The sequence below is a fragment of the Muntiacus reevesi genome, unplaced genomic scaffold (assembly GCF_963930625.1).
Source record: "Muntiacus reevesi unplaced genomic scaffold, mMunRee1.1 SCAFFOLD_121, whole genome shotgun sequence".
Taxonomy (NCBI): domain Eukaryota; kingdom Metazoa; phylum Chordata; class Mammalia; order Artiodactyla; family Cervidae; genus Muntiacus; species Muntiacus reevesi.
This window is the reverse complement of record NW_027077947.1, coordinates 232,215-304,303: the sequence shown is the minus strand read 5'-3', so window position 1 is coordinate 304,303 and position 72,089 is coordinate 232,215. Positions and strand designations below refer to the sequence as shown.

General features: G+C 41.2%; 1 long non-coding RNA gene across 1 annotated transcript; it reads right to left on the bottom strand.

The window, feature by feature from the left end:
• Window positions 1–37,220: 37,220 nt before the first annotated feature.
• Window positions 37,221–58,248, bottom strand: LOC136155270 (uncharacterized). Its single transcript, XR_010660755.1, has 3 exons — window positions 58,228–58,248; window positions 56,558–56,725; window positions 37,221–37,305 (listed from the first exon to the last, which is right to left on the bottom strand). It is a non-coding gene; the product is annotated as an uncharacterized lncRNA (long non-coding RNA).
• Window positions 58,249–72,089: the final 13,841 nt, after the last annotated feature.

Here is a 72,089-nt window from a genome sequence, read left to right as displayed (position 1 = left end):
GTCTAGTCAAGGCTATGGTTTTTCCAGTGGTCATGTACGGATGTGAGAGTTGGACTATAAAGCAAGCTGGGCACCGAAGAATTGATGCTTTTGAACTGTGGTACTGGAGGAGACTCGAGAGTCCCTTGGACTGCAAGGAGATCCAACCAGTCCATCCTAAAGGAGATCAGTCCTGGGTGTTCATTGGAAGGACTGATGCTGAAGCTGAAACTCCAATACTTTGGCCACCTGATGTGAAGAGCTGACTCATTTGAAAAGACCCTGATGTTGGGAAAGACTGAGGGCAGGAGGAGAAGGGGACGATGGAGGATGAGATGGTTGGATGGCATCACCAACTCGATGGACATGGGTTTGGATGGACTCTGGGATTTGGGGATGGACAGGAAGGCCTGGTGTGCTGCAGTTCATGGGGTCGCACAGAGTCAGACACGACCGAGTGACTGAACTGAGCTGAACTGAGAGACATGAGAAAGTTACCTTGTAACTTGTAAGGAATAACTCTTACAACCACAGTCAAACTCCTATGATTCAAGTAGGCCAATTCCAGAGCACTATGGTCCTGGACATTTTGACATGGACTTTCCTTGAGAATGGAGGTCACTTCCGTCTTGTTTTTATGTGGCTTTTGGATTAAAATCTTTGCTTGCTCAGCAATACACATCAGTGCCTAGTACTGTGCTGGTTGTATAGTACACTCTCAATAAAGGAGGGGGAGGGTGGCCCTGAGTGGGCCCAATGTAATCACATGAACCCGTAAATGCGGGGCTTCCCTGGTGGCTCAGTAGTAAAGAACTCGCCTGCCAATGTAGGAGATGCAGGTTTGATCCCTGTGTGGGGAAGATGCCCTGGAGAAGGAAATGGCAAGCCACTTCAGTAGCCTTGCCTGGGAAATCCCACAGACAGAGGAGCCTGATGGGCTACAGTCTATGGGGTTGCAAAGTCAAACACAACTTATCGACTAAACAACAATTCTCAGGCTTCGAAATTAAATTAGAATAAATTTCAAATCCCTTACCTCTGCTTACAAGACTGTATAACCTACCTCCTGCTTCCATTCCCACCCTCTTCCCCCACCTCCCCCGTTCTTTCCTCTCTCTAATGCCTTTGCACTGTCTGTCTTTCAGTTCGAGAACTCTGCTCCCAAATCTTCAAATGACTGCTCCACTGTTATCGTTCAGCTTTGGCATAAATGTCACATCTTCAAAGAGATCTTCCATCGCCATCAAATCAACACTGGTACTGTCCTTAAACCTTCTATCATATACACTGTTTTCTCCTCAAAACATTTAACATCTAAAAGGCTCTAGGCATCTATCTGTTTATTTAATTTTGTCTCCCTCATTATCATTCCCAAACTAGAACATAAATTTCATGAGGATAGGGACCTGGATTCTCATGCATTGCTGTTGCCTTCACACCTACAACAGTGTTTGGGGCACAGCAGACATCCAATAACACTGCTGAATGTATGAATGTAGATGATACAAAGAGGAGTAAGATATCAACTTACAAATGTGCACAAGAAAAGTTTTAATACGAGGTAACATCTGTACCAAAGGATGAGAGATTTGATAATTTCTGGCTAGGCAATCAAGAATGAGTTCAGAGAGAAAGTAGCAAGAGAAGTAGCCTTTAAAGATATTTAGGAATTTTAGGGCAGTTTTACATTTTGTCTGGTAGGCTAAAAACTTTAGACATCTTCTTATAGGCAATGAAAAATACAGACATTTCAAATAAGGAAGGATACATGATTATGGCAAGATTTACAAAAGTTAATAGAACCAGTTGATATTTCTTACTTTAGAGAAGAAATAACCAAGCATTATATGCATATACTACTAATTTATAGTTAAAACTAATGGCCAAAGACTTTTTCAATTGAAAAACATAACAACAGGAAAAAAAAACACAAAATTTTACACTCTATAATAAACTTAATTGTTTTAATTAGTCTTATTTTGACAATTTTGACAGCATACTTACTAATTTATGTTTTTAATAAGACAAAGAACTAAAAAATCACCTCTGACAATCATTTTACCAAATTAAAAAATATTCAAACATCTCCTCGTTAGTAAAGGAAACGTTTTTTCTAAATTCTTAATGTGCTCTAATCTGATAAAATTCCACTTTCTGGTCATCCAATGTTTTAAGCAATCTTTCGTCTGGGGGAAAAAAAAAATCAAATTCTGATTAATTTTTTTTTAATAAATGTTTAAAGCAGAATTTTATGTCTCCCCATGTGTCTTTTTAAAATCATGTCTTGTTGTCTTGTTTAATGTTTTCAGCTTTGATCTTTACTAAAAACCTAAAACAGCTATAACACTGCTCCCAAAGGTACAATTTACAATACAAACTTAGAAACCCTCCTCCATAAAGATGAGATGTCAACACTAAAGAGTTCAGGGACTTAAATTACCAAAACAGCACCAAATGTTTATGGTATCACTGTGAATTCAAGAAAAAGGAGCACACAGAATGAGTTTTTTAAAAATAGCCTTTTTTCCAAAACACAATTAAAACTACCATCACCTTAACATTTAAAATACTTAGATCACTTGGCCAATCATTTTATCAGTTTATAGCACACAAAAGAGCCCTGGAAATACATTTGATTTGATAAGAAAAAGTCCAATTTTTAAATTGACATTAAAGACAAAATCTACTGTATATGCAAGAATAAATTTATGGCGTAACAATGATGTTTATTTATTAGAACCTCAAACCAAATACTTGGGTCAAGACTTTTATTCTTACACGGTATCCTCAAGTTCTTACCTTGGATGAGAAAACAATGACCTTTTCAATACCCGATATACTGAAGATAGCATTGCCTAATTCTATACTACCATTTCCTGCTTTTTTTAATGTCGTCCCTCCCTCCTGCTTTATGCTGAATTTTAGCAGGTAAGGCAATGTATAGCCTATAAAATTATTTCATTTCTGAGTATCTGAAGATAAATGTTTTCTATTACAGGGTAAACAATCCAAATTTATTCTTAAGTAAAATGACAAAACCAAATCTACCTGGCATTACTGGATTGTGTCAATCAAATCAGAAACCTCTGGGTCACTTGCACTACTCAGAGTAGATCTAATACACAGATTCATTTTAGGGATTGAGAGAATGAATCACAGTAAGAGTTCAACATGAACACTTAACACTATAAAAGTGAAAGAGAGAAAGGAAAATCAAGGCAAACTAACAAATTTAATTCCTTCTTTCAATATAGATAAATATTTTTAAAACTGAAACTTATATTTACTTCATAAATCTTTAAAAAAACTTTCTTTGCCAAGTCCCGTAAGATTGGTAGAATTGTAGTGCTTCTACACTGCTTCTCTTCTATTAAAATAGAAAAAGCAAAACGGAGACCAAAAGAAAGCAGGAGTCGCAATACTCATATCAGATAAAATAGACTTCCAAATAAAGGATGTGAAAAGAGACAAAGAAGGACACTACATAATGATCAAAGGATCAATCCAAGAAGAAGATATAACAATTATAAATATATATGCACCCAACATAGGAGCACCGCAATATGTACGGCAAACACTAACGAGTATGAAAGAGGAAATTAATAGTAACACAATAATAGTGGGAGACTTTAATACCCCACTCACAACCATGGATAGATCAACTAAACAGAAAATCAACAAGGAAACACAAACCTTAAATGATACAATGGACCAGCTAGACCTAATTGATATCTATAGGACATTTCACCCCAAAACAATCAACTTCACCTTTTTCTCAAGTGCACACGGAACCTTCTCCAGAATAGATCACATCCTGGGCCATAAATCTGGTCTTGGAAAATTCAAAAAAATTGAAATCATTCCAGTCATCTTTTCTGACCACAGTGCAGTAAGATTAGATCTCAATTACAGGAAAAAAATTGTTAAAAATTCTAACATATGGAGGCTAAATAACACGCTTCTGAATAACCAGCAAATCATAGAAGAAATCAAAAAAGAAATCAAAGTATGTATAGAAATAAATGAAAATGAAAACACAACAACCCAAAACCTATGGGACACTGTAAAAGCAGTGCTAAGGGGAAGGTTCATAGCATTACAGGCACACATCAAGAAACAAGAAAAAAGCCAAATAAATAACCTAACTCTACACCTAAAGCAATTAGAGAAGGAAGAAATGAAGAACCCCAGGGTTAGCAGAAGGAAAGAAATCTTAAAAATTAGGGCAGAAATAAATGCGAAAGAAACTAAAGAGACCATAGCAAAAATCAACAAAGCTAAAAGCTGGTTTTTTGAAAAAATAAACAAAATTGACAAACCATTAGCAAGACTCATTAAGAAACAAAGGGAGAAGAACCAAATTAACAAAATAAGAAATGAAAAGGGTGAGATCACAACAGACAACACTGAAATACAAAGGATCATAAGAGACTACTACCAGCAGCTCTATGCCAATAAAATGGACAACTTGGATGAAATGGACAAATTCTTAGAAAAGTATAACTTTCCAAAACTGAACCAGGAAGAAATAGAAGATCTTAACAGAGTCATCACAAGCAAGGAAATCGAAACTGTAATCAGAAATCTTCCAGCAAACAAAAGCCCAGGACCAGATGGCTTCACAGCTGAATTCTACCAAAAATTTAGAGAAGACCTAACACCTATCTTACTCAAACTCTTCCAGAAAATTGCAGAAGAAGGTAAACTTCCAAACTCATTCTATGAGGCCACCATCACCCTAATTCCAAAACCAGACAAAGATGCCACAAAAAAAGAAAACTACAGGCCAATATCACTGATGAACATAGATGCAAAAATCCTTAACAAAATTCTAGCAAACAGAATCCAACAACATATTAAAAAAATCATACACCATGACCAAGTGGGCTTTATCCCAGGAATGCAAGGATTCTTTAATATCCGCAAATCAATCAACGTAATACACCACATTAACAAATTGAAAGATAAAAACCATATGATTATCTCAATAGATGCAGAGAAAGCCTTTGACAAAATTCAACACTCATTTATGATTAAAACTCTCCAGAAAGCAGGAATAGAAGGAACATACCTCAATATAATAAAAGCTATATATGACAAACCCACAGCAAGCATCACCCTCAATGGTGATAAATTGAAAGCATTTCCTCTGAAATCAGGAACAAGACAAGGATGCCCACTCTCACCACTACTATTCAACATAGTGTTGGAAGTTTTGGCCACAGCAATCAGAGCAGAAAAAGACATAAAAGGAATCCAGATAGGAAAAGAAGAAGTGAAACTCTCGCTGTTTGCAGATGACATGATCCTCTACATAGAAAACCCTAAAGACTCTTCCAGAAAATTACTAGAGCTAATCAATGAATATAGTAAAGTTGCAGGATATAAAATTAACACACAGAAATCCCTTGCATTCCTATACACTAACAATGAAAAAACAGAAAGAGAAATTAAGGAAACAATACCATTCACCATTGCAACAAAAAGAATAAAATACTTAGGAGTATATCTACCTAAAGAAACAAAAGACCTATACATAGAAAACTATAAAACACTGATGAAAGAAATCAAAGAGGACACAAACAGATGGAGAAACATACCGTGTTCATGGATTGGAAGAATCAATATTGTCAAAATGGCTATTCTACCCAAAGCAATCTATAGATTCAATGCAATCCCTATCAAGCTACCAACGGTATTTTTCACAGAACTAGAACAAATAATTTCACAATTTGTATGGAAATACAAAAAACCTCGAATAGCCAAAGTAATCTTGAGAAAGAAGAATGGAACTGGAGGAATCAACCTGCCTGACTTCAGACTCTACTACAAAGCCACAGTCATCAAGACAGTATGGTACTGGCACAAAGACAGAAATATAGATCAATGGAACAGAATAGAAAGCCCAGAGATAAATCCACGAACCTATGGTCACCTCATCTTTGACAAAGGAGGCAAGGATATACAATGGAAAAAAGACAATCTCTTTAACAAGTGGTGCTGGGAAAACTGGTCAACCACTTGTAAAAGAATGAAACTAGAACACTTTCTAACACCATACACAAAAATAAACTCAAAATGGATTAAAGATCTAAATGTAAGACCAGAAACTATAAAACTCCTAGAGGAGAACATAGGCAAAACACTCTCCGACATAAATCACAGCAAGATCTTCTATGACCCACCTTCCAGAATATTGGAAATAAAATCAAAAATAAACAAATGGGACCTAATGAAAATTAAAAGCTTTTGCACAACAAAGGAAACTATAAGTAAGGTGAAAAGACAGCCCTCAGATTGGGAGAAAATAATAACAAATGAGGAAACAGACAAAGGATTAATCTCAAAAATATACAAGCAACTCCTGAAGCTCAATTCCAGAAAAATAAACGACCCAATCAAAAAATGGGCCAAAGAACTAAACAGACATTTCTCCAAAGAAGACATACAGATGGCTAACAAACACATGAAAAGATGCTCAACATCACTCATCATCAGAGAAATGCAAATCAAAACCACAATGAGGTACCATTACACGCCAGTCAGGATGGCTGCTATCCAAAAGTCTACAAGCAATAAATGCTGGAGAGGGTGTGGAGAAAAGGGAACCCTCTTACACTGTTGGTGGGAATGCAAACTAGTACAGCCACTATGGAAAACAGTGTGGAGATTTCTTAAAAAACTGGAAATAGAACTGCCATATGACCCAGCAATACCACTTCTAGGCATACACACTGAGGAATCCAGATCTGAAAGAGACACGTGCACCCCAATGTTCATCGCAGCACTGTTTATAATAGCCAGGACATGGAAGCAACCCAGATGCCCATCAACAGATGAATGGATAAGGAAGCTGTGGTACATATACACCATGGAATATTACTCAGCCGTTAAAAAGAATTCATTTGAATCAGTTCTAATGAGATGGATGAAACTGGAGCCCATTATACAGAGTGAAGTAAGCCAGAAAGATAAAGAACATTACAGTATGCTAACACATATATACGGAATTTAGATAGATGGTGGCGATAACCCTATATGCAAAACAGAAAAAGAGACACAGAAGTACAGAACAGACTTTTGAACTCTGGGGAAGAACGTGAGGGTGGGATGTTTTGAAAGAACAGCATGTATACTATCTATGGTGAAACGGACTACCAGCCCAGGTGGGATACATGAGTCAGGTGCTCGGGCCTGGTGCACTGGGAGGACCCTGAGGAGTCGGGTGGGGAGGGAGGTGGGAGGGGGGATCGGGATGGGGAATACGTGTAACTATATGGCTGATTCATGCCAATGTATGACAAAACCCACTGAAATGTTGTAAAGTGATTGGCCTCCAACTAATAAAACAATATTTAAAAAAAAAAATAAAAATAAATAAAAATAAAAAAAAAATAAAAAAAATAAAAAAAAAATAAAATAGAAAAAGCAGCACTGCTTCTATCAAAGATCAATACCCTAACGTGGGCATGGAGTCCAACTACTCCTGTCTTTGCAAGAAAACCACTGACTAACCTCTCTCTCTCCCGTATAGTCAGTTTCTCCTCTTCTACTGAACCACTATCATGAACAAATGTGCTCTATTATTACACATCTTAAGAAATTCCTCAGGACTTCCCGATAGCTCAGATGGTAAAGAATCTGACTGCAATGCAGGAGACCTGGTTTCGATCTCTGGGCCAGGAAATTCCTCTCCTGACCTCAGCTCCCCTTCACCTCCCCCGCCCCACCAATTAGATATGACCATTTCTTTGTTCTACTCACAGCAAAACTTCTTCATCTAGTGGCCTTCATTTCCTATCTCTATTTTCTCACCTTTAATTTACTCTTTAACCCACCCTAATCCTAAACAATCTCCTGAAACTCAATTGTCAAGGTCACTAATGACTACCCAGCGGCCTAATTCCATTGCCTCATCTTAGTACAGTAACCTCTTCAGGAACATTAGACCAAGCAGACCATTCTCTTCTACTTGAAGTAGATGTCTTCTCTTGTCCTCTACTTGTTCTTCTGGCTTTCCTCCTCCCTCTGATTTCCTCTATTGGTTTGTTTTTTCTCTTCAGGCGTCTTCTAAAACATGAGTGCCTGAGGACTTGTACCAGGACTGCTTTCTCTCCTGTTTTCTCACCTACTCCCAAGGCTTTAACGTCAATAACCTCAGACATGCAGATGACACCACCCTTATGGCAGAAAGTGAGGAAGAACTAAAGAGCCTCTTGATGAAAGTGAAAAAGTTGGCTTAAAGCTCAACATTCAGAAAACTAAGATCATGGCATCTGGTCCCATCACTTCATTGCAAATAGATGGGGGAGCAGTGGAAACAGTGGCTGACTTTATTTTGGGGGGCTCCAAAATCACTGCAGATGGTGATTGCAGCCATGAAATTAAAAGACGCTTGCGCCTTGGAAGGAAAGTTATGGCCAACCTAGACAGCCTATTAAAAAGAAGACATTATTTTGCCAACAAAGGTCCGTGTAGTCAAGGCTATGGTTTTCCCAGTGGTCATGTATGGATGTGAGAGTCGGACTATAAAGCAAGCTGAGCGCCGAAAAATTGATGCTTTTGAACTGTGGTGTTGGAGAAGACTCCTGAAGAGCCCCTTGGACTGCAAGGAGATCCAACCAGGTCATCCTAAAGGAGATCAGCCCTGGCTGTTCATTGGCAGGACTGATGCTGAAGCTGAAACTCCAGTACTTTGGCCACCTCATGCAAAGAGTTGACTCATTGGAAAAGACCCTGATGCTGGGAGGGATTGGGGGCAGGGGGAGAAGGGGAAGACAGAGGATGGGATGGTTGGATGGCATCACTGACTCGATGGACATGGGTTTGGGTGGACTCCAGGAGTTGGCGATGGACAGGGAGGCCTGGCGTGCTGCAGTTCATGGGGTCGCAAAGAGTCGGACACGACTGAGTGACTGAACTGAACTGAATGATGTTAAATCTCAAATTTAAATCCTAACCCTCTTCTGTGAATATCCAACTATCTATCTGATATTTCACTTGGATACATTTAAAATAAACAGATGCCTGATTCACAAATTTCCTGGCCCTCTCCCTATGAGACTTAAATCTTCAAATACCTACTCCTCTGAAGATTTCTGTCACAAAGAATACAGGGGCAATTTTTTTTTTCTTCTCTTACAGGGGCAGCCTTGCTCTTCCACACTATTACAGCAGCCTGAGTATGTATGTGCTAAGTCACTTCAGTCGCGTCTGACTCTTTCGACCCTATGGACAGTAACCCACCAGGCTCCTCTGTCCATTGGATTCTCCAGGCAAGAATGCTGGAGTGGGTTGCCATGTCCTCCTCCAGGGGATCTTCCCAACCCAGGGATTGAACCTACGTATCTTACATATCCTGCCCTGGCAGGTGGGTTCTTTACCACTCACACCACCTTATTTTGTGAAGAGTATAGTCAGAATTCATTATTTTCTGAATAAAAACGCCCTATATACAGTGAGGGTTCTGAATGACACCTGGATCCAATGGCTAGATTAAAGCAGTAACATCAATAGATAAGACAGGCAAGATCTCAGCACCACATTAAAGCTCGAGGATGTATTCTACAATTTCTAAGAGGAAGCCAGAATACTAATTCTTTAGATATTCCCAGATTACGTGAATGTTGTTCTTATCAGGCATCAAATACAACAAAAAATAAATCACTGTGAAAACGTTGGCAATCAAACAGGCATTTTCCTGAGCAATGCATAATAGAAAAGTATGCAGCACCCTAAAAGCATTACTTTTTTGAATAAATTCACCTTGAGATTACCAAAAACACCAGCTGTAAGATCGCTGATCCAATGCTTATTTAAATGGGGAGTGGCACCAGAGCCACTTTCAAAGACTATCCTTAAAAATCTTTAAATTCTGATATGCAAGCTTTAGCACAGTGTTCACCTATGCTGAACAGAGCTGACCTGAGTGACCAGTGGCTTCCCAGTGGCTCAGCGGTGAAGAATCCACCTGCCAATGCAGGAGACGCAGGAGACTCAAATTCGGTCCCTGGGTCAGAAGATCCCCTGGAAGAGGACATGGCAACCCACTCCAGTATTCTTGCCTGGAGAATCCCAAGAGCAAAGGAGCCTGCTGGGCTACTGTTCACAGGGTCACAAAGAATTGAACATGACTAAGCACACATGAGTGACCAATAAAACATTGCAGAAGCGTGTGACTTCTGAGGCTATGTCACTGTAAGACACTGTGGCTTCTACCCTGGTCCCTTGGATTGCTTACTGTGGAGCCAGCCTCTGGGTTATCAGGCCACTCAGGCCACTCAGGTAACCTTATGGAAAGGTCAACATTTGGGTCCCAGGATGGCCTTTCCATAAGGTTACCTGAGTGTCCTTACAATGACTACCAACTTGCCAGCCAGATGAGTGAGTGAATGACCCCGGAAGCCGATCCTCTAGCCCTACTCAGCACTTGTTGCTCATGTAGACAGAGAATAAGCAAAATACACAGATTCTTTCACCTTACTGTAATCCATAACAGAAATTCCTCCTAACCAGCCCCTTGAATAACTAGCAAATGAGCCATCCTTGTCAGAATTTCCCCAATTATCTTAACCACGGGACCACTTCTGTTAAAGCCCAAACCAGTAGGATTTCGAAACTGAAGGACTGGCTAATCAGACTGAAGCAGAAAGCTGTTTATCCTCTTCCAGTATCTGCTTTGTAACTTTTGAAGTAAAAAAAAACTGTTCTGGAGCTTGAATGAGAGTTATCATTATGATTTAAAATGCATGTTCTAGAATGCTACCTTGTGATGAAGACACAAATTAGAGTTTACCACAGTAGTGTATATATTTGCCCACCTAACAAGCTGAATTTGCAAAATTTGGGTTTCTGTGGACTACAGTGTGAAAAGCTAATCAAGAAACTGGTCACAGTGATTACACTGTTACCTGTGTTAATCACACAGTGATTGCTTCTGTGGAGGGGACATGTGTAACTAAGAGACAGGGATGAAAAGTCAAAGTGTGAGTCGTTCAGTTGTGTCTGATTCTGTGACCCCCATGGACTATAGCCCACCAGACTCCTCTGTGCAGGAAATTCTCCAGACAAGAATACTGGAGTGGGTTGCCATTCCTTTTCCAGCGTGTCTTCCCAACCCAGGGACTGAAGCAGGGTCTCCTGCATTGCAGGCAGGTTCTTTTCCGTCTAAGCCACCAGGGAAGAGACAGGGACAGCATATTTATGTTCATTTCATTTTCTCTTGCAGGTTTTGATATGTATACTGCACGCCGGTAATATCTGCTCAAGAATATAAATCTTTAAGTCTCTTCCTGACAAAACTACATTTTTTAACGTTTAAAATAAGAGAAACCCAAAACAACTTCAGTACTTATTCAAAATCATGCTCATTACTTTTTAAATTCAACCAAGTAAGACATTATCTCAGTATCTTATTAGTGCCTACATTTGAAGCAAGTTACATGTTACAATGCTAGAAACACCCAAGATGATACGACAAGAAACAATCAGGCTTTGATAACATAAAAGCAGAATATGATTTTTTAAAACCACATATGTAGATCAGCCTTAGAAAACAATAACAAGAAAACTGGTGTTGTTATATCAATCCCAGACAAACTAGACCTTCATGCAAAAAGCACTTTCAGAATAAAAGTGGAATACTTCGTAACAGTAAGTCACTAAGCAGATATAACTATTACACATTTCTATCCAAATACTAGGCTTCCCTGATGGCTCAGCAGGGGAAGAATCTGCTGGCAACGCATGAGACACAGGAGATGTGGGTTCAATCCCTGGGTCGAGAAGATCCCCTGGAGAAGGAATTGGCAACCCACTCCAGTATTCTTGCCTAAAAAATCCCAAGGACAGGGGAGTTCGGAGGGCTACAGTCTAAAGGGTTGCAAAGCGTCAGACATGACTGAGCAACCAAGCACAGTGTATATATATATGTTCATCTACTAGCAATGTCTCAAATAAATAAAGCAAAAGCTGAGAGAATACAAGGGGAAATATCTACAGTGGTAAACGGGATATTTTAATACACTCTTGTCTGTGTAATTGATACAAGCAAACAAAAGGTCACTTATGACCCTGAAGATTTGAAATACGGGATTAACCAGCAAGATCCAATGTAAATATATTAGAACACCACATTCAATAGCTATAGGGAAAAAATAATATACTGGGGCCACAGTGCAGATCTCAAATGTTAAAGGTCTGAAATCACAGACCTTTGAAACACTGAGATTGTTCTCTGATGACATTGCTATGTTGTTAAGAGTTCTCTGATGACATATCTTATATTGGTAGAAATAAAAGACATTTGAAAACAACTAGAAAATCTCCATGTGTTCAGAAATCGAGAAATATAATACATTCAACTTATCCAAGTGTTAAAGTAGATACCAGTGAAAATTAGAAACCATTTTAAAGTGAATTATAAAAGTACTATATATTAAAATTTGAGTAATGTTGCTAGCTGAAACAGTACTTAGAGGGAAATGCTCAGCCTTAAATGCATATATTTAAAAGGGAGAAATGCTGAAAAGTAGTGATCTACAAGAAGTTAGCAAAAGAACAAAAAAGTAAATCCCAAAAAGTAGAAGGAAGGAAATAAAGAGCGGAAATCAATGCAATAGAGAACAAATATGTAATAAAAAGAAAAGGAATCAGCAAGATTCAAAATTTGGTTCCTTTGAATGACTACTAAATTCCCAGGGAGACTGAATGAGGAAAAACAGAAGGTAGTTTTAGCCTATAACAGATACAATAAGATAATTCTTTACTGCAACCATTAAACGGATACTAATATTTATTATAAATAATTTTATGCTAGTAAATTTAAAAAGTTTAGATGAAAAGGACAACTTCTTAGGGGGAAAACTACCAAAATAATCAACAGAAAATCTGAGAAGGTTAAAAATTAAAAATCAAAGGAGTAATTAAAAATCTTTCCACAAAGAAAATTACCAGCCCAGATGGCTTCTCGGCCAGATTCTCACAGAAATTTAATGGAACAATTCAGTCCTACTTAAACTTTTTCAGAATAGAAAATGAGGGTCAGCTCATTTTATAAGGCTAGTATGAGATAACCGCTGATTTCAAATCCTGACAAGGACAATATAGGCCACCTCACTGATACAAAACTATTAACAGAATATCAAACTGAATCCAGAAATACATAAAAAGAGTAATACTGTAAAACCAAATTAGGTTTACCTCAGAAATCAGGTTAGGTTTAAGATTTTAAATAATATGTAATTCAATATATTAACATAGTGAAGGAGAAAAGTCATACAGTAATGAAAAGCTGCAACAACAACAAAAAAAGCATTAAATTCAAACAAACAGAACAAAACACAAAATTCTTAGTAAACCGGTACAGAAGGGAACGTCTTTAAACATGATGAAGGGTTTCACAGAAACAAAACAAAACGAACTTGAGCAAACAGGCCTGGAGGGAAATGCTGAAAGCTTCCTCTTGGAGACCGGGAACCAGAAGGGCAGGAGCTCTGGGGTGGCGGCAGCGCTGTGCGTCTTGACCTGAGCAATAAGTTCATGTGTGTTTGTGTGTTTGCAGTAACATGTAAAGTTCTCCATGGTGCTTTTATATACACCTTGAAATATATATTAAAGATAAAAAAGAAAGAAATATTTGGAAATAAAAGGCTAACCTAGCCTATCACTCAAGCTTGGCAACTCCGTAGGTCCTCACCTCCCCACCACCACCCAGCTACCGTTACTTTCAAACCAGTTAACATTTATTGGGCTTACAAGACATGGTACAATGTGGCAACATGTATCATGAACCTTAACAATGTCTAAGATGAAACCTTATTCCATTACATTACTCCAGTGCCAATCATTCCATTCTAAGGAAAAAGACAAAGAGAAAAAAATCCATGTGTTAAGACATTCACTGCCCACATGATGATAAAATAGAAAACCTAAACTAAATAACCACCTCCAGGAAACAATTAAGAAAAATAATTTTTACAATGGGATTATACAGTCAATAAAAATAAGATTTATCAAATATTCCAAGAAATGAATATAACCTAATTTTTAAAAAATTAGACATATACACATGTTTACACTGTAACAGGGGGAAAAAGTCATAGGCACAAAGAAGAAAGTGAAAGACAGAGGGAAGAAGAGAGGGACAGAGGGTACTGAAAGCGGGAGGGAAGGGTTGGGAGAGACGAAAACTCAACTGGTTTTCTTCATATGTTGAGCTTATGAATGTCATCTGTACTTCTGTATTTCCTGAATTTTCTTTAATGACTACAGAAAACTTTAGTAATGGGGTACATAAGAGCTGAAGAAAATAATCACAAACCTAAGTAAAGTATCCTAAATATTTTAAAAAGTTCCTTCAAAGGGTAACTTTAAAATTTCAACTTTTATCTCAGTACCATTTTATTCAGATAAATTATTTAACATTTAAATTGTGTTAAGTCTATCTTATGCTAGTTACTTAGCACAGAGAGAACTTCTAATCATAATTAGTACTTAAAATAATATAACTTAAAAATAATAATTAGATTTCCAAAGATATATCATCTCCAATTTTCTAGCTAGAAAGTGAAAAGTGAAAGTGAAGCCCCTCAGCTGTCTCCAGCTCTTTGGGACCCCATGGACTGTAGCCTACGAGGCTCCTCCATCCACGGAATTTTCCAGGCACGAGTACTGGAGAGAGTTGCTGTTTCCTTCTCCAGAGGATCTTCCCCACCCAGGGATCAAAGCCGGGTCTCCTGCATTGCAAGAAGATGCTTTTACCATCTGAGCCACCAGGGAAGTTCCCTTGAGGCTTCCCTGTGGCTCAGCTGATAAAGAATCCGCCTGCAATGTGGGAGACCTGGTACAGTCCATGGGGTCACAAAGGTCAGACACGACTGAGTGACTTTCTAGCTAGCTGCTGCTGCTGCTAAGTCGCTTCGGTCGTGTCCAACTCTGTGCAACCCCATAGACGGCAGCCCACCAGGCTCCCCCATCCCTGGGATTCTCCAGGCAAGAACACTGGAGTGGGTTACCATTTCCTTCTCCAAAGCACAAAAGTGAAAAGTGAAAGAGCAGTCGCTCAGTCGTGTCTGACTCTTCACGACCCCATGGACTGCAGCCCACCAGGCTCCTCCATCCATGGGATTTTCCAGGCAAGAGTAATGGAGTGGGGTGCCATTGCCTTCTCCAGACTTTCTAGCTAATAAAATCAAGTCTTTAAATGACCTTCAGAACTCCCCTTGGTCTACCCTGCCCACACCTACCCTCTGACCTGCCCTGCCACACACCCCCCACCCCCGCTTCAGCCACGGCCTCCCACATGCTGCTCTTCCAACATGCCAAGGACATTTCCACGTTAGAAGCTGCTGCTTGCTCTGCCCGAACATTTCCTTCCAGATAGTTCCATGGCTTAATCCACTTCACTCAGAAAAGGGCTTCTCAAAAAGCCTTTTCTCACCAAACTACCTGAAGTATTACAGTATCCTGTTACTTTTTAATCCCCTGAATCTATCTTATTCTGCTTCAAAACCTGTGAGCTCCCTGACGTGTGTGTGCGACTGAGTGTGCACACATGAATAATGTCTATGTCCCTCGCTGATATTTAAGCTCAGGAAGCACAGCTCTACTTTGTTTACCATTGTGTCACATTACCTGCCAATAGCAGGCTTTCAAAAATACTTGTTGAAAGAACAAAAGATGGTAACTGGTTTTAGTTTTGCTGAGAAAATAATGATGGAACACTACTAGAATTCAGTAAAGCTTTCAAATGAATTCATTCTCAATCACAAGAGCATTACACACATACTTTGGTGGTAGGAGTACAATGTTCACAATTCAGGGTTCAGTAACAGGAAGGAATGGGGACTTCTTATGTTTCCCTGCCCCTTTCCATATCCTTCCTTCCTCTCATTCATCCATAAATGGTTACTGTGTACCACTAAGTCAGAGAGTATTCTACACATTAAGAACACACAGACAATTAAGGCAAGTTAATGCATGAGACATATGAGCATAATAACCATAGAACATGGCATGCAACAGAGTTCTGTGAAGTTGTAACATAACAGAGGAAGTAATCCACTTTTAGGGGCAGGTGTTCAGGGAAGTTTCAACAGTGATGACATTCAACAAACACTTGCAAAACCAAATAACAAAAGATATGCTTCATTTTACTTTACATATGAAATGAGAGTATTAAGTCTGAAAGTGCTACAGTAATTTGCTACCATGAGATAAGCTCGCTTGAGAGCGAAACCAAAACAAGAGGAATGCCAGAGCAGGACCAGAGAAACTAAGCCAAGTCCTTGATGATTTCAGACTGGATGAAGCCCCAGATGAAGTTCAAGGACAAGACCTAATCATGCCCTTTACTGTGTAGCCAGTCTGAATTTGGTTTTCTGTCACTTGCAATATAAGTATACAGAGGAATCTCAGCGAATTCTTTGAAAAAAACCAAAGCATTTGTTTTTTCAGTGTACAGGGGCACTATTGGTATTCTGGAAGGGACAATTCTTGTTTTGCGGGCAAACATCACAGGACACTTGGTATATCTCGTCTCTACCAGACCCACAGATTTCCAAACACCACTCATCTTCAAGAAGAACCACAGGTCTATTCCCTGTTAGTTGCTACCTGTATCCATTCCTCACAGTGCACGCGTAAATGTTCTTAACAACAACCTTAAAAGAACTGGGATATACCACTCAAATATACTAATTTTATATAGTAATCCATTTTAATTAGTCATTCATGATTATCTAAATGACTGATTCAGTCCTAAGTACAGCTTATACCTGCTCTTGAGATAAGCAGTGCTTTAAGAATGCCACTACTATCTGAAAATTCTCATTCATTTAAGCTTACTTCTCCATACAATATTATCAATATATGTCACTGACAATGTTGGTTATCTTCCCTGTAGCCATTCATTTAATTTCTTCCTAGACTGAAATGCTAGTCCAAAATGAAATCTGATACAGGCTTTCTGTAAAAGGTTTACTTGCCTCATCAAGAGATGAGAGGGCAAACTTCCTCCCGTCTTTGGTGGTTGTGTCAGAATGTGATGCCTGGAGCAGAAAGAGAAACATGCAACTATGAAAGGATAAACCTGAGCACAAAGGTCGCCACTACAGATAAAGATGGAAAGCACTTGGATTCAATCTAGAGGGGAAGCCAGTCTGAGCAGGAACCCAAATGGGAGGGCAGTTTAGAGGAAACGGAAACACAGAACCTCTGTGCTGACTGAGGACTGAGGACTGAGCAAAGCAAAGCTTATGCACAAACTGCCCTTTAAACGAATCCTACCTATGCCTTTGCCAATTACCTGAGCTAATACACTTCTTCTGTTTTTAAATCCTATTTGCATCCTAACTGATACAGGAAACAGCTATGTTTAGGGGAAAGAGCAAAATCGAGACACTGCAGGGAATGTAAAGAAACTTTCAGACATAAGAGAATCAGGAACTATAAAGCCAAGAAACAAGAAATCAGATCATTTCATTCCTATGGAGTATATTTCAGAAGCGGTCTAAGAAAACCATGGATGATTGAGATAAGGCCGTTAGCTTTGGTAATTAGATCATCAAGATGACTTTTTAAAAACCAATTTCGGTGCTGTGATGGTAAGGGAAGTCAGAGTGCAAAGGAAAGAATAATTTACACTTTTAAGAACTCCATAATGCACCAAACCCTTGGAAAGACATGTAACGTGTGTTAAACTCCGTCGATTACAACTCTGTGAGGTAAGTATAACATTCTGTGGTGTCTTTAGTCGCTCAGTCTTGTCCGACTCTTTGTGACCCCATGGACTATAGCCCACCAAGCTCCTCTGTCCATGCTGACTCTCCAACAAGAATACTGCATTGGGTTGCCATGTCTTCCTCGTATAACATTCTACTTTACAGACAAAGAACACAGCCTGAGTAGTAAGTTGCCCACAGCCTCACAGACAGTAACTGGTTTCAGTAGACTTCAAAATCAGATCTTTGAAGCTTAAAAGTAAATGTCCTTCCTACTATACCCCTTCATGGATCACAGACTCGTCGTGGTGAAGGGGCTTGTGTAACTCAGTGAAGCCATGGGCCATGCCGTGCAGGGCCAGCCAAGACAGACGGGTCCTGGTGAAGAGTTCCGACAAAACGTGGCCCACTGGAGGAGGGAACGGCAAACCACTCCAGCAGTCCTGCTGCGAGAACCCCACGAACAGCATGAGGCAGAAAAATAAGACACCGAAGATGAGCAAACTGTGGAAAATTCTTAAAGAAACACCAGTACCAGACCACCTTACCTGCCTCCTGAGAAACCTGTATGCAGGTCAAGAAGCAAGTTAGAATCGGACATTGAACAACTGACTGGGAAAGAGTTATAATAAAGCTGTATCTTGTCACCCTGCTTATTTAACTTCTACGCAGAGTACATCATGAGAAACACTGGGCTGGATGAAGCACAAGCTGGAATCAAGACTGCTGGGAGAAATATCAATAACCTCAGATATGAAGATGATATCACTCTAAGGGCAGAAAGTGAAGAGAAACTAACGAGCCTTTTGATAAGGGTTAAAGAAGAGCATGACAAAGTTGGCTTGAAACTCAGCATTCAGAAAACTAAGATCATGGCATCTGGTCCCATCACTTCATGGGAAATAGATGGGGAAACAGTGGAAACAGTGTCAGACCTTTATTTTTGGGGGCTCCAAAATCACTGTGGATGGTGACTGCAGCCATGGAATTAAAAGATGCTTGCTCCTTGGAAGAAATGCTATGACAAACCTCAACAACATACTAAAAAGCAGAGACATCACTTTGCCGACAAAGGTCCGTCGAGTCGAGGCTATGGTTTTTCCAGTGGTCATGTATGGATGTGAGAGTTGGACCATAAAGACTGAGTGTCAAAGAATTGAGAATTGTGGTGCTGGGGAAGGCTCTTAAGCGTCCTGGGACTGCAAGAAGATCAACCAATCCTAAAGGAAATCAACCCTGAATATTTACTGGAAGCACTGATGCTGAAGCTGAAGCGCCAATACTTTGGCCACCTGATGCGAAAAGCCAACTCACTGGAAAAGACCCTGATGCTAGGAAAGACTGAAGCCAAAAGGAGAAGGAGGTGGTAGAGGATGAGATGGCTAGGTAGTGTCACCGACTCAATGAACATAAATTTGAGCAAACCCCAGGAGGTAATGGAGGACAGAGGAGCCTGCCATGCTGCAGTTCTTGGTGTTGCAAAGAGTTGGACACAACTGAGCGACTGAACAACAACTACACCAGGCTCCTAGGATTAAAGAATAAAAATACAGTGGCACAGCAGGCTCAAAATTCAGACTGGCTTCTGTGAGCTGCACAGCACACAGCACGGTGTTTGGCAGCCCTGGCAAAGGTATATTTAAGCATGCATGGAGGCTAGAGAGGGCAAAACTTAAAAAGGAGTGATCATGGATAATTACTGAGAAAGAAAGATAAAGAGGGATGATCATGGACACATCTGGAGAAGGTTGCTCTTGAAGGAAAGGAAGGACAATTCCTTCTTTTCAGAGAAGAGTAAATAAAGAAATGATATCAGGATAGAAAAGATTATACCTCAGATGCTTGAGATTTTTCTCAGGAAAGGAAAAGATCAAGTTATTTGCTATAAACACTTTCATGAAGTAAGACAAAAAAAAACCCCTCACAATCGACATTATAGATCTGGAGGATAACAGAACACTAACTGGTATGAAAACAATCCAAAATCCTCACACAACTGTCTCTTGTATCCTTCAGGGATCAAGATAGTGATTAGGCCTGTTCAGAACTGGGCACTAGAAAGATAAATTGACATAAAGTTAAGTATTCTAAGGTATCAATGATGGGCTGGTAAAAACTGATGACCATGGGATCCTGGTGACTAGGGGAGGCAAATGAAAAGAGCAGTAGGCTAAAGAATTGAATGAATAGACACAAAGACGGGAGGGTTCCTAAAGACAGGAAGAGGGGAAGAAAGAGAGAGAGAAAACGGGTTCCATAAGTGTGGAAGAGTGCTTGTTTGTGGTCAGACAGGTCTTGACACAATGTCTCAGGCAATGAGCTACTGCCTAGGGCTGAGCACTACCCCGTCAGCTAAAAGCACAGAATTGAGAGACAAGTGCCTGTAAAAACACGCAGTCCTCGGGTGCAGGAAACAAACAGGCTTACCTGGTGGCGCTAGTGGTAAAGAACCCACCTGCCAACGCAGGAGACAGAAGAGATGTGGCTCTGATCCCTAGGTCGGGAAGGTCCTGTGGAGGAGGAAATGGCAACCTGCTCCAATATTCGTGGCTGGAGAAGTCCCATGGACAGAGGAGTCTGGCGGTCCTGTGGAGACTGCAAGGAGATGGACGTGACTGAAGCGACTTAGCATAGCACAGCAACAAACAAGTGAATGAATCTGCCCATACAGGAATCAAACACTTAAAATATCTCCTCTCCTTTTAAAATGAACAATTCTATCTCCAAATTTAAGAAATTCATCAAGAGGCTAAAAGTCTACAATAAAGGTTAAGGCAGATGTGTGTCAGGAGGTAGAACAAAAAGTTAAATCTGTCAGGCCAACTGTAACCCACCTGTTAAAAGACTTTTAGCATAAATTTCCAATAAGGCAACAACAGTCTGTGCTTTAGAAACTCTGGAGAGCACCTAGCATGGCTTCAAAAAAAGGATATCACTCAATTTAATTTTAAAAGCTCCACCCATTGCAATCTCAGTGGATACACTACCATTTATACTCATAGCTTCATTTTTCACCATTCTGCTGCTCTTGACACATTATCCAATTACAGGAAAAAATTGGGAAAAATCAGACATGGCAACCTCCACTACCACATCCCTCCTTCAGTTTGCACTTTTTACACCATTAATTCTGACTACTCTTGCCCTAGTAATAAATGAAGAAGAAATGACACTGGCACAACCTAAATTTTGCAGAAAATATCAAGTACAAGAAAGATTGCCAAGTAGTACTAATAACAATTGAGAACCCAAGAAATTTGAGAAGTTTCAAGTTTAAAAAGCGTTTTCTCCATTTCAGTCCTTTCCAAATAAAACAAAGGGCTTGGACAACACAAGATTGTGAAGCTTCAACGGACGATTTAGCCTAACAGTGAATAAAAGAATCACTAAAATCGCTTATCCTTTCTTGGGCTATTACATTTCTTACCCTCACAAAGCCTTCTTTTAAAACCAGGACCACTTCTCAATTCTTTCCCTGGATCTAGTATACATATGTCCCTCCGTCCGCCCCCCCCCCCGCCTCCAAAAAAAGGTTAGAGACCAAAGACTCGCTGTAATCAGAAAAGGATTAATTTAGATGAAGAATCACTTGCCGTCACTGGCACCATTCCTCAAAACCATCAAAGTCTCCTGGGGGCTGGATCCCCCTGACAAGATGAACAAAATCCACTGGCGTCTGGATAGCAAGCTTTTCTCTGTAAGTCTATAAGCCTGGGAAAGCTTTCCAGACAGTTCAAAAGACTTCTCAAGGAAGCAAAAGGTCGAGACCAGGAAGATGGGGAGGTGACTAAAACAGGCAGACGACCCACCCACCTAACGCAAAGGAGGGACCGCTTGCAAGGGCTGACGCTTCAGCAGGAGGCAGGAAAGGTTGCGGAGGGCGGCCGGCGCTGCGACCCCCGGCCCCTGCGTGGGAATGGAGGGCACGCAAAGTCAGGGGCCAGCCGGAGGCCTGGAGCGGGGCGCGGAGAGGGGGCGGGACGTGGAGACAAAGCAGCGGTGGACTCCGGCTGAACACCACCAGGGTCTGAGCCACGGCGGGGCAAAGCCGAGAAAGCTTTGCCCCAAGAGGAGACACCGAAGCTTGCAGCTTCACCCACCTGCCAGACGCTCGCCCCGCGGACAGAAGCACGGACGCAGCCCGGGCGCTTCCTCTCCTGCCGGACACAGCCCCTGCCGCCGCCGGAGCTCCGGACCCGACAGCACAGGGCGGTAGCGAAGTAGGCAAAGCGGCGACCGCACTCGAGCAGACGGGGGTGTACGTAGGGGGCGCCGGGGGGCTCGGGAAGGCAGCTCTGTGCTTGACCTTCCTCACCGGTGGCCAACGGCGCTCCCTGGGAACAGCATCCCGCCTCGGCCCGCTGCAGCGGCCGGGCTTCCTGCGGCCACAAACCGCCCCCGCGCTACTCGGCCGCCGCCATCTTGTCGGAGGCGGGAAAGACCGCACTGCGCAGGCGCGCGCCGACGCTGCCGGCTCCCCGCCATAACGCGCAGGCGCGGGGGGCGCTTCCCACCCCACCCCCCACCCCCACCCGCCGAGGCCGTCTTCCGCAAAGCCGTCTGCTCCCTCGCACGGGTGCTGCCAGGCTTAGTGACCAGCCACAAACTGCACCGCAGCCGAGTTAATAGACCCTTCTGCGCACCTCACAGTCAGTCATTGTGTAAAACCCTATCTGTGTGCCAGGTCCCGGGACAGGCGCTGGTGAAAGATTAGTAAAACGCGGCTTCAGCGCTAACTGCCACTGCTGCTAAATCGCTTCAGTTGAGTCCGACTCTGTGCCACCCCATAGATGGCAGGTCACCAGGCTCCCCGGTCCCTGGGATTCTCCAGGCAAGAACACTGGAGTGGGTTGCCATTTCCTTCTCCAATGCATGAAACTGAAAGTGAACTCGCTCAGCCCTGTCCGACTCTTAGCAACCCCATGCAATGCAGCCCACCAGGTTCCTCCGTCCATGGGATTTTCCAGATGAGAGTATTGGAGTGGGGTGCCATCACCTTCTCCGTCCAGTGCTAAAGGTGTTCCTAATCTAGTGAAAAAGGACGGGGATGAACGAGTGATTTCCACAATTCTTGTTTGTTACCTGCACGCCACCTTCGCTCTCTTGCCCCTTTGATTTTAATAACTGAAAACATACCTCTTCCAGGAAGTCCTTACTCTCACACAATTTGGTTAGTTCTTTTCTAATACCTCGCCTTACCTCTTTTAGCTTTATTTCATTCATTGTAAATTCAACAAGTACTATTTGAGTTTCATTTATATTCTAGATATGCTTCTAGGTTATAGCAATAAGAAATATAAACTCATGGGACTTCTATTTTAGGGGAGAGTATAAAACAAACAAAACAAAAAAAAACAAACTTCAAACAATCAACGAAATAACGTTTGATAGTGGTGAGGGATGGGAAGAGGAAAAAACCACCAAAAGTTAATGTTGGGTGAGGGGTGGTAATTAGCGATCTCTCTCCAGAGATGACACTTGATCTGAGGCCTTACTGACCACTGGGGCCAGAAGCTATGAGAATCATCCAGGCAGAGCGTTCTAGACAGAAGAACAGCAAATGCAGCAAACCTCTCATTCTTGAGGTGGGAGTGAGACCAGAACATAAAGGACAGAAAGACTAGGTGATGTGGACACCTGGGGAGGATATGTGGGGGGGCGGGGGGGGGACAGGGGCAGTTTAGGTGGGACATTGAGGCCATGGTAAGAAAATGGATTTTTACCTCATGGCAGCCCTTCCATCTTGCTGACACTGCCAGAACTCCTCCTCAAACACTTCTAGCTCCTGACTGCCTCGCTGGACATGCTGATTCCACTGTCTTGAAGACACTTGCTCTTGTTCTTTACACATCTAGCTTCTCATCTTTCAGGTTTCAGTTTAAATGTCACCTCAGAAAGGCCATCCTTCCTAAACTAAGTATCCCACCTGCCCTTTCATTAGTCTCCATCATTGCACCTGATCATTTCTTTATGGGCACTGAACATATTTTTCAATTATATATTCATTGCTTCTTCACCATTCAGTTCACTAAACTGAACTCCACCAGGGAGGGAAGATGTTTCACTTACTAGTGAATACTCCATGCCTAGCACCATGCCTGGCATGAATGATCACTCAATATGTGTTTGCTGTTTTTAGGAATGTCGAGTTTGTCAGCACTTAAGTAGCCAGGGGTATACTACATTGTTTTACACTGGTTTTTAAAAAATAATGCAAATCATTTCCTGTTTATATACCCTCTGCTAGATTATAAATAAGAACTTTGGCAGAGAGAGAGAGAGAGAGAGAGAGGAAGAGAATGAGATGAAGAGTAGGTGAGGGGTAGTGGGCAAAGATTGTATTTTGCATATATTTGCAGGGCTGGGAGGTGGAAGGCTTCGATTTAGTGAAGCACCTGTTACATGTGTCCTGCGTTTGGCTTAATTGTCACTACAGCCTTGCGAGGTAGTTTTCCTTAGTTTCATACATAGCAAACTTGAGAGAGATTAAGTAACTTGCCTAAGGTCCTACATTAAGAGACAGTGCCAACCATAAAGTTCATGCCCTTCCCTTCGAGAGAAACTGTATTTTGAGATGGGTTTGTTTGGTGATTTGATTCTGTGTCATTAGCAGGCTTTTATTAGCCATTTCAGCCACTGCCATTTAAGAATCCCAATCATACTGCTGTTCTTGTATAGGATCTCAACAAAGGGCCTGATGTGAAATTGCTGTGATTTTTTTTCTTTTGGACTCTGGCAGGGTTCATTTGACCATTCCCTCTTCATGTCTTTTTAAAATTTGTATTTCTTTTTATTAATAATATGTACACGTTTGATCAAAGGAAAAGAGGAGATATAGAAAAATGGGTGCATTTCCTAAATGCTAGCTGCATCCCCTTGGTTAGGCTTGTTATTTTATGACTCTTTCATCTAGGTCCCAAGTAATACTTTAGACATCAAAGACAGTTCTCTGGCAAAGAGTGACAGCCTCATCACAACAATCACTTCTCCCATTTGCTCATCAAAATTATACACCATCATTTCCCTCCAAACAGGATAGCTGGGGGAAACTATGAGAAAGAATAGGGCTGCTATCCTGTATCCAGGGCCATTCAGCCTTTATATGAAGGCATTCAGTTTCTTTAATATCATTAACTCATGATAGCATACACCGGTCAATCAAAGCCAGTTAGTCCATAAGCAAACCAAATAGTAGTTGGATAAACACACTTAAAAAGTTTCTTTGTTCTTCTACCCCCACTATAGTAGGACTCCATCTTGGAATAAATTCTGGAATCAAGGCAATGTCTTTGGTTTCTGTGAGATGCTCTCCTCATGGTTACCATCTGTTGTTGGTTGAATATTCTCCCACTCCTCAAAAGATATGTTGAATTCCTCACCTCAAGTACTCAACAATATGAACTTATTTGGAAATAGGATCATTGCCGATATAATTAAGTTCAAATGAGGCCATACTGGAGTAGGTGGACCCCTAATCCAATAACTAGTGTCCTTCTAAGAAGTCAGCCAAATGGAGGAAGAGACACACGGGGAGAAGGCTGTTTGATGGCAAAGGCAAAGATTGGTGTCGTGCACCTGCAAGCCGAGGAACACCAAAGACTGCTGGCCAGCCACCAATACTGAGGAAGAGGCAAGTGAGGATTTCTCTACAGATTTCAGGGGAAACACACTCGTGTCAACAACTTGATATCAAATGTAGAGGCTCCAAAACTGTGAGACAGTAAATATCCATTGTTTTAAGCTACCCAGTTCATGGCAATATGTTATAGGGGCCTTAAAATCTAATACACCGCACTTTCTCTTTGTGTGTGTCTGTGTGTGTGTGTGTGTGTCTGTGTGTGTGTGTGTGGACGTGAAGTAAAGGAAAGAGACTGTCAGGGCTTGAAGCAGAGGAAAGAGATGGGGATGGGCTTCCCACTCCTGTATTCTTTCTGGCAAAACCCTATGGGCAAGGGAGCGTGATGGGCAATAGCCCATGGGGTACCAAAGAGTCTCAGATGTCTGCTAAGTGATGATTTAGCAGGCACACATGCATGCAAAATATCATTTAAGCCTGTGGCGCTGCAATGCAGCTAGTGATGCATTACTGGAGTTTGTTGCCATGCCCTCCTCCAAGGGATCTTCCAACCCAGAAATCAAACCCAGGTCTCTTGCATTACAGGCGGATTCTTTACCATCTGAACCACCAAGGAAGCACTCAGTTCAGTTCAATTCAGTTGCTCAGTCATGTCCAAATCTTTGCTACACCATGGACTGCAGCCCACCAGGTTCCTCCGTCCATGGGATTTTCCAAATGAGAGTATTGAAGTGCGGTGCCATCGCCTTCTCCGTCCAGTGCTAAAGGTGTTCCTAATCTAGTGAAAAAGGACGGGGATGAACGAGTGATTTCCACAATTCTTGTTTGTTACCTGCACGCCACCTTTGCTCTCTTGCCCCTTTGATTTTAATAACTGAAAACATACCTCTTCCAGGAAGTCCTTACTCTCACACAATTTGGTTAGTTCTTTTCTAATACCTCGCCTTACCTCTTTAAGCTTTATTTCATTCATTGTAAATTCAACAAGTACTATTTGAGTTTCATTTATAGTCTAGATATGCTTCTAGGTTATAGCAATAAGAAATATAAACTCATGGGACTTCTATTTTAGGGGAAAGTATAAAACAAACAAACAAAAAAACAAACTTCAAAAAATCATCGAAATAACGTTTGATAGTGGTGAGGGATGGGAAGAGGAAAAAACCACCAAAAGTTTATGCTGGGTGAGGGGTGGTAATTAGCGATCTCTCTCCAGAGATGACACTTGATCTGAGGCCTGACTGACCACGGGGGCCAGAAGCTATGAGAGTCATCCAGGCAGAGCGTTCTAGACAGAAGAACAGCAAATGCAGCAAACCTCTCATTCTTGAGGTGGGAGTGAGACCAGCACATAAAGGACAGAAAGACTAGGTGATGTGGACACCTGGGGAGGATATGTGGGGGAGTGCGGGGGGGGGGGGGGGACAGGGGCAGTTTAGGTGGGACATTGAGGCCATGGTAAGAAACTGGATTTTTACCTCATGGCAGCCCCTCCATCTTGCTGACACTGCCAGAACTCCTCCTCAAACACTTCTAGCTCCTGACTGCCTCGCTGGACATGCTGATTCCACTGTCTTGAAGACACTTGCTCTTGTTCTTTACACATCTAGCTTCTCATCTTTCAGGTTTCAGTTTAAATGTCACCTCAGAAAGGCCATCCTTCCTAAACTAAGTATCCCACCTGCCCTTTCATTAGTCTCCATCATTGCACCTGATCATTTCTTTATGGGCACTGAACATATTTTTCAATTATATATTCATTGCTTCTTCACCATTCAGTTCACTAAACTGAACTCCACCAGGGAGGGAAGATGTTTCACTTACTAGTGAATACTCCATGCCTAGCACCATGCCTGGCATGAATGATCACTCAATATGTGTTTGCTGTTTTTAGGAATGTCGAGTTTGTCAGCACTTAAGTAGCCAGGGGTATACTACATTGTTTTACACTGGTTTTTAAAAATAAATGCAAATCATTTCCTGTTTATATACCCTCTGCTAGATTATAAATAAGAACTTTGGCAGAGAGAGAGAGAGAGGAAGAGAATGAAATGAAGAGTAGGTGAGGGGTAGTGGGCAAAGATTGTATTTTGCATATATTTGAAGGGCTGGGAGGTGGAAGGCTTCGATTTAGTGAAGCACCTGTTACATGTGTCCTGCGTTTGGCTTAATTGTCACTACAGCCTTGCTAGGTAGTTATCCTTAGTTTTATACATAGCAAACTTGAGAGAGATTAAGTAACTTGCCTAAGGTCCTACATTAAGAGACAGTGCCAACCATAAAGTTGATGCCCTTCCCTTCGAGAGAAACTGGATTTTGAGATGGGTTTGTTTGGTGATTTGATTCTGTGTCATTAGCAGGCTTTTATTAGCCATTTCAGCCACTGCCATTTAAGAATCCCAATCATACTGCTGTTCTTGTATAGGATCTCAACAAACGGCCTGATGTGAAATTGCTGTCATTTTTTTTTTTTCTTTTGGACTCTGGCAGGGTTCATTTGACCATTCCCTCTTCATGTCTTTTTAAAATTTGTATTTCTTTTTATTAATAATGTGTACACATTTGATCAAAGGAAAAGAGGAGATACAGAAAAATGGGTGCATTTCCTAAATGCTAGCTGCATCCCCTTGGTTAGGCTTGTTATTTTATGACTCTTTCATCTAGGTCCCAAGTAATACTTTAGACATCAAAGACAGTTCTCTGGCAAAGAGTGACAGCCTCATCACAACAATCACTTCTCCCATTTGCTCATCAAAATTATACACCATCATTTCCCTCCAAACAATATAGCTGGGGGAAACTATGAGAAAGGATAGGGCCGCTATCCTGTATCCAGGGCCATTCAGGCTTTATATGAAGGCATTCAGTTTTTTTAATATCATTAAATCATGATAGCATACACCTGTCAATCAAACCCAGTTAGTCCATAAGCAAACCAAATAGTAGGTGGGAATACATACTTTAAAAGATTCTTCGATCTTCTATCCCCACTGTAGTAGGACTCCTTCTTGGAATAAATTCTGGAATCAAGGCAATGTCTTTGGTTTCTGTGGGATGCTCTCCTCATGGTTACCATCTGTTGTTGGTTGAATATTTTCCCACTCCTCAAAACATATGTTGAATTCCTAACCTCAAGTACTCAATAATATGAGCTTATTTGGGAATAGGATCATTGCCGATGTAATTAAGTTCAAATGAGGCCATACTGGAGTAGGTGGACCCCTAATCCAATAACTAGTGTCCTTCTAAGAAGTCAGCCAAATGGAGGAAGAGACACACGGGGAGAAGGCTGTTTGATGGCAAAGGCAAAGATTGGTGTCGTGCAACTGCAAGCCAAGGAATACCAAAGACTGCTGGCCAGCCACCAAAACTGAGGAAGAGGCAAGTGAGGATTTCTCTACAGATTTCAGGGAAACACAGTCGTGTCAACAACTTGATATCAGATTTAGAGGCTCCAAAACTGTGAGACAATAAATATCCATTCTTTTAAGCTACCCAGTTCATGGCAATTTGTTATAGCGGCCTTAAAGTCTAAAACACCCCACTCTCTCTTCGTGTGTGTGTGTGTGTGTGTGTGTGTGTGTGTGTGTGTGTGTGTGTGTTTGTGTGTGTGTGTGTGTGTGTGTGTGTGTGTGTGTTTGTGTGTGTGTGTGTGTGTGTACGTGAAGTAAGGGAAAGTGACTGTCAGGGCTTGAAGCATAGGAAAGAGATGGGGATGGGCTGCCCACTCAGTATTCTTTCTGGCAAAACCCCATGGGCAAAGGAGCGTGATGGGCAATAGCCCATGTGGTACCAAAGAGTCTGAGATGTCTGCTAAGTGATGACTTAGCAGGCACACATGCATCCAAATTATCATTTAAGCCTGTGGCGCTGAAATGCAGCTAGTGATGCATTACTGGAGTGGGTTGCCATGCCCTCCTCCAAGGGATCTTCCAACCCAGGGATCAAACCCAGGTCTCTTGCATTACAGGTGGATTCTTTACCATTTGAGCCACCAAGGAAGCACTCAGTTCAGTTCAATTCAGTTGCTCATCATGTCCGAATTTTTGCTACCCCATGGACTGCAGCATGCTTGTCCATCAACAAGTGGTGGAGTTTTCTCAAACTCATGACCACTGAGTTGGTGATGTCATCCAACCATCTCATCCTCTGTTATCCCCTCCTCTTCCTGCCTTCAACCTTTGCCAGCACCAGGGTCTTTTCATATTAGTCAGCTCTTCAGATCAGGTGGCCAAAGTATTGGAGTTTGAGCTTCAAAATCAGCTCTTCCAATGAATATTCAGGACTGATTTCCTTTAGGATGGACTGGTTGGATCTCCTTGCAGTCCAAGTGACTCTCAAGAGTCTTCTCCAACATCACAGTTCCAAAGCATCAATTCTTTGGTGCTAAACTTTCTTTATAGTCCAACTCTCACATCCATACATGACTACTGGGAAAACCATAGCCTTGACTAGACAGACCTTTGCTGGCAAAGTAATGTCTCTGTTTTTTAATATGCTGTCTAGCTTGGTCATAATTTTCATCCAAGGAGTAAGCATCTTTTAATTTCTTGGCTGTAGTCACCATCTGCAGTGATTTTGGAGCCCAGAAAGATAAAGTCTACCACTGATTCCACTGTTTCCCCATCTATTTGCCATGAAATCATGGGACCGGATGCCATGAACTTTGTTTTCTGAGTGTTGAGCATTAAGCCACCTTTTTCACTCTCCTCTTTCACTTTCATCAAGAGGCTCTTTAGTTCTTCTTCACTTTCTGCCACAAGGAGGGTGTCATCTGCATATCTGATGTTATTGATATTTCTCCCAGGAATCTGGATTCCAGCTTATGCTTCATCCAGCCCAGGGTTTCTCATGATGTACTCTGCATATAAGTTAAATAAGGAGGGTGACAAGATACAGCCTTGACGTACTCCTATTCCTATTTGGAACCAGTCTGTTGTTCCATGTCAGTTCTAACTGTTGCTTCCTGACCTGCATACAGCTTTCTCAACAGGCAAGTCAAGTGGTCTGGCATTCCCGTCTCTTTCAGAATTTTCCAGTTTGTTGTGGTCCACACTGTCAGAGGTTTTGGCATAGTCAGTAGAGCAGAAATAGATGTTTTTCTGGAACCCTCTTGCTTTTGTGACGATCCAGCAGATGTTGGCAATTTGATCTCTGGTTCCTCTGCCGTTTCTAAAACCAGCTTCAACATCTGGAAGTTCATGGTTCACGTATTGTTGAAGCCTGGCTTGGAGAATTTTGAGCATTACTTTACTAGTGTGTGAGATGAGTGCAATTGTGCAGTACTTTGAGCATTCTTTGGCATTGCCTTTCTTAAGGATTGGAATGAAAACTGACCTTCTTCAGTCCTGTGGCCACTCAATTTGCTGGCCTACTGAGTGCAACACTTTGACAGCATCATCTTTTAGGATTTGAAGTAGCTCAGCTGGAATTCCATCACCTCCACTAGCTCTGTTCATAGTGATGCTTCCTAAGGCCCACTTGACTTCACATTCCAGGATGTCTGGCTCTAGGTGAGTGAGCACACCAAGGTGGTTATCTGTGTTGTGAAGATCTTTTTTTGTACAATTCTTCTGTGTATTCTCGCCACCTCTTCTTAACATCTTCTGCTTCTGTTAGGTCCATACCATTTCTGTCCTTTATTGAGCCCATCTTTGCAAGAAATATTCCCTTGGTATCTCTGATTTTCTTGAAGTCATCTCTAGTCTTTCCCATTCTATTGTTTCCCTCTGTTTCTGTGCACTGATCATTGAGGAAGACTGCCTTATCTCTCTTTGCTATTCTTTGGAACTCTGCATTCAAATTGGTGTATCTTTCCTTTTCTTGTTTCCTTGTGGCTTCTCTTCTTTCCTCAGCTATTTGTAAGCCCTCCTCAGACAGCTATTTTGCCGTTTTGCATTTCTTTTTCTTGGGGATGGTCTTGATCCCTGTCTTCTGTACAATGTCATGAACCTCCGTCCATAGTTCATGAGGCACTCTGTCTGTCAGATCTAGTTCCTTAAATGTATTTCTCGCTTCCACTGTATAGTCACAAGGGATTTGACTTAGATCAACAAAAATTTACAACAAAAGTCACTGTTGTAAAACTGATATCATCCAACACATTAATAGAGCTACATAGAAGAAAAATATTATCATGCCGAAGGTGATGAAAAGACGCCTTAAAAACTCAATGCCCATTCTTATTGAAAATACTGGATATAAAAGCACACTTTTTAAACACAATATATTTCAGACCCACAATAAGCCAGCACCACCCGATGAGGAAATACTAGATATACTATATTACTAGAGTCAGGGAAATCCCCATTTTTACCACTGTTACTCATTTTTATCAGTCAACACAGAGAATGAAATTAGAAAGGAATACTACTGGTAGGGGTACAATTAAATAACTAGAATATCCAAAAGAACCAACTAAATATTACTACAACAAGATAATCTAGTAGTTTAGTCAAGTGCAAAACATAAAGAAATCTTTCCTTTATATGTACAAAGAGAAACCAGATAAACGATAAAATGAAAGAAAAGATCTTATCTATAATTTTAAAAAAAACAGGCATAAACTGAATAAAGAGTTCAAAACATGTATGAGAAAAACTATGGAACACTTCTGAGAGACACAAAGGTAGATTTCAACAAATGGAAAGACATATCTTGCTTCTGTACTAAAGATTCAGTAGCATAATGATGTCCTTTCTCCCTGAGTTAATTTTACATGGTCCCCAAATAAATACTATATAAAAATTTTTTTTTATTTTGTTTGCTACAGCTAGACAACTGGAAAGAAAAAACAAGCAAAAACAAGGGAAAATATGAAGGGAAGAGCAAGAGTATTCCTATGACATATTAAATAATTGCTGCAAAGCCATTATAAGTAAAAGAGTACGAAGTCAAATGTACTGTATCAGTAAGCTAATTTCTTAGCTCTTATCATTATACTATGGATATATAAGATGTTAACATTAGGAGAAACTAACTGAAGGGTACATAGGAACTCTCTTATTTTTCTCTTTTATAAGTACAAAGTCATTTAAAAATAAAAAGACTTTAAAAAGCTATGATACTGGCAGATCAACCAAGGGAACACATTTTTTTAAATTCCAGAAGTATATGAAAAGTTAGTCATAGTAAAGGTAGCATCTCAAAGACATGTAAGAAGATGAACTTGAAATAAGCGGCAAGCATATGACCCAGCAATCCCACTTCTGGGCATACACACCGAGGAAACCAGATCTGAAAGAGACACGTGCACCCCAATGTTCATCGCAGCACTGTTTATAATAGCCAGGACATGGAAGCAACCTAGATGCCCATCAGCAGACGAACGGATAAGGAAGCTGTGGTCCATATACACCATGGAATATTACTCAGCCATTAAAAAGAATTCATTTGAATCAGTTCTACTGAGATGGATGAAATTGGAGCCCATTATACAGAATGAAGTAAGACAGAGAGATAAAGAACATTACAGCATACTAACACATATATATGGAATTTAGAAAGATGGTAATGATAACCCTATACGCAAAACAGAAAAAGAGACACAGATGTACAGAACAGACTTTTGGACTCTGTGGGAGAAGGCGAGGGTGGGATGTTTCGAGAGAACAGCATCGACACATGTATATTATCTATGGTGAAAGAGATCACCAGCCCAGGTTGCATGCATGAGACAAGTGCTCGGGGCTGGTGCACTGGGAAGACCCAGAGGGATCGGGTGGAGAGGGAGGTGGGAGGGGGGATCGAGATGGGGAACACATGTGTATCCATGGCTGATTCATGTCAATGTATGACAAAACCCACTACAATACTGTAAAGTAATTAGCCTCCAACTAATAAAAATAAATGAAAAATAAATAAATAAATAAGTGGCAAGGGCAGCAGGGCAGCCATGAGGAAGCATAAGACGGCACCTATCTCTCAAACTGCACATTAGGGTAAGTTATAGAAGAAACAGGGGTTCAAGTGCTAACAACATCACATGGCATTTAAATTACAGAAGAGAGTTGTGTTTGTAATTAAAAATACTTAAATGGAACATACCCTCTTCCAAGGAGGCTATTATAGAGCAAGGAACATTTTAATTTCAACTTATTTGTGAAAGGGTAAGGCACATGGAAGGCTTGTTGGACCTCTGAAATGATTATGTCTATCACTACAATAGGGTTAATAAATCAAGTTCTTAGGTTATATCAAACAAATGGGACAGGTTTTTACTGGGAAAAAAGCATAACTACTTTTAATTAAACAGGATACATCCATGAAGTGGAATATTACACTGGCATTAAAAATGAGGTTGATGTACAAACAAACAAAAAGAAGAGAGAAAACAAGAGAGTACTGATCACTACGTCTCATACTGTTCATCCTGTTTTAGTAAAAAATAAAAGGGTTGTAAAAAGATAAAAATGTCATTGAGAAAAAGTACACTGACTGCCTCTGGAAAGGTCTCAGCTCTGCTGAGAAGATGCCTTCCTTTTCATTGTATACGTTTTTGTAAAGTTTGAAGATCAGAGCAAAAGGTTAGTTTCTTTAAAAGATTGAATATTAGAGACAGACAAGATCCCAAATATATAAAGTGAACACAGTTTAAAGATGGGGGGAATTGACTCAAGAAAGAAATAGATAATCTTAATCGTTCTACAACTACTGAAAGCTAGAGGAGTTTAAATGTTTCCCCTTTCCTCTGTCCAACACACACAAAAATACCAGATTCAAATGGCTTTATAAACACCTTCTACCAAACATTTGAGAAATGCATCATTCCAACCTTAACAAAATTAAATTATGTCATAGAAGATAATTAGATACAATTGTATTATGTAATTCATGTGGCATTAAGTGAAAATGCAGAATTATCAAATTATTAATACACAAATATTTATAACTAGATAACATATATTATAAATATTTTGTTAAATTATATGTTATGATAGTTGTATAATTTATATAATCTAATAATTATATAAATTTATTAAATGACAGTGATCATAATAATTATGAATTAAAGTTAAATACATACTGTATTTGTAATATGATACTATCTAGCCAACTAACCTTGTCTTTTTTTAAATGAACTATGCATGTGCACAGAGAAGACTGAAAGATCACTAAAATGTCAAGGGTCTTCCCTGGGTGTAGAAATGATAAAAATCGTCATTTTTCTAAATTTTATAACACTTCTACCAACTAACACACATTATTTCTGTATTTTTTCCTCCAAAAGTTAAGTACCTCTAGTTTGGACACAATTTGAAATCATCACATTTGAAGGAGAAGAAAAGTAAGGGAGCCAAAGGCAGATTCAGGTACATATATAAATTGTGGGGGAGCCTTTCTTAATACAAATTAATTCAAAATTGCTAGTGCTACTGCAAAAGGGCACAGGAACTCCAATTAAAGATTACTATTCACATACATAGAAAACTGACGCTCAAAGAAATTTCAAGGTTAATTCAGGTCCACCCACAGTGAAGTGGCAAGCCAGTGTTGGTCAAATCCTCATGAGCAGATCATGCTAGACCACCTACCTAGATATACGTACAGTAGGTGCTCTGTATCCTTGGGTTCTCCATTCAACCACTGTGGATTCAACCAGCCACGGGTCAAAAATATACAGAAAAGATCTGGGGAAAGTTCCAAAAGACAAAACTTGCATTTGCCAAGCAGCCTGGCAACTACTTACATAGCACTTACAAGGTTATTATAACAAACCTAGAGACGACTTAAAGTATAATGGGAGGGATATATGTAGACTATATGTAAATACTATACTGTTTTATATTAATAAAAGGGACTTGAGCATCTCTGGGTTTTGATATCCTCCAAGGTCTCAGAACCAACCACTCACAGTTACTAAACGATGACTGTGTTATCTCCCAGAGCAGCTTGTTTCTCCTTCAGAGTCTCATGATTCCTAAAAAGTTACGTGTTCAGTTTGCATTCCCACCAACAGTGTAAGAGGGTTCCCTTTCCTCCACACTCTCTCCAGCACTTATTGCCTGCAGACTCTTGGATAGCACCCATTCTGACTAGCGTGACATGGTACCTCATTGTGGTTTTGATTTGCATTTCTCTGATAATGAGTGATGTTGAGCATCTTTTCATGTGTCTGTTAGCCATCTGTATGTCTTCTTTGGAGAAATGTCTGTTTAGTTCTTTGGCCCATTTATTGATTGGGTCTTTTCTTGTTCTGGAACTGAGCTGCAGGAGTTGCTTGTATGTTTTTGAGATTAATTCTTTGCGAGTTGCTTTGTTTGCTATTATTTTCTCTCATTCTGAAGGCTGTCTTTTCACTGTTGGTGGGAATGCAAACTAGTACAGCCACCGTGGAGAACAGTGTGGAGATTCCTTAAAAAACTGGAAATAGAACTGCCATACGACCGAGCAATCCCACTGCTAGGCATACACACCAAGGAAACCAGAATTGAAGGAGACATATGTACTCCAATGTTCATCGCAGCACTGTTTACAATAGCCAGGACATGGAAGCAACCTAGATGTCCATCGGCAGATGAACGGATAAGAAAGCTGTGGTACACATATACAGTGGAATGTTACTCAGCCATTAAAAAGAATGCATTTGAATCAGTTCTAATGAGGTGGATGAAACTGGAGCCTATTTATACAGAGTGAAGATAGAAAAACACCAATACAGTGTACTAACGCATATACATGGAATTTAGAAAGACGGTAACGATGACCCTATCTATATGCGAGACAGCCAAAGAGACACATGTGTGAAGAACAGACTTTTGGACTCTGGGGGAGAAGGCGAGGGTGGGATGATTTGAGAGAATAGCATTGAAACATGTATATTATCATATGTGAAACAGATCACCCGGACAGGCTTGATGCATGAGGCACGGTGCTCAGGGCTGGTGCACTGGGATGACCCAGAGGGATGGGATGGGGAGGGAGGTGGGAGGGGGGTTCAGGATGGGGGACACATGTACACCCATGACTGATTCATGTCAATGTGCTGCAAAACACACTACAACACTGTAAAGTAATTAGCTACCAATTGAAATAAATTAATTAATTACCAAAAGAAGTTACGTGTTCAGTTATTATCATCCTAGCACCTAGCACTGCTCAATAAACATTTATTGAGTGAATACATCTTTTAAATAATCAGAATAAGTGAAAACAAAAAATCTCAAACAGCTTAGACAGTATCAATAAATTCTCTTGACCCACAACTTTTTATCAATGAGTAACCACAGCTTTCTCTGGAAGATATCTAGAACAAAATCTCTTTAAATGCAAGAGGCATTTCCACATTTTTATGTTCAGTTAGTTAAATAACTAAAACTAAAGATAAACAGTTTCGGGTTGTCTTATGGAGTATGGCTAATCTATCAGGCGTCACTATCAAGGTAATCCTTGAAGGTAGGCATATAAGTAAAGGTAAAAGAAATTTAAAAACTGGAATGACTCAAAAATTAACTCTGTCAGAGTTAATTCTGCTTCACTGCTCTTATATGATATTAAAGACGTCAAACATGTATGCCCTGGTGTTACGGTAGTGAATACGCTATATTACATGGTAAGAAGGACTTGGCAGATGTTAACTAAAGTTATTAATTAGCAGACTTTAAAAAAAAGGAGACAAGATTCACTGTCACTCGTTTGGCACTTTCTCTGCATGCCATATGGTAGCCTGCAACCCTAAAGAAGGAACACACTCTAAAGAATGAGCTTACATGGGGAAGATGAGCCCCAGAGCACTGTGACCCTTGCCCTAAAGCTCAGAACAATGGCAAAGTTTGTTTTGGCTCTGTTTGGCTGACATTTATCCAATGCTGGCATTGAAAATATCTGCTTTAGTTAAGACCAGTATGGATGCAATAAAGAACCATGTAGTGACATGAGAAAAAAGATCTTCATAACCCACATAATCACGATGGTGTGATCACTCACCTAGAGCCAGACATCCTGGAGTCCGAAGTCAAATGGGCCTGAGGAAGTCTCACTATGAACAAAGCTAGTGGAGGTGATGGAATTCCAGTTGAGCTGTTCCAAATCCTAAGAGATGATGCTTGCTGTCAAAGTGCAGCACTCAGTATGCCAGCAAATTTGGAAAACTCAGCAGTGGCCACAGGACTGGAAAGGGTCAGTTTTCATTCCAACCCCAAAGAAAGGCAATGCCAAAGAATGCTCAAACGACCACACAATTGCACTCATCTCACACGCTAGTAAAGTAATGCTCAAAATTCTCCAAGCCAGGCTTCAGCAATACGTGAACCGTGAACTTCCAGATGTTCAAGCTGGTTTTAGAAAAGGCAGAGGAACCAGAGATCAAATTGCCAACATCTGCTGGATCACCGAAAAAGCAAGAGAGTCCCAGAAAAACATCTATTTCTGCTTTGTTGACTTGCCAAAGCCTTTGACTGTGTGGATCACAACAAACAGGAAAATTCTGAAAGAGACGGGAATACCAGACCACCTGACCTGCCTGTTGAGAAACCTGTATGCAGGTCAGGAAGCAACAGTTAGAACTGGACATGGAAAAAACCAAAAAACAACAAACAAACAAAAAATGAACTGGACATGAAACAACAGACTGGTTCCAAATAGGAAAAGGAGTATGTCAAAGCTGTACATTATCACCCTGCTTATTTAACTTATGTGCAGAGTACATCATGAGAAATGCTGGGCTGGAGGAAGCACAAGCTGGAATCAAGACTGCCGGGAGAAATATCAATAACCTCAGATATGCAGATGATACCACCCTTATGACAGAAAGTGAAGAAGAACTAAAGAGTCTCTTGATGAAAGTGAAATAGAGGAGAGTGAGAAAGCTGGCTTAAAGCTCAACATTCAGAAAACGAAGATCATGGCATCCGGTCCCATCACATCATGACAAACAGATGAGGAAACAGTGGCTGACTTTATTTTTCTGGGCTCCAAAGTCACTGCAGATGGTGATGGCAGCCATGAAATTGAAAGACGCTCACTCCTTGGGAGGAAAGTTATGACCAACCTATACAGCATATTAAAAAGCAGAGACATTACTTTGTCAACAAAGGTCCGTCTAGTCAAGGCTATGGTTTTTCCAGTGGTCATGTACGGATGTGAGAGTTGGACTATAAAGCAAGCTGGGCACCGAAGAATTGATGCTTTTGAACTGTGGTACTGGAGGAGACTCGAGAGTCCCTTGGACTGCAAGGAGATCCAACCAGTCCATCCTAAAGGAGATCAGTCCTGGGTGTTCATTGGAAGGACTGATGCTGAAGCTGAAACTCCAATACTTTGGCCACCTGATGTGAAGAGCTGACTCATTTGAAAAGACCCTGATGTTGGGAAAGACTGAGGGCAGGAGGAGAAGGGGACGATGGAGGATGAGATGGTTGGATGGCATCACCAACTCGATGGACATGGGTTTGGATGGACTCTGGGATTTGGGGATGGACAGGAAGGCCTGGTGTGCTGCAGTTCATGGGGTCGCACAGAGTCAGACACGACCGAGTGACTGAACTGAGCTGAACTGAGAGACATGAGAAAGTTACCTTGTAACTTGTAAGGAATAACTCTTACAACCACAGTCAAACTCCTATGATTCAAGTAGGCCAATTCCAGAGCACTATGGTCCTGGACATTTTGACATGGACTTTCCTTGAGAATGGAGGTCACTTCCGTCTTGTTTTTATGTGGCTTTTGGATTAAAATCTTTGCTTGCTCAGCAATACACATCAGTGCCTAGTACTGTGCTGGTTGTATAGTACACTCTCAATAAAGGAGGGGGAGGGTGGCCCTGAGTGGGCCCAATGTAATCACATGAACCCGTAAATGCGGGGCTTCCCTGGTGGCTCAGTAGTAAAGAACTCGCCTGCCAATGTAGGAGATGCAGGTTTGATCCCTGTGTGGGGAAGATGCCCTGGAGAAGGAAATGGCAAGCCACTTCAGTAGCCTTGCCTGGGAAATCCCACAGACAGAGGAGCCTGATGGGCTACAGTCTATGGGGTTGCAAAGTCAAACACAACTTATCGACTAAACAACAATTCTCAGGCTTCGAAATTAAATTAGAATAAATTTCAAATCCCTTACCTCTGCTTACAAGACTGTATAACCTACCTCCTGCTTCCATTCCCACCCTCTTCCCCCACCTCCCCCGTTCTTTCCTCTCTCTAATGCCTTTGCACTGTCTGTCTTTCAGTTCGAGAACTCTGCTCCCAAATCTTCAAATGACTGCTCCACTGTTATCGTTCAGCTTTGGCATAAATGTCACATCTTCAAAGAGATCTTCCATCGCCATCAAATCAACACTGGTACTGTCCTTAAACCTTCTATCATATACACTGTTTTCTCCTCAAAACATTTAACATCTAAAAGGCTCTAGGCATCTATCTGTTTATTTAATTTTGTCTCCCTCATCATTCCCAAACTAGAACATAAATTTCATGAGGATAGGGACCTGGATTCTCATGCACTGCTGTTGCCTTCACACCTACAACAGTGTTTGGGGCACAGCAGACATCCAATAACACTGCTGAATGTATGAATGTAGATGATACAAAGAGGAGTAAGATATCAACTTACAAATGTGCACAAGAAAAGTTTTAATACGAGGTAACATCTGTACCAAAGGATGAGAGATTTGATAATTTCTGGCTAGGCAATCAAGAATGAGTTCAGAGAGAAAGTAGCAAGAGAAGTAGCCTTTAAAGATATTTAGGAATTTTAGGGCAGTTTTACATTTTGTCTGGTAGGCTAAAAACTTTAGACATCTTCTTATAGGCAATGAAAAATACAGACATTTCAAATAAGGAAGGATACATGATTATGGCAAGATTTACAAAAGTTAATAGAACCAGTTGATATTTCTTACTTTAGAGAAGAAATAACCAAGCATTATATGCATATACTACTAATTTATAGTTAAAACTAATGGCCAAAGACTTTTTCAATTGAAAAACATAACAACAGGAAAAAAAAACACAAAATTTTACACTCTATAATAAACTTAATTGTTTTAATTAGTCTTATTTTGACAATTTTGACAGCATACTTACTAATTTATGTTTTTAATAAGACAAAGAACTAAAAAATCACCTCTGACAATCATTTTACCAAATTAAAAAATATTCAAACATCTCCTCGTTAGTAAAGGAAACGTTTTTTCTAAATTCTTAATGTGCTCTAATCTGATAAAATTCCACTTTCTGGTCATCCAATGTTTTAAGCAATCTTTCGTCTGGGGGAAAAAAAAAATCAAATTCTGATTAATTTTTTTTTAATAAATGTTTAAAGCAGAATTTTATGTCTCCCCATGTGTCTTTTTAAAATCATGTCTTGTTGTCTTGTTTAATGTTTTCAGCTTTGATCTTTACTAAAAACCTAAAACAGCTATAACACTGCTCCCAAAGGTACAATTTACAATACAAACTTAGAAACCCTCCTCCATAAAGATGAGATGTCAACACTAAAGAGTTCAGGGACTTAAATTACCAAAACAGCACCAAATGTTTATGGTATCACTGTGAATTCAAGAAAAAGGAGCACACAGAATGAGTTTTTAAAAAATAGCCTTTTTTCCAAAACACAATTAAAACTACCATCACCTTAACATTTAAAATACTTAGATCACTTGGCCAATCATTTTATCAGTTTATAGCACACAAAAGAGCCCTGGAAATACATTTGATTTGATAAGAAAAAGTCCAATTTTTAAATTGACATTAAAGACAAAATCTACTGTATATGCAAGAATAAATTTATGGCGTAACAATGATGTTTATTTATTAGAACCTCAAACCAAATACTTGGGTCAAGACTTTTATTCTTACACGGTATCCTCAAGTTCTTACCTTGGATGAGAAAACAATGACCTTTTCAATACCCGATATACTGAAGATAGCATTGCCTAATTCTATACTACCATTTCCTGCTTTTTTTAATGTCGTCCCTCCCTCCTGCTTTATGCTGAATTTTAGCAGGTAAGGCAATGTATAGCCTATAAAATTATTTCATTTCTGAGTATCTGAAGATAAATGTTTTCTATTACAGGGTAAACAATCCAAATTTATTCTTAAGTAAAATGACAAAACCAAATCTACCTGGCATTACTGGATTGTGTCAATCAAATCAGAAACCTCTGGGTCACTTGCACTACTCAGAGTAGATCTAATACACAGATTCATTTTAGGGATTGAGAGAATGAATCACAGTAAGAGTTCAACATGAACACTTAACACTATAAAAGTGAAAGAGAGAAAGGAAAATCAAGGCAAACTAACAAATTTAATTCCTTCTTTCAATATAGATAAATATTTTTAAAACTGAAACTTATATTTACTTCATAAATCTTTAAAAAAACTTTCTTTGCCAAGTCCCGTAAGATCGGTAGAATTGTAGTGCTTCTACACTGCTTCTCTTCTATTAAAATAGAAAAAGCAGCACTGCTTCTATCAAAGATCAATACCCTAACGTGGGCATGGAGTCCAACTACTCCTGTCTTTGCAAGAAAACCACTGACTAACCTCTCTCTCTCCCGTATAGTCAGTTTCTCCTCTTCTACTGAACCACTATCATGAACAAATGTGCTCTATTATTACACATCTTAAGAAATTCCTCAGGACTTCCCGATAGCTCAGATGGTAAAGAATCTGACTGCAATGCAGGAGACCTGGTTTCGATCTCTGGGCCAGGAAATTCCTCTCCTGACCTCAGCTCCCCTTCACCTCCCCCGCCCCACCAATTAGATATGACCATTTCTTTGTTCTACTCACAGCAAAACTTCTTCATCTAGTGGCCTTCATTTCCTATCTCTATTTTCTCACCTTTAATTTACTCTTTAACCCACCCTAATCCTAAACAATCTCCTGAAACTCAATTGTCAAGGTCACTAATGACTACCCAGCGGCCTAATTCCATTGCCTCATCTTAGTACAGTAACCTCTTCAGGAACATTAGACCAAGCAGACCATTCTCTTCTACTTGAAGTAGATGTCTTCTCTTGTCCTCTACTTGTTCTTCTGGCTTTCCTCCTCCCTCTGATTTCCTCTATTGGTTTGTTTTTTCTCTTCAGGCGTCTTCTAAAACATGAGTGCCTGAGGACTTGTACCAGGACTGCTTTCTCTCCTGTTTTCTCACCTACTCCCAAGGCTTTAACGTCAATAACCTCAGACATGCAGATGACACCACCCTTATGGCAGAAAGTGAGGAAGAACTAAAGAGCCTCTTGATGAAAGTGAAAAAGTTGGCTTAAAGCTCAACATTCAGAAAACTAAGATCATGGCATCTGGTCCCATCACTTCATTGCAAATAGATGGGGGAGCAGTGGAAACAGTGGCTGACTTTATTTTGGGGGGCTCCAAAATCACTGCAGATGGTGATTGCAGCCATGAAATTAAAAGACGCTTGCGCCTTGGAAGGAAAGTTATGGCCAACCTAGACAGCCTATTAAAAAGAAGACATTATTTTGCCAACAAAGGTCCGTGTAGTCAAGGCTATGGTTTTTCCAGTGGTCATGTATGGATGTGAGAGTCGGACTATAAAGCAAGCTGAGCGCCGAAAAATTGATGCTTTTGAACTGTGGTGTTGGAGAAGACTCCTGAAGAGCCCCTTGGACTGCAAGGAGATCCAACCAGGTCATCCTAAAAGAGATCAGCCCTGGCTGTTCATTGGCAGGACTGATGCTGAAGCTGAAACTCCAGTACTTTGGCCACCTCATGCAAAGAGTTGACTCATTGGAAAAGACCCTGATGCTGGGAGGGATTGGGGGCAGGGGGAGAAGGGGAAGACAGAGGATGGGATGGTTGGATGGCATCACTGACTCGATGGACATGGGTTTGGGTGGACTCCAGGAGTTGGCGATGGACAGGGAGGCCTGGCGTGCTGCAGTTCATGGGGTCGCAAAGAGTCGGACACGACTGAGTGACTGAACTGAACTGAATGATGTTAAATCTCAAATTTAAATCCTAACCCTCTTCTGTGAATATCCAACTATCTATCTGATATTTCACTTGGATACATTTAAAATAAACAGATGCCTGATTCACAAATTTCCTGGCCCTCTCCCTATGAGACTTAAATCTTCAAATACCTACTCCTCTGAAGATTTCTGTCACAAAGAATACAGGGACAATTTTTTTTTTCATCTCTTACAGGGGCAGCCTTGCTCTTCCACACTATTACAGCAGCCTGAGTATGTATGTGCTAAGTCACTTCAGTCGCGTCTGACTCTTTCGACCCTATGGACAGTAACCCACCAGGCTCCTCTGTCCATTGGATTCTCCAGGCAAGAATGCTGGAGTGGGTTGCCATGTCCTCCTCCAGGGGATCTTCCCAACCCAGGGATTGAACCTACGTATCTTACATATCCTGCCCTGGCAGGTGGGTTCTTTACCACTCACACCACCTTATTTTGTGAAGAGTATAGTCAGAATTCATTATTTTCTGAATAAAAACGCCCTATATACAGTGAGGGTTCTGAATGACACCTGGATCCAATGGCTAGATTAAAGCAGTAACATCAATAGATAAGACAGGCAAGATCTCAGCACCATATTAAAGCTCGAGGATGTATTCTACAATTTCTAAGAGGAAGCCAGAATACTAATTCTTTAGATATTCCCAGATTACGTGAATGTTGTTCTTATCAGGCATCAAATACAACAAAAAATAAATCACTGTGAAAACGTTGGCAATCAAACAGGCATTTTCCTGAGCAATGCATAATAGAAAAGTATGCAGCACCCTAAAAGCATTACTTTTTTGAATAAATTCACCTTGAGATTACCAAAAACACCAGCTGTAAGATCGCTGATCCAATGCTTATTTAAATGGGGAGTGGCACCAGAGCCACTTTCAAAGACTATCCTTAAAAATCTTTAAATTCTGATATGCAAGCTTTAGCACAGTGTTCACCTATGCTGAACAGAGCTGACCTGAGTGACCAGTGGCTTCCCAGTGGCTCAGCGGTGAAGAATCCACCTGCCAATGCAGGAGACGCAGGAGACTCAAATTCGGTCCCTGGGTCAGAAGATCCCCTGGAAGAGGACATGGCAACCCACTCCAGTATTCTTGCCTGGAGAATCCCAAGAGCAAAGGAGCCTGCTGGGCTACTGTTCACAGGGTCACAAAGAATTGAACATGACTAAGCACACATGAGTGACCAATAAAACATTGCAGAAGCGTGTGACTTCTGAGGCTACGTCACTGTAAGACACTGTGGCTTCTACCCTGGTCCCTTGGATTGCTTACTGTGGAGCCAGCCTCTGGGTTATCAGGACACTCAGGCCACTCAGGTAACCTTATGGAAAGGTCAACATTTGGGTCCCAGGATGGCCTTTCCATAAGGTTACCTGAGTGTCCTTACAATGACTACCAACTTGCCAGCCAGATGAGTGAGTGAATGACCCCGGAAGCCGATCCTCTAGCCCTACTCAGCACTTGTTGCTCATGTAGACAGAGAATAAGCAAAATACACAGATTCTTTCACCTTACTGTAATCCATAACAGAAATTCCTCCTAACCACCCCCTTGAATAACTAGCAAATGAGCCATCCTTGTCAGAATTTCCCCAATTATCTTAACCACGGGACCACTTCTGTTAAAGCCCAAACCAGTAGGATTTCGAAACTGAAGGACTGGCTAATCAGACTGAAGCAGAAAGCTGTTTATCCTCTTCCAGTATCTGCTTTGTAACTTTTGAAGTAAAAAAAAACTGTTCTGGAGCTTGAATGAGAGTTATCATTATGATTTAAAATGCATGTTCTAGAATGCTACCTTGTGATGAAGACACAAATTAGAGTTTACCACAGTAGTGTATATATTTGCCCACCTAACAAGCTGAATTTGCAAAATTTGGGTTTCTGTGGACTACAGTGTGAAAAGCTAATCAAGAAACTGGTCACAGTGATTACACTGTTACCTGTGTTAATCACACAGTGATTGCTTCTGTGGAGGGGACATGTGTAACTAAGAGACAGGGATGAAAAGTCAAAGTGTGAGTCGTTCAGTTGTGTCTGATTCTGTGACCCCCATGGACTATAGCCCACCAGACTCCTCTGTGCAGGAAATTCTTCAGACAAGAATACTGGAGTGGGTTGCCATTCCTTTTCCAGCGTGTCTTCCCAACCCAGGGACTGAAGCAGGGTCTCCTGCATTGCAGGCAGGTTCTTTTCCGTCTAAGCCACCAGGGAAGAGACAGGGACAGCATATTTATGTTCATTTCATTTTCTCTTGCAAGTTTTGATATGTATACTGCACGCCGGTAATATCTGCTCAAGAATATAAATCTTTAAGTCTCTTCCTGACAAAACTACATTTTTTAACGTTTAAAATAAGAGAAACCTAAAACAACTTCAGTACTTATTCAAAATCATGCTCATTACTTTTTAAATTCAAACAAGTAAGACATTATCTCAGTATCTTATTAGTGCCTACATTTGAAGCAAGTTACATGTTACAATGCTAGAAACACCCAAGATGATACGACAAGAAACAATCAGGCTTTGATAACATAAAAGCAGAATATGATTTTTTAAAACCACATATGTAGATCAGCCTTAGAAAACAATAACAAGAAAACTGGTGTTGTTATATCAATCCCAGACAAACTAGACCTTCATGCAAAAAGCACTTTCAGAATAAAAGTGGAATACTTCGTAACAGTAAGTCACTAAGCAGATATAACTATTACACATTTCTATCCAAATACTAGGCTTCCCTGATGGCTCAGCAGGGGAAGAATCTGCTGGCAACGCATGAGACACAGGAGATGTGGGTTCAATCCCTGGGTCGAGAAGATCCCCTGGAGAAGGAATTGGCAACCCACTCCAGTATTCTTGCCTAAAAAATCCCAAGGACAGGGGAGTTCGGAGGGCTACAGTCTAAAGGGTTGCAAAGCGTCAGACATGACTGAGCAACCAAGCACAGTGTATATATATATGTTCATCTACTAGCAATGTCTCAAATAAATAAAGCAAAAGCTGAGAGAATACAAGGGGAAATATCTACAGTGGTAAACGGGATATTTTAATACACTCTTGTCTGTGTAATTGATACAAGCAAACAAAAGGTCACTTATGACCCTGAAGATTTGAAATACGGGATTAACCAGCAAGATCCAATGTAAATATATTAGAACACCACATTCAATAGCTATAGGGAAAAAATAATATACTGGGGACACAGTGCAGATCTCAAATGTTAAAGGTCTGAAATCACAGACCTTTGAAACACTGAGATTGTTCTCTGATGACATTGCTATGTTGTTAAGAGTTCTCTGATGACATACCTTATGTTGTTAGAAATAAAAGACATTTGAAAACAACTAGAAAATCTCCATGTGTTCAGAAATCGAGAAATATAATACATTCAACTTATCCAAGTGTTAAAGTAGATACCAGTGAAAATTAGAAACCATTTTAAAGTGAATTATAAAAGTACTATATATTAAAATTTGAGTAATGTTGCTAGCTGAAACAGTACTTAGAGGGAAATGCTCAGCCTTAAATGCATATATTTAAAAGGGAGAAATGCTGAAAAGTAGTGATCTACAAGAAGTTAGCAAAAGAACAAAAAAGTAAATCCCAAAAAGTAGAAGGAAGGAAATAAAGAGCGGAAATCAATGCAATAGAGAACAAATATGTAATAAAAAGAAAAGGAATCAGCAAGATTCAAAATTTGGTTCCTTTGAATGACTACTAAATTCCCAGGGAGACTGAATGAGGAAAAACAGAAGGTAGTTTTAGCCTATAACAGATACAATAAGATAATTCTTTACTGCAACCATTAAACGGATACTAATATTTATTATAAATAATTTTATGCTAGTAAATTTAAAAAGTTTAGATGAAAAGGACAACTTCTTAGGGGGAAAACTACCAAAATAATCAACAGAAAATCTGAGAAGGTTAAAAATTAAAAATCAAAGGAGTAATTAAAAATCTTTCCACAAAGAAAATTACCAGCCCAGATGGCTTCTCGGCCAGATTCTCACAGAAATTTAATGGAACAATTCAGTCCTACTTAAACTTTTTCAGAATAGAAAATGAGGGTCAGCTCATTTTATAAGGCTAGTATGAGATAACCGCTGATTTCAAATCCTGACAAGGACAATATAGGCCACCTCACTGATACAAAACTATTAACAGAATATCAAACTGAATCCAGAAATACATAAAAAGAGTAATACTGTAAAACCAAATTAGGTTTACCTCAGAAATCAGGTTAGGTTTAAGATTTTAAATAATATGTAATTCAATATATTAACATAGTGAAGGAGAAAAGTCATACAGTAATGAAAAGCTGCAACAACAACAAAAAAAGCATTAAATTCAAACAAACAGAACAAAACACAAAATTCTTAGTAAACCGGTACAGAAGGGAACGTCTTTGAACATGATGAAGGGTTTCACAGAAACAAAACAAAACGAACTTGAGCAAACAGGCCTGGAGGGAAATGCTGAAAGCTTCCTCTTGGAGACCGGGAACCAGAAGGGCAGGAGCTCTGGGGTGGCGGCAGCGCTGTGCGTCTTGACCTGAGCAATAAGTTCATGTGTGTTTGTGTGTTTGCAGTAACATGTAAAGTTCTCCATGGTGCTTTTATATACACCTTGAAATATATATTAAAGATAAAAAAGAAAGAAATATTTGGAAATAAAAGGCTAACCTAGCCTATCACTCAAGCTTGGCAACTCCGTAGGTCCTCACCTCCCCACCACCACCCAGCTACCGTTACTTTCAAACCAGTTAACATTTATTGGGCTTACAAGACATGGTACAATGTGGCAACATGTATCATGAACCTTAACAATGTCTAAGATGAAACCTTATTCCATTACATTACTCCAGTGCCAATCATTCCATTCTAAGGAAAAAGACAAAGAGAAAAAAATCCATGTGTTAAGACATTCACTGCCCACATGATGATAAAATAGAAAACCTAAACTAAATAACCACCTCCAGGAAACAATTAAGAAAAATAATTTTTACAATGGGATTATACAGTCAATAAAAATAAGATTTATCAAATATTCCAAGAAATGAATATAACCTAATTTTTAAAAAATTAGACATATACACATGTTTACACTGTAACAGGGGGAAAAAGTCATAGGCACAAAGAAGAAAGTGAAAGACAGAGGGAAGAAGAGAGGGACAGAGGGTACTGAAAGCGGGAGGGAAGGGTTGGGAGAGACGAAAACTCAACTGGTTTTCTTCATATGTTGAGCTTATGAATGTCATCTGTACTTCTGTATTTCCTGAATTTTCTTTAATGACTACAGAAAACTTTAGTAATGGGGTACATAAGAGCTGAAGAAAATAATCACAAACCTAAGTAAAGTATCCTAAATATTTTAAAAAGTTCCTTCAAAGGGTAACTTTAAAATTTCAACTTTTATCTCAGTACCATTTTATTCAGATAAATTATTTAACATTTAAATTGTGTTAAGTCTATCATATGCTAGTTACTTAGCACAGAGAGAACTTTAATCATAATTAGTACTTAAAACAATATAACTTAAAAATAATAATTAGATTTCCAAAGATATATCATCTCCAATTTTCTGGCTAGAAAGTGAAAAGTGAAAGTGAAGCCACTCAGCTGTGTCCAGCTCTTTGCGACCCCATGGACTGTAGCCTACGAGGCTCCTCCATCCACGGAATTTTCCAGGCACGAGTACTGGAGAGAGTTGCTGTTTCTTTCTCCAGAGGATCTTCCCCACCCAGGGATCAAAGCCGGGTCTCCTGCATTGCAAGAAGATGCTTTTACCATCTGAGCCACCAGGGAAGTTCCCTTGAGGCTTCCCTGTGGCTCAGCTGATAAAGAATCCGCCTGCAATGTGGGAGACCTGGTACAGTCCATGGGGTCACAAAGGTCAGACACGACTGAGTGACTTTCTAGCTAGCTGCTGCTGCTGCTAAGTCGCTTCAGTCGTGTCCAACTCTGTGCAACCCCATAGACGGCAGCCCACCAGGCTCCCCCATCCCTGGGATTCTCCAGGCAAGAACACTGGAGTGGGTTACCATTTCCTTCTCCAAAGCACAAAAGTGAAAAGTGAAAGAGCAGTCACTCAGTCGTGTCTGACTCTTCACGACCCCATGGACTGCAGCCCACCAGGCTCCTCCATCCATGGGATTTTCCAGGCAAGAGTAATGGAGTGGGGTGCCATTGCCTTCTCCAGACTTTCTAGCTAATAAAATCAAGTCTTTAAATGACCTTCAGAACTCCCCTTGGTCTACCCTGCCCACACCTACCCTCTGACCTGCCGTGCCACACACCCCCCACCCCCGCTTCAGCCACGGCCTCCCACATGCTGCTCTTCCAACATGCCAAGGACATTTCCACGTTAGAAGCTGCTGCTTGCTCTACCCGAACATTTCCTTCCAGATAGTTCCATGGCTTAATCCACTTCACTCAGAAAAGGGCTTCTCAAAAAGCCTTTTCTCACCAAACTACCTGAAGTATTACAGTATCCTGTTACTATTTAATCCCCTGAATCTATCTTATTCTGCTTCAAAACCTGTGAGCTCCCTGATGTGTGTGTGCGACTGAGTGTGCACACATGAATAATGTCTATGCCCCTCGCTGATATTTAAGCTCAGGAAGCACAGCTCTACTTTGTTTACCAGTTGGTCACATGACTGCCAATAGCAGGCTTTCAAAAATACTTGTTGAAAGAACAAAAGATGGTAACTGGTTTTAGTTTTGCTGAGAAAATAATGATGGAACACTACTAGAATTCAGTAAAGCTTTCAAATGAATTCATTCTCAATCACAAGAGCATTACACACATACTTTGGTGGTAGGAGTACAACGTTCACAATTCAGGGTTCAGTAACAGGAAGGAATGGGGACTTCTTATGTTTCCCTGCCCCTTTCCATATCCTTCCTTCCTCTCATTCATCCATAAATGGTTACTGTGTACCACTAAGTCAGAGAGTATTCTACACATTAAGAACACACAGACAATTAAGGCAAGTTAATGCATGAGACATATGAGCATAATAACCATAGAACATGGCATGCAACAGAGTTCTGTGAAGTTGTAACATAACAGAGGAAGTAATCCACTTTTAGGGGCAGGTGTTCAGGGAAGTTTCAACAGTGATGACATTCAACAAACACTTGCAAAACCAAATAACAAAAGATATGCTTCATTTTACTTTACATATGAAATGAGAGTATTAAGTCTGAAAGTGCTACAGTAATTTGCTACCATGAGATAAGCTCGCTTGAGAGCGAAACCAAAACAAGAGGAATGCCAGAGCAGGACCAGAGAAACTAAGCCAAGTCCTTGATGATTTCAGACTGGATGAAGCCCCAGATGAAGTTCAAGGACAAGACCTAATCATGCCCTTTACTGTGTAGCCAGTCTGAATTTGGTTTTCTGTCACTTGCAATATAAGTATACAGAGGAATCTCAGCGAATTCTTTGAAAAAAACCAAAGCATTTGTTTTTTCAGTGTACAGGGGCACTATTGGTATTCTGGAAGGGACAATTCTTGTTTTGCGGGCAAACATCACAGGACACTTGGTATATCTCGTCTCTACCAGACCCACAGATTTCCAAACACCACTCATCTTCAAGAAGAACCACAGGTCTATTCCCTGTTAGTTGCTACCTGTATCCATTCCTCACAGTGCACGCGTAAATGTTCTTAACAACAACCTTAAAAGAACTGGGATATACCACTCAAATATACTAATTTTATATAGTAATCCATTTTAATTAGTCATTCATGACTATCTAAATGACTGATTCAGTCCTAAGCACAGCTTATACCCGCTCTTGAGATAAGCAGTGCTTTAAGAATGCCACTACTATCTGAAAATTCTCATTCATTTAAGCTTACTTCTCCATATAATATTATCAATATATGTCACTGACAATGTTGGTTATCTTCCCTGTAGCCATTCATTTAATTTCTTCCTAGACTGAAATGCTAGATATTGGTTTTTCTAGTCCCCTTGCAACTAGGGCATAAGTAATAAGGCCAAAATGAAACCTGATACAGGCTTTCTGTAAAAGGTTTACTTGCCTCATCAAGAGATGAGAGGGCAAACTTCCTCCCGTCTTTGGTGGTTGTGTCAGAATGTGATGCCTGGAGCAGAAAGAGAAACATGCAACTATGAAAGGATAAACCTGAGCACAAAGGTCGCCACACTACAGATAAAGATGGAAAGCACTTGGATTCAATCTAGAGGGGAAGCCAGTCTGAGCAGGAACCCAAATGGGAGGGCAGTTTAGAGGAAACGGAAACACAGAACCTCTGTGCTGACTGAGGACTGAGGACTGAGCAAAGCCAAGCTTATGCACAAACTGCCCTTTAAACTAATCCTACCTATGCCTTTGCCAATTACCTGAGCTAATACACTTCTTCTGTTTTTAAATCCTATTTGCATCCTAACTGATACAGGAAACAGATATGTTTAGGGGAAAGAGCAAAATCGAGACACTGCAGGGAATGTAAAGAAACTTTCAGACATAAGAGAATCAGGAACTATAAAGCCAAGAAACAAGAAATTAGATCATTTCATTCCTATGGAGTATATTTCAGAAGTGGTCTAAGAAAACCTGGATGATTGAGATAAGGCCGTTAGCTTTGGTAATTAGATCATCAAGATGACTTTTTAAAAACCAATTTCGGTGCTGTGATGGTAAGGGAAGTCAGAGTGCAAAGGAAAGAATAATTTACACTTTTAAGAACTCCATAATGCACCAAACCCTTGGAAAGACATGTAACGTGTGTTAAACTCCGTCGATTACAACTCTGTGAGGTAAGTATAACATTCTGTGGTGTCCTTAGTCGCTCAGTCTTGTCCGACTCTTTGTGACCCCATGGACTATAGCCCACCAAGCTCCTCTGTCCATGCTGACTCTCCAACAAGAATACTGCATTGGGTTGCCATGTCTTCCTCGTATAACATTCTACTTTACAGACAAAGAACACAGCCTGAGTAGTAAGTTGCCCACAGCCACACAGACAGTAACTGGTTTCAGTAGACTTCAAAATCAGATCTTTGAAGCTTAAAAGTAAATGTCCTTCCTACTATACCCCTTCATGGATCACAGACTCGTCGTGGTGAAGGGGCTTGTGTAACTCAGTGAAGCCATGGGCCATGCCGTGCAGGGCCAGCCAAGACAGACGGGTCCTGGTGAAGAGTTCCGACAAAACGTGGCCCACTGGAGGAGGGAACGGCAAACCACTCCAGCAGTCCTGCTGCGAGAACCCCACGAACAGCATGAGGCAGAAAAATAAGACACCGAAGATGAACACCACAATCAAAAGGTGTCCAATATGCTCCTAGGGAAGAGTGGAGGGCAGTCGTTAGTTCCAGAAAGAATGAAGTGGCTGGACCAAAGCGGATATGATGCTCAGTTATGTGGATGTGTCTGATGGTTAAAGTCAAGTCCGACGCTGTAAAGAGCTATTGCTCTTTTTTTGCATGGGAACCTGGAACGGCAGGTCCGTGAATCAAGGCAAATCGGATGTGGTGAAGCAGATGGCAAGAATGAACATCTTAGGAATCACTGAACTAATATGGATGAGAATGGGCGAATTTAATTCAGATGACTGTTATATCTACTACTGTGGGCGCGAATCCCTTAGGAGAAAGGAAGTAGCCCTTAATAGTCAACAAGAACCGGGATGGGGAATTCGTGTAACTCTATGGCTGATTCTCATCAATGTATAACAAAACCCACTGAAAAATAAAAAAATTAAAAAAAAAAAAAAGTCAACAAGAGTTCTAAATGCAGTACTTGGGTGCAACCTCAGGCAAAAAAAAATAATCTAAGTTCATTTCCAAGGCAAACTGTTCAATATCAGTGTTATCTTAAGTCTCTGCCCCAACCACTAATGCCAAAGAAGCTGAAGCTGAACAGTTCTATGAAGTAGAACTGCTGTAGTTCTCGAACTACACCTTCTAGAACAAACACCAAAAAAAAAAAAAAAAAAAAAAAAAAAGATGTCCTTTTCATCACAGGGGATTGGAATACAAAATAGGAAGCCAAGAGACACCCAGAATAATAGGCAAGTTTTGCCTTGGAGGGCAAAAGCAGGGCAAAGGCTAACAGAGTTTTGTCAAAAGAACACGCTGGTCATAGCAAACACCCTTTTCCAACAACCAAGAGACAGCTATACACACGGACATCACCAGATGGTCAATACCAAAATCAGATTATGTTCTTTGCAGCTGAAGATGGAAAAGCTCTACACAGACAGCAAAAAGAAGACCTGGAGCTGTCTGTGGCTCAGGTCATGAGCTCCTAATAGCAAAATTCAGGTTTAAAGTGAAGAACGTAGGGAAAACGACTAGGTCATTTAGATACGACCTAAATTAAATCCCGTATGATTATACAGTGGAGGTGACAAATGGATTCGAGATGAGATCTGGTAGAGAAAGTGTCTACCAGTTTCGTAAAACTGAAAGAGGTTCATATATGAGTTTATTGAAAGAGATTCATATGTTTTATATGAGTTTATATACGAGGTTCATCACTGGAAAGAGGTTCGTAACATTGTATAGGAGGCAGTGACCAAACTAGTCCAAGAAAAAGAAATGCAAGAAGCTTAAGTGATTGTCTGAGGAGACATTAGAAAGAGCTGAGGAAAGGAGAGAAGTGAAAGGCAAGGGAGAAAGGGAAAGATATACTCAACTGAGTGCAGAGATCCAGAGAATACCAAGAAGAGATAAGAAACCCTTCTTAAGTGAACAATGCAAAGAAAACAACACAATGGGAAAGACTAGAGATCTCTTCAAGAAAACTGGAGGCATCAAGGGAACATTTCATGCAAGGATGGACACCATAAAGGACAGAAATGGTACGCACCTAATAGAAGGAGAAGATATCAAGAAGAGGTGGCACGAATACACAGAGAACAGTACACCAGTCACTGTGGTCACTCACCCAGAGCCAGACATCCTGGAGCGTGAAGTCAAGGGGGCCTTAGGAAACATTACTACCAACAAAGCTAGTGGAGGTGACGGAATCCCAGTTGAGCTATTTGAAATTCTAAAGGATGATGCTGTTAAAGTGTTGCACTCAATATGTCAACAAATTTGGAAAACTCAGTAGTGGCTACAAGACTGAAAAAGGTCACAGTTTTCATTCCAATCCCAAAGCAAGGTAATGTCAAAGAATGTTCAAACTACCATACAACGGCACTCATTTCACATGCTAACAAGGTTACGCTCAAAATCCTTCAAGCTAGGCTTCAAAAGAATGTGAACCTAGAACTTTCAGATGTACAAGCTAGGTTTTGAAAATGCAGAGGAACCAGGGAGCAAACTGCCAACATTTGTTCGATTTTAGAGAAAGCAACAGAATTCCAGAAAAACGTCTGCTTCTGCTTCATTGACTGCGCTAAAGCCTTTGAATGTGTGGATCGTAACAAACTGTGGAAAATTCTTAAAGAAACACCAGTACCAGACCACCTTACCTGCCTCCTGAGAAACCTGTATGCAGGTCAAGAAGCAAGTTAGAATCGGACATTGAACAACTGACTGGGAAAGAGTTATAATAAAGCTGTATCTTGTCACCCTGCTTATTTAACTTCTACGCAGAGTACATCATGAGAAACACTGGGCTGGATGAAGCACAAGCTGGAATCAAGACTGCTGGGAGAAATATCAATAACCTCAGATATGAAGATGATATCACTCTAAGGGCAGAAAGTGAAGAGAAACTAACGAGCCTTTTGATAAGGGTTAAAGAAGAGCATGACAAAGTTGGCTTGAAACTCAGCATTCAGAAAACTAAGATCATGGCATCTGGTCCCATCACTTCATGGGAAATAGATGGGGAAACAGTGGAAACAGTGTCAGACCTTTATTTTTGGGGGCTCCAAAATCACTGTGGATGGTGACTGCAGCCATGGAATTAAAAGATGCTTGCTCCTTGGAAGAAATGCTATGACAAACCTCAACAACATACTAAAAAGCAGAGACATCACTTTGCCGACAAAGGTCCGTCGAGTCGAGGCTATGGTTTTTCCAGTGGTCATGTATGGATGTGAGAGTTGGACCATAAAGACTGAGTGTCAAAGAATTGAGAATTGTGGTGCTGGGGAAGGCTCTTAAGCGTCCTGGGACTGCAAGAAGATCAACCAATCCTAAAGGAAATCAACCCTGAATATTTACTGGAAGCACTGATGCTGAAGCTGAAGCGCCAATACTTTGGCCACCTGATGCGAAAAGCCAACTCACTGGAAAAGACCCTGATGCTAGGAAAGACTGAAGCCAAAAGGAGAAGGAGGTGGTAGAGGATGAGATGGCTAGGTAGTGTCACCGACTCAATGAACATAAATTTGAGCAAACCCCAGGAGGTAATGGAGGACAGAGGAGCCTGCCATGCTGCAATTCTTGGTGTTGCAAAGAGTTGGACACAACTGAGCGACTGAACAACAACTACACCAGGCTCCTAGGATTAAAGAATAAAAATACAGTGGCACAGCAGGCTCAAAATTCAGACTGGCTTCTGTGAGCTGCACGGCACACAGCACGGTGTTTGGCAGCCCTGGCAAAGGTATATTTAAGCATGCAGGGAGGCTAGAGAGGGCAAAACTTAAAAAGGAGTGATCATGGATAATTACTGAGAAAGAAAGATAAAGAGGGATGATCATGGACACATCTGGAGAAGGTTGCTCTTGAAGAAAAGGAAGGACAATTCCTTCTTTTCAGAGAAGAGTAAATAAAGAAATGATATCAGGATAGAAAAGATTATACCTCAGATGCTTGAGATTTTTCTCAGGAAAGGAAAAGATCAAGTTATTTGCTATAAACACTTTCATGAAGTAAGACAAAAAAAACCCCCTCACAATCGACATTATAGATCTGGAGGATAACAGAACACTAACTGGTATGAAAACAATCCAAAATCCTCACACAACTGTCTCTTGTATCCTTCAGGGATCAAGATAGTGATTAGGCCTGTTCAGAACTGGGCACTAGAAAGATAAATTGACATAAAGTTAAGTATTCTAAGGTATCAATGATGGGCTGGTAAAAACTGATGACCATGGGATCCTGGTGACTAGGGGTGGCAAATGAAAAGAGCAGTAGGCTAAAGAATTGAATGAATAGACACAAAGACGGGAGGGTTCCTAAAGACAGGAAGAGGGGAAGAAAGAGAGAGAGAAATCGGGTTCCATAAGTGTGGAAGAGTGCTTGTTTGTGGTCAGACAGGTCTTGACACAATGCCTCAGGCAATGAGCTACTGCCTAGGGCTGAGCACTACCCCGTCAGCTAAAAGCACAGAATTGAGAGACAAGTGCCTGTAAAAACACGCAGTCCTCGGGTGCAGGAAACAAACAGGCTTACCTGGTGGCGCTAGTGGTAAAGAACCCACCTGCCAACGCAGGAGACAGAAGAGATGTGGCTCTGATCCCTAGGTCGGGAAGGTCCTGTGGAGGAGGAAATGGCAACCTGCTCCAATATTCGTGGCTGGAGAAGTCCCATGGACAGAGGAGTCTGGCGGTCCTGTGGAGACTGCAAGGAGATGGACGTGACTGAAGCGACTTAGCATAGCACAGCAACAAACAAGTGAATGAATCTGCCCATACAGGAATCAAACACTTAAAATATCTCCTCTCCTTTTAAAATGAACAATTCTATCTCCAAATTTAAGAAATTCATCAAGAGGCTAAAAGTCTACAATAAAGGTTAAGGCAGATGTGTGTCAGGAGGTAGAACAAAAAGTTAAATCTGTCAGGCCAATTGTAACCCACCTGTTAAAAGACTTTTAGCATAAATTTCCAATAAGGCAACAACAGTCTGTGCTTTAGAAACTCTGGAGAGCACCTAGCATGGCTTCAAAAAAAGGATATCACTCAATTTAATTTTAAAAGCTCCACCCATTGCAATCTCAGTGGATACACTACCATTTATACTCATAGCTTCATTTTTCACCATTCTGCTGCTCTTGACACATTATCCAATTACAGGAAAAAATTGGGAAAAATCAGACATGGCAACCTCCACTACCACATCCCTCCTTCAGTTTGCACTTTTTACACCATTAATTCTGACTACTCTTGCCCTAGTAATAAATGAAGAAGAAATGACACTGGCACAACCTAAATTTTGCAGAAAATATCAAGTACAAGAAAGATTGCCAAGTAGTACTAATAACAATTGAGAACCCAAGAAATTTGAGAAGTTTCAAGTTTAAAAAGCGTTTTCTCCATTTCAGTCCTTTCCAAATAAAACAAAGGGCTTGGACAACACAAGATTGTGAAGCTTCAACGGACGATTTAGCCTAACAGTGAATAAAAGAATCACTAAAATCGCTTATCCTTTCTTGGGCTATTACATTTCTTACCCTCACATAGCCTTCTTTTAAAACCAGGACCACTTCTCAATTCTTTCCCTGGATCTAGTATACGTATGTCCCTCCGTCCGCCCCCCCCACCTCCAAAAAAAGGTTAGAGACCAAAGACTCGCTGTAATCAGAAAAGGATTAATTTAGATGAAGAATCACTTGCCGTCACTGGCACCATTCCTCAAAACCATCAAAGTCTCCTGGGGGCTGGATCCTCCCGACAAGATGAACAAAATCCACTGGCGTCTGGATAGCAAGCTTTTCTCTGTAAGTCTATAAGCCTGGGAAAGCTTTCCAGACAGTTCAAAAGACTTCTCAAGGAAGCAAAAGGTCGAGACCAGGAAGATGGGGAGGTGACTAAAACAGGCAGACGACCCACCCACCTAACGCAAAGGAGGGACCGCTTGCAAGGGCTGACGCTTCAGCAGGAGGCAGGAAAGGTTGCGGAGGGCGGCCGGCGCTGCGACCCCCGGCCCCTGCGTGGGAATGGAGGGCACGCAAAGTCAGGGGCCAGCCGGAGGCCTGGAGCGGGGCGCGGAGAGGGGGCGGGACGTGGAGACAAAGCAGCGGTGGACTCCGGCTGAACACCACCAGGGTCTGAGCCACGGCGGGGCAAAGCCGAGAAAGCTTTGCCCCAAGAGGAGACACCGAAGCTTGCAGCTTCACCCACCTGCCAGACGCTCGCCCCGCTGACAGAAGCACGGACGCAGCCCGGGCGCTTCCTCTCCTGCCGGACACAGCCCCTGCCGCCGCCGGAGCTCCGGACCCGACAGCACAGGGCGGTAGCGAAGTAGGCAAAGCGGCGACTGCACTCGAGCAGACGGGGGTGTACGTAGGGGGCGCCGGGGGGCTCGGGAAGGCAGCTCTGTGCTTGACCTTCCTCACCGGTGGCCAACGGCGCTCCCTGGGAACAGCATCCCGCCTCGGCCCGCTGCAGCGGCCGGGCTTCCTGCGGCCACAAACCGCCCCCGCGCTACTCGGCCGCCGCCATCTTGTCGGAGGCAGGAAAGACCGCACTGCGCAGGCGCGCGCCGACGCTGCCGGCTCCCCGCCATAACGCGCAGGCGCGGGGGGCGCTTCCCACCCCACCCCCCACCCCCACCCGCCGAGGCCGTCTTCCGCAAAGCCGTCTGCTCCCTCGCACGGGTGCTGCCAGGCTTAGTGGCCAGCCACAAACTGCACCTCAGCCGAGTTAATAGACCCTTCTGCGCACCTCACAGTCAGTCATTGTGTAAAACCCTATCTGTGTGCCAGGTCCCGGGACAGGCGCTGGTGAAAGATTAGTAAAACGCGGCTTCAGCGCTAACTGCCACTGCTGCTAAATCGCTTCAGTTGTGTCCGACTCTGTACCACCCCATAGATGGCAGGTCACCAGGCTCCCCGGTCCCTGGGATACTCCACGAAAGAACACTGGAGTGGGTTGCCATTTCCTTCTCCAATGCATGAAACTGAAAGTGAACTCACTCAGTCATGTCCGACTCTTAGCAACCCCATGGAATGCAGCCCGCCAGGTTCCTCCGTCCATGGGATTTTCCAGATGAGAGTATTGGAGTGGGGTGCCATCGCCTTCTCCGTCCAGTGCTAAAGGTGTTCCTAATCTAGTGAAAAAGGACGGGGATGAACGAGTGATTTCCACAATTCTTGTTTGTTACCTGCACACCACCTTCGCTCTCTTGCCCCTTTGATTTTAATAACTGAAAACATACCTCTTCCAGGAAGTCCTTACTCTCACACAATTTGGTTAGTTTTTTTCTAATACCTCGCCTTACCTCTTTAAGCTTTATTTCATTCATTGTAAATTCAACAAGTACTATTTGAGTTTCATTTATATTCTAGATATGCTTCTAGGTTATAGCAATAAGGAAAATAAACTCATGGGACTTCTATTTTAGGGGAGAGTATAAAACAAACAAACAAAAAAAACAAACTTCAAAAAATCAGCGAAATAACGTTTGATAGTGGTGAGGGATGGGAAGAGGAAAAAAACACCAAAAGTTAATGTTGGGTGAGGGGTGGTAATTAGCGATCTCTGTCCAGAGATGACACTTGATCTGAGGCCTGACTGACCACTGGGGCCAGAAGCTATGAGAATCATCCAGGCAGAGCATTCTAGACAGAAGAACAGCAAATGCAGCAAACCTCTCATTCTTGAGGTGGGAGTGAGACCAGCACATAAAGGACAGAAAGACTAGGTGATGTGGACACCTGGGGAGGATATGTGGGGGGGCGGGGTGGGGTCCAGGGCAGTTTAGGTGGGACATTGAGGCCATGGTAAGAACTGGATTTTTACCTCATGGCAGACCCTCCATCTTGCTGACACTGCCAGAACTCCTCCCCAAACACTTTTATCTCCTGACTGCCTCGCTGGACATGCTGATTCCACTGTCTTAAAGACACTTGCTCTTGTTCTTTACACATCTAGCTTCTCATCTTTCAGGTTTCAGTTTAAATGTCACCTCAGAAAGGCCATCCTTCCTAAACTAAGTATCCCACCTGCCCTTTCATTAGTCTCCATCATTGCACCTGATCATTTCTTTATGGGCACTGAACATATTTTTCAATTATATATTCATTGCTTCTTCACCATTCAGTTCACTAAACTGAACTCCACCAGGGAGGGAAGATGTTTCACTTACTAGTGAATACTCCATGCCTAGCACCATGCCTGGCATGAATGATCACTCAATATGTGTTTGCTGTTTTTAGGAATGTCGAGTTTGTCAGCAATTAAGTAGTCAGTGGTATACTACATTGTTTTACACTGGTTTTTAAAAATAAATGCAAGTCATCTCCTGTTTATATACCCTCTGCTAGACTATAAATAAGAACTTTGGCAGAGAGAGAGAGAGAGGAAGAGAATGAGATGAAGAGTAGGTGACGGGTAGTGGGCAAAGATTGTATTTTGCATATAGTTGCAGGGCTGGGAGGTGGAAGGCTTCGATTTAGTGAAGCACCTGTTACATGTGTCCTGCGTTTGGCTTAATTGTCACTACAGCCTTGCTAGGTAGTTATCCTTAGTTTTATACATAGCAAACTTGAGAGAGATTAAGTAACTTGCCTAAGGTCCTACATTAAGAGACAGTGCCAACCATAAAGTTGATGCCCTTCCCTTCGAGAGAAACTGGATTTTGAGATGGGTTTGTTTGGTGATTTGATTCTGTGTCATTAGCAGGCTTTTATTAGACATTTCAGCCACTGCCATTTAAGAATCCCAATCATACTGCTGTTCTTGTATAGGATCTCAACAAAGGGCCTGATGTGAAATTGCTGTGATTTTTTTTTTCTTTTGGACTATGGAAGGGTTTATTTTACCATACCCTCTTCATGTCTTTTTAAAATTTGTATTTCTTTTTATTAATAATGTGTACAAGTTTGATCAAAGGAAAAGAGGAGATACAGAAAAATGGGTGCATTTCCTAAATGCTAGCTGCATCCCCTTGGTTAGGCTTGTTATTTTATGACTCTTTCATCTAGGTCCCAAGTAATACTTTAGACATCAAAGACAGTTCTCTGGCAAAGAGTGACAGCCTCATCACATCAATCACTTATCCCATTTGCTCATCAAAATTATACACCATCATTTCCCTCCAAACGGGATAGCTGGGGGAAACTACGAGAAAGGATAGGGCCGCTATCCTGTATCCAGGGCCATTCAGCCTTTACATGAAGGCATTCAGATTTTTTAATATCATTAACTCATGATAGCATACACCTGTCGATCAAACCCAGTTAGTCCCTAAGCAAACCAAATAGTAGGTGGGAATACATACTTCAAAAGATTCTTCGATCTTCTACCACCACTGTAGTAGGACTCCTTCTTGGAATAAATTCTGGAATCAAGGCAATGTCTTTGGTTTCTGTGGGATGCTCTCCTCATGGAGACCATCTGTTGTTGGTTGAATATTCACCCACTCTTCAAAAGATATGTTGAATTCCTAACCTCAAGTACTCAACAATATGAGCTTATTTGGGAATAGGATCATTGCCGATGTAATTAAGTTCAAATGAGGCCATACTGGAGTAGGTGGACCCCTAATCCAATAACTAGGGTCCTTATAAGAAGACAGCCAAATGGAGGAAGAGACACACGGGGAGAAGGCTGTTTGTTGGCAAAGGCAAAGATTGGTGTCGTGCACCTGCAAGCCAAGGAACAACAAAGACTGCTGGCCAGCCACGAAAACTGAGGAAGAGGCAATTGAGGATTTCTCTACAGATTTGAGGGGAAACACAGTCGTGTCAACAACTTGATATCAGATGTAGAGGCTCCAAAACTGTGAGACAATAAATATCCATTGTTTTAAGCTACCCAGTTCATGGCAATTTGTTATAGCGGCCTTAAAGTCTAATACACCCCACTCTCTCTTCATGTCTGTGTGTGTGTGTGTGTGTGTGTGTGTGTGTGTGTGTGTGTGTGTGTGTGTGTGTGTCTGTGAGGCCGTGAAGTAAAGGAAAGAAACTGTCAGTGCTTGAAGCAGAGGAAAGAGATGAGGATGGGCTGCCCACTCCAGTATTTTTTCTGGCAAAACCCCATGGGTAAAGGAGCGTGATGGGCAATAGCCCATGGGGTACCAAAGAGTCTGAGATGTCTGCTAAGTGATGACTTAGCAGGTACACTTGCATCCAAAATATCATTTAAGCCTGTGGCGCTGAAATGCAGCTAGTGATGCATTACTGGAGTGGGTTGCCATGCCCTCCTCCAAGGGATCTTCGCAACCCAGGGATCAAACCCAGGTCTCTTGCATTACAGGCGGATTCTTTACCATCTGAGCCACCAAGGAAGCACTCAGTTCAGTTCAATTCAGTTACTCAGTCATGTCTGAATCTTTGCTACCCCATGGACTGCAGCATGCTTGTCCATCAACAAGTCCTGCAGTTTTCTCAAACTCATGTCCACTGAGTCGGTGATGCCATCCAACCATCTCATACTCTGTTACCCCCTTCTCTTCCTGCCTTCAACCTTTGCCAGCACCAGGGTCTTTTCAAATAAGTCAGCTCTTCACATCAGGTGGCCAAAGTATTGGAGTTTGAGCTTCAACATCAGCCCTTCCAATGAATATTCAGGACTGATTTCCTTTAGGATGGACTAGTTGGATCTCCTTGCAGTCCAAGTGACTCTCAAGAGTCTTCTCCAACATCACAGTTCCAAAGCATCAATTCTTTGGTGCTAAACTTTCTTTATAGTCCAACTCTCACATCCATACAAGACTACTGGGAAAACCATAGCCTTGACTAGACAGACCTTTGCTGGCAAAGTAATGTCTCTGTTTTTTAATATGCTGTCTAGCTTGGTCATAATTTTCATCCAAGGAGTAAGCATCTTTTAATTTCTTGGCTGTAGTCACCATCTGCAGTGATTTTGGAGCCCAGAAAAATAAAGTCTACCACTGATTCCACTGTTTCCCCATTTGTTTGCCATGAAATGATGGGACCAGATGCCATGAACTTTGTTTTCTGAGTGTTGAGCATTAAGCCACCTTTTTCACTCTCCTCTTTCACTTTCATCAAGAGGCTCTTTAGTTCTTCTTCACTTTCTGCCACAAGGAGGGTGTCATCTGCATATCTGATGTTATTGATATTTCTCCCAGGAATCTGGATTCCAGCTTATGCTTCATCCAGCCCAGGGTTTCTCATGATGTACTCTGCATATAAGTTAAATAAGGAGGGTGACAAGATACAGCCTTGACGTACTCCTATTCCTATTTGGAACCAGTCTGTTGTTCCATGTCCAGTTCTAACTGTTGCTTCCTGACCTGCATACAGGTTTCTCAACAGGCAAGTCAAGTGGTCTGGCATTCCCGTCTCTTTCAGAATTTTCCAGTTTGTTGTGGTCCACACTGTCAGAGGCTTTGGCATAGTCAGTAGAGCAGAAATAGATGTTTTTGTGGAACCCTCTTGCTTTTGTGATGATCCAGCAGATGTTGGCAATTTGATCTCTGGTTCCTCTGCCGTTTCTAAAACCAGCTTCAACATCTGGAAGTTCATGGTTCACGTATTGTTGAAGCCTGGCTTGGAGAATTTTGAGCATTACTTTACTAGTGTGTGAGATGAGTGCAATTGTGCAGTACTTTGAGCATTCTTTGGCATTGCCTTTCTTAAGGATTGGAATGAAAACTGACCTTCTTCAGTCCTGTGGCCACTCAATTTGCTGGCCTACTGAGTGCAACACTTTGACAGCATCATCTTTTAGGATTTGAAGTAGCTCAGCTGGAATTCCATCACCTCCACTAGCTCTGTTCATAGTGATGCTTCCTAAGGCCCACTTGACTTCACATTCCAGGATGTCTGGCTCTAGGTGAGTGAGCACACCAAGGTGGTTATCTGTGTTGTGAAGATCTTTTTTTGTACAATTCTTCTGTGTATTCTTGCCACCTCTTCTTAACATCTTCTGCTTCTGTTAGGTCCATACCATTTCTGTCCTTTATTGAGCCCATCTTTGCAAGAAATATTCCCTTGGTATCTCTGATTTTCTTGAAGTCATCTCTAGTCTTTCCCATTCTATTGTTTCCCTCTGTTTCTGTGCACTGATCATTGAGGAAGACTGCCTTATCTCTCTTTGCTATTCTTTGGAACTCTGCATTCAAATTGGCGTATCTTTCCTTTTCTTGTTTCCTTGTGGCTTCTCTTCTTTTCTCAGCTATTTGTAAGGCCTCCTCAGACAGCTATTTTGCCTTTTTGCATTTCTTTTTCTTGGGGATGGTCTTGATCCCTGTCTTCTGTACAATGTCATGAACTTCCGTCCATAGTTCATGAGGCACTCTGTCTGTCAGATCTAGCTCCTTAAATCTATTTCTCACTTCCCCTCTATAGTCATAAGCGATTTGATTTAGGTCATACCTGAATGGTCTAATGATTTTCCCTACTTCCTTCAACTTAAGTCTGAATTTGGCAATAAGGAGATCATGATCTGAGCCACAGTCAGCTCCCAGTCTTGTTTTTGCTAACTGTATAGAGCTTCTCCATGTTTGGTTGCCAAGAATATAATCAATCTTATTTCGGTGTTTACTATCTGGTGATGTCCATGTGTAGAGTCTCCTCTTGTGTTGTTGGAAGAGGGTGTTTGCTATGACCAGTGCTTTCTCTTGGCAGATCTCTATTAACCTTTGCCCTGCTTCATTCTGTACTCCAAGGCCAAATTTGCCTGTTACTCCAGGTGTAACTTGGAGTAACTTGCTCCTTTTGCATTCCAGTCCCCTATAATGAAATGGACATCTTTTTTGGGTGTTAGTTCTAGAAGGTCTTGTAGGTCTTCATAGAGCCGTTCGCCTTCAGCTTCTTCAGCATTCCTGGTTGGGGTATAGACTTGGATTACTGTGATGTTGAATGGTTTGCCTTGGAAATGAACAGAGATCATTCTGTCATTTTTGAGACTGCGCCCAAACATTTCAGGTGCTTTTGTTGACTATGACATTTCTTCTAAGGGATTCCTGCCCACAGTAGTAGATATCATGGGCATCTGAGTTAAATTCACCCATTCCAGTCCATTTTAGTTTGCTGATTCTTAAAATGTCGATGTTCAGTTTTGCCATCTCCTGTTTGACTACTTCCAATTTGCCTTGATTCATGGACCTAAGATTCCAGGTTCCTATGCAATATTGCTCTTTACAGCATCGGACCTTGCTTCCATCACCAGTCACATCCATAACAGGGTGTTGTTTTTGTTTTAGCTCCGTCTCTTCATTCTTTCTGAAGTTATTTCTCCACTGATCTCCAGGAGCATATTGGGCACCTACCAACTCAGTGACTACATCTTTCAGTGTCCTATCTTTTTGCCTTTTCACACTGTTCATGGGGTTCTCGAGGCAGGAATACAGAAATGGTTTGTCATTCCTTTCTCCAGTGGACCACGTTTTGTCAGAACTCTCCATCATGAATGGTCCTGCATGGCTCATAGTTTCATTGAGTTAGACAAGGCTGTGGTCCATGTGATTAAATTAGTTAGTTTTCTGTGATTGTGGTTTTCAGTCTCTGCCCTCTGATGGAGAAGGATAAGAGGCTTATGAACACTTCCTGATGGGATAGACTGACTGAGAGGGTGCTAGGTCTTGTTCTGATGGCCAGGGCCATGCTCAATAGATCTTTAATCCAATTTTCTGTTGATGGGTGGAGCTGTGTTCCCTCCCTGCTATTTACCTGGGGCCAAACTATGGTGGAGGTAATGAAGATAATGGTGACCTCCCTCAAAAAATCTCATGCATGCACTGCTGCAGTCCATGCCCCTAGTCCTGCAGCAGGCCACCGCCAACCCATGCCTCTGTCAGAGACTCCGGGACACCCAGAGGAGAGTCTCCTGTGGGGTTACTGTTCCCTCCTCCTGGTTTCTAGTGCACAAGGCTCTATTTTGCCCGCCAAGAGTCTGTTTCCCAGTCCTGTGTGAGTTCTGACAGCTCTGTGGTGGGGTCAATGCTGACCTCCTCCAAGAGGGCTTACACCACACCCACACCCAGAGCCCCTGTCCCTGCGGCAGACCACTGCCGACCCGTACCTCCACAGGAGACGCCCAAACACAGTTCTGGCTCAGTCTCTGTGGGATCCCAGTATCCTGGTGTGCACAAGGTTTGTTTGAGCCCTCTGAGCATCTCTGGCAGGAACGGGGTTTGATTCTAAACGTGAATTTGCCCCTCCTACTGTCTTGCTAGGGCTTCTCCTTTGCCCTTCGACGTGAGGTATCTCCTCATAGCCGCTCCAGCGCCTACTGTCTTATGGGGGTTTCTCTGACCCTGGACGTGGTGTATCTCCTTGCAGCCACTCCTGTGACCTAAATCAAATCTCTTACGATTATACAGTGGAAGTGAGAAATAGATTCTAGGCATTAGATCTAATAGAGTGCCTGAAGAACTATGGACACAGGTTCATGACATTGTACAGGAGGCAGGGAGCAAGACCATTCCCAAGAAAAAGAAATGCAAAAAGGCAAAATGGTTGTCCAAGGAGGCCTTACAAATACCTGTGACTAGAACAGAAGCTAAAGGCAAAGAAGAAGAAGAAAGAGACACCCATTTGAATGCAGAGTTCCAAAGAATAGCAAGGAGAGATAAGAAAGCCTTCTTCAGTGACCAGTGCAAAGAAATAGAGGAAAACAAAAGAATGGGAAAGACGAGAAATGTGTTCAAGAAAATCAGAGATACCAAGGGAACATTTCTTGCAAAGATGGGCACAATAAAGGAAAAATTGTATGGACCTAACAGAAGCAGAAGATATTAAGAAGAGGTGGCAAGAATACACAGAAGGAAAAAAAAAAGAATACACAGAAGAACTGTACAAAAAAGATTTTCACAACCCAGATAATCAGGATGGTATGCTTACTCACCTAGAGCCAGACATCCTGGAATGTGAAGTCAAGAGGACCTTAGGAAGCATCACTACAAACAAAGCTAGTGGAGGTGATGGAATTCCAGTTGAGCTATTTCAAATCCTAAGAGATGATGCTGTCAAAGTGCTGCCCTCAATATGCCAGCAAATTTGGAAAACTCAGCATTGGCCACAGGACTGGAAAAGGTCAGTTTTCATTCCAATCCCTAAGAAAGGCAATGCCAAAGAATGCTCAAAGTACTGCACAATTGCACTCATCTCACACGTTAGTAAAGTAATGCTCAAAATTCTCCAAGCCAGGCTTCAACAATATGTGAACTGTGAACTTCCAGATGTTCAAGCTGGTTTTAGAAATGGCAGAGGAACCAGAGATCAAATTGCCAACATCCACTGGATCATCGAAAAAGCAAGAGAATACCAGAAAATTGTCTACTTCTGCTTTATTAACTATGACAAAGCGTTTCACTCTGTGGATCACAACAAACTGTGGAAAATTCTGAAAGAGACCGGAATACCAGACCACCTGACCTGCCTGTTGAGAAATCTGTATGCAGGTCAGGAAGCAACAGTTAGAACTGGACATGGAACAACAGACTGATTCCAAATAGTGAAACGAATACATCAAGGCTATACATTGTCACTGCACTTATTTAACTTATATGCACAGTACATCATGAGAAACACTGGGCTGGATGAAGCACAAGCTGGAATCAAGATTGCTGGGAGAAATATCAATAACATCAGACATGCAGTTGACACTACCCTTATGGCAGAAAGCAAAGAAGAACTTAAGAGCCTCTTGATGAAAGTGAAAGGGAAGTTCTACATCTGAATAAATTTGAGTATTAAAGATTTAGGTAAATAGCAAAGAGATTGAACTTTTTCTCCAAAGCTGAGAGGAAGATTCTAGAGTGAAAACCAGAATATGTATTTCAGATATTTCAATTCTGTTTCAGCTTGGTACTTGTTTGCTAAGTAGCTTATTTCCTCCTCAAATCCATTACTGGTCATTCCTGGTTGAGGGTGTTCTCTCCTTCCCAGATCCGAGGTCTCCCGTGGGCAGTGACAGGGTTTGCTGGACTCATGCCACATCTTCCTCATCAGATACATACATGAGGGCAGAGCCTGTGACTCATTCTTCTTTGTATCTATCCCCTAAAAATTTCTGGAACTGGACACACCCAAGTAAACAAGATCAGCAAAATCTGATCATTTTAGAACTTGATGTAAACCATGAATATCTGTTATACCATTCTCACTGCTTTGGTGTATAATTGGAAATTTTCATAATAAAAAGTGTTATAAAGGACATCCAAGAAACTTCTGCTTCAAGATAGCCAACTAAGTACAAGTGTTTACATCCTTCTCTATGCATCCCAGTAAAATGTCAGCAGCAGGGCTTAATTTTCAATGAAACTAATGAGGGTTAAGCTTCAAAGCCCCCCATTTACACACGCCCTTTCCAAGGCCCTGGAAGGTGCCTTAGTAATATGTTCATGTGTTTGTATTGTTCTCCTTTATCATAGTTCTCCTTGTGTCTGATAGTATTAGAGTGGTTGGAGTAATTTTGAGGTTCCAGTTAAAGGGAAGTTTAGTTTGAAATACAAGTTGTTAGAATTGAGTAGGAGGATATTTATATGATTCACAGTCACTTATGTAAGTAGCATTTTATTGTTAACCATTGCTGTAGAAGAATAGCTTCCAGCTATCTGCCTCCAGCCCACTGTCTGCTCTCCCAGGATTGTAACACCAAGGTGCAGGGCCAGAGGTTCTGTGGCAATATGAACACAGCCTATGTTATCTGTACCAGAAGTATGTATAGAGCCAGAAGCTATTTGTGGGAAATTATTCCAAATTTTATAATTCCTATAAATGAAACCTAATAGAAGCATCCCCAAATGTGACTACAATCTTAAAAAAAAATTACAAGTTGTCAAGCTGGGGGGAAAAATGAAAACTATCAGCAATAAAAATTTTTTTGATCAACCATAGTTGAAGAAAAACTGAATGATCTGTTCAGTTGATACAAATACGATAAAATAACTGTCACATGCAAAGAAAAGAAAAGAGCATCTAGACAAAAAGTGTAAGAAAAAAGTATTATAGAAATTGTATCAGGTAGTAAAATAATAAACCTATTATGTTCTTTCTTGGGTTTTGTGATGTTTGTTGATTTTCTGTTAGCATTCCAAGATGTGTAATTTGTTGTGGTTCTTTCCTCATTCTAAATAAATACTTAACTTTCATACTTAAATTTGTATTCACATTTTATATTTTTTCTCTTAATAGGGACAGAAAAATTCATCTCCCATAAGGCATGGACCCCTGAAATTATAACTGGGGACTTCAAAATCCCTCTCTCAGCAACTGATAGAACTAAAAATCATAAAATGAGCAAAGATATAGAAGACCTAAGCAGTACAATCAAACAGTAGGATCTAAAGGACATTTATAGAACACTCTACCCACAACAGCAGAATGCACATGTTTTTTCTTCAAGCACCAATAATAGACCAAATGCTAGGTCAGAAAACAAATGTTAACACATTTAAGAATTGACATAAGTATGTTCTCTGACCCTTATGGAATTGAATTAAAAATCAATGAAAGGCAACTGGAAATTTTCCAAATACTTGGAAATTAAACACCACACTTTAAAATCATACCTTGTTTGAATTTCCTGGCAGTCTCTTGGTTAGGACTCCACTTTCACTGCCAAGGGCCTAGGTGCAATCCTTGGTTGGGGAATTAAGATCCCACAAACCACACCGAAACACACACACACACACACACACACACACACACACACACACACATATATATACCTTGTCAAAGAAGACCGAAAGAAAATTTTTAAAAATAAACAAAAAATAAAAACCCACAGAACTGAATGAAAACAAAAATACAACATATCAAAATTTCTGGGTTATTGCTAAAGTAGTACTAAGAAGGTAATTTACACATTAAATATTGCTCAGAAAAATGTGACATATTACATTAGGAAAGTCTCATATCAATAACCTCAAGAAGTTAGGGAAAAAGAGCAGAAATCAATGACATTAGAAAACAAAATAAAACAAACAAATGCAATAAAACACTAGTTAATAGACTTCTAGCAAGACTGCAAAATAGAAAATAAAAAGACATAAATCATCAATATCAGTAATGAAATGGCTTATCATTATAATTTCTGCAATCTTTAATAAGGGAATACCATAAACTTATAATTCAACAACTTAGAATAGACCAATTCTACAAACTACCAAAGCTCAAACAAGATGAAATAGAGTAGCCCTATAACCATTGAAGAAATTGAACTTGTCACTGTAATTCCCTGGGAAAAGAAAGGGAGAAGACTTCTTTGGTGGTCCAGTAGTTAAGAATCTGCCTGCCAATGCAGAGGACACAGGTTCGATCCCTGGTCCAGGAAGATCCCACATGTATGGAGCAACTAAGCCTGCGTGCCAGAACTACTGAAGCCTGTGACCCCTAGAGCCTGTGCTCTGCAAAGAGAGAAACCATCGTGAAGAGGAGCCCCTGCTCACTGCAACTAGATAAAGCCTGGGGCCAATAAGTGTTCATAAAAGGGAGTACATCCATGAATGTTAAGAATGGGAGAGTGTTCCATCAGTTTGTGAGAGATGTTGACAGATACCTGTAAGACAAGAAGTGAGAGAAGAACAAGGTGGAGCAAACACTCCAGCCCAGAACAGAAAGACAGGAAGACTGTGGTGAAGGATCACAGCAGAGGTAGTTGCTAGTGCTTCCTGGAGAAGTCTAGCAAAGATACAGGTTTGCTAGTCATAGTTACAAGAAATGGGAGATGCAGCACTGTCAACACTAGTGTTTCCCAACCATTTTTTTTTCCCCAACCATTTTTATGTCATGGCACATGTGGGAAATAATAGTATATGTAAGGCATGGTTTTAAGAAACTGATTCTCAGATCACCAAATTTCATGACTTTCTCTCTAAAACTGATTTACCTGAGAAGGCATCCTGACTTATACATACTGGTTCTTGGTCAACTTTATTTTCACAATAGCTCTCTCACCACTTTACCAAAGAGGAACAAGCATTTCTCAGAGATTCATTGCCCTGAATGCCAAGCAAAAGAATAATTTAACATTTATTAATGCTCTATTAATGTCCCCAGTCTGTCTCATTTCAACATTGATTTCTAACAAATGTGACTTTTTGTGCTAGTAATTTTTCTTTAATCAATAAGAATAATTTTAAAACATTACCTTATGCTTATGAAAATAAAAGTATGAGACATTAACTTTGTTTCTAGCAGAGAACTATGATAGAATTATCCGTGATTTTCAGACGCTTCCACTTCTGGATAAGATGAAGTAGCAAGTAGCAGGCACACCCTCCAGCTTTAAACAGCCCCGAGCTGGGGAAGTGTGTGAAGTGATGGTTTTGGCCTTTCGCTTGTTTTGAGGTGCTGGACACCTGGCGGTGGAGGACAATGAGCCTGAAAGGTAGGAAGCAAGTGCCTTAGACGTTTCTCTGGCTTGTTTGCTCCAAGGAGGCCAGCTGCCACGCTGCGAGAGGCTCTATGCAGGGGTCTGTATAGCGAAGAACAGAGGAGGCTCCTGGCCAAAGCCAGCAAAGAACTGAGGCTCTTAGTGCAACAGGTCACAGGGAATGTAATCCCTCCAGCAATCATGTGAGTGAGCCTGGAAATGGATCTTCTCCCATCAAGCCTTCAGATGCTACCACAGCCCTGGTCTTCACAGAAAGACCCTGAATAATAGTGAAAGTAAAGTCGTTCAGTCGTGTCTGACTATTTGGGACCCTATAGACTATACAGTCCATGGAATTTTCCAGGCCAGAATACTGGAGTGGGTAGCCTTTTCCTTCTCCAGGGGATTTTCCCAACCCAGGGATCGAACCTGGTCTCCTGCATTGCAGGCAGATTCTTCACCAGCTGAGCCACAAGGGAAGCCCCCTGAGTCATAGGCAGCCAACTAATTCATAAACCATGCTCAACTTCCCAACCTATCAGTTCCATTCAGTTCAGTTTGGTCACTCAGTCATGTCCAACTCTTTGCAACCACATGAATCGCAGCATGCCAGGCCTCCCTGTCCATCACCAACACCCGGAGTCTACCCAAACCTATGTCCATCGAGTTGGTGATGCCATCCAGCCATCTCATCCTCTGTCATCCCCTTCTCCTCCTGCCCCCAATCCCTCCCAGCATCAGGGTCCTTTCCA